This window comes from Scyliorhinus canicula, chromosome 15, assembly GCF_902713615.1.
Source record: "Scyliorhinus canicula chromosome 15, sScyCan1.1, whole genome shotgun sequence".
In the NCBI taxonomy this organism is placed as follows: Eukaryota; Metazoa; Chordata; class Chondrichthyes; order Carcharhiniformes; family Scyliorhinidae; genus Scyliorhinus; species Scyliorhinus canicula.
In genome coordinates this window covers 139,115,214-139,187,302 of record NC_052160.1, presented here as the reverse complement: position 1 = coordinate 139,187,302, position 72,089 = coordinate 139,115,214, and positions in this window count along the sequence as shown.

Below are 72,089 nucleotides of genomic sequence, written 5' to 3'. Positions count from 1 at the left end.
GGGTTTGGTTTCGAAACTGAATGTTTTGCATGATATTTCCTCTCATTTTGAACCCTGGACACCTCATGCTCTGCGATAATATTGAGGTCAGGTTTGCCAGGGACATGAATCAAATGAGTTTATCTCCAGTGGTGTATTTCGACATTTGGAATAACAAATTCCACCCATTCCAACGATGGTCGCCGCCCACTCTTCATACCATCCACGAATGCCCCGCCCCTCCAACCCAGCCCCACATTTATTGTAGTCCAGCGTCTAGTTCCGTAGATCTCTGAGACGCCAACATAGTTCTTGAAGCATTGTTTATAACTTTGGTCATTGTAGTTTAGCCACGCTCACATTTGCCTACTCCACCATTTCAATATATTTCTCATCTCATCCATCAACCCACTAAATTCATAGACATCTTCTCATATAACTCCTCGCCCTCTACTGTCTCCACCTCTTACCTACATCACCGCAGTCACTGCACACCAAAACGTAACTCATTGTGTGAAGGCGATTTGACTTGTTCCAATGATGTGATAAGGCATGACATAAATGCAAGTGTTCTTTCCCCTAATCCCCCTTCACGCTCTCGCACATTGAGTTGGATTCAACAGGCCGTCCATGGGTGGGAAAGCAGGCAGACCTGTAAAACCCCCGGACTTGCCTTTTTTAAATAAATTTAGAGTACCCAATTATTTTTTTAAATTTCCAATTAAGGGGCAATTTAGCGCGGCCAATCACCCTAACCTGCACATCTGTGGGTTGTGGGGGTGAAACCCACACAGACACGGGGAGAATGTGCAAACTCCACACGGACAGTGACCCAGGGCCGGGATTCGAACCCGGGTCCTCAGCGCCGCAGTCCCAGTGCTAACCACTGCGCCACATGCCGCCCTGAACCCCCGGACTTACCTGCAGGTCCAGTCCGTCGCTGAACGCCGTCGCCAGCTCCACGTCCTCAATGCAGTACCGGCAAAGGGCACGGCGCATGGTGGCATTGCTGGTACTGCAGAGATGCCAGCCTCCGATGGGCGGGGCTTACACCTGGAAGTGGGTGGAAGTCTTGTCTCAAAATAATTGAAGAACCGTCAGCCCTAAAGTTAAAGTGGGATGAGTCGGCCAAGTGGAGGTGGGCTACACTCACATTTGCATACGGACAGACTGCCCTCCATACATAATCTGATATTTCCCATCATGTTCAAACTATTCGTCTCGAGTGGCACCAAGTACAAACTTGCCAGGAGCCCTCTACCGGACTGTATGTTCAGTTAATTCCAGGACTTTCCATTCGGTACACCCATCAAAAACATCTAATGCATTACTTGCGTGACCAGTATCCATTTGCCAGCAGTTCTGGGTTGGGATGTGAGGATGATATGCCACGCGGCGGTACCGTGCTCCATCTCAGACAGATAGCTGGCCGTGTTACAAGTGCGCATTCTCTCAAACAATCCTGGGAGAAGTCTGATAACAAGCTTGGGGACGTTTTGGGTGGGGGGTGCTGTTTATTTCCCCCAGAGGTAAGGTACGTCCGTGGAAGTGAGCAGCTCCAATGAAGTAATCCACGTGCAAAAGATACAGAGTAAAACTCTCAATTGCAACTCCTGTAAGACCAATGGCATGACGGTTAATATGCTCGGTTAGTGAAGCTCCTGCCTTGCTTCGTTACCCATTGCATGCTAATCAAATGCCATTGGCGGGTTTCAATAGCTCCCGGTTAAGATTCATGAGACTGGTACATTACTTTCTCCGGGGATCGGAAACCTCCACGTGCTGTCTCACCTTCTGCTGCATAACTATTTCCTGGGGCATTGACACTGAATCATTGTCAGAGAGGCCCACAGTTTCCTTACTCATCACAGCAAGCTGAGCTAAGTGGGAGTAAGAGGCTGTGACGCAGGATCACAGATAGACTGGAGGGGTGGTGAGGGGCGCTTCCTCAGATTCCGCAGTGTCATTGCTGGCACACGCCTCTCTCTGTCAAAACTTTATTCTCAGTTACTTTATATCTCTGCACACAATGCCATTAAGATTTAATTATTTAACTTATTTGTATGTAAATAATTTCAATTTTAATTATATTTTTATGTAAAAATGTAAATTTCTGTGAACACAATGTACTGATTTGAGGTTTGTCATTCCGCAAATAGATTTATTTGGCAAATGGTCTCCACGTGCTCCGAAATTATTGTTCCCTGCCTTTCAGATCAGAAGGAATTTGGGTAGCTGCTTGATTGGGAGACAGTGGCTGAGCTGTGGTGAAACAACAGCAGCGTGGGACGCACATTTCGAAGACTCTGAACAGAACAGTGAGCTGAATGTCCTTCTTCTGTGCTGTCAGAGTACATGGGCGAGGTTTTTCCAGCCCTTCCTGTCGGCGGGGTCTTCCGATCCCACGGAAGTCAACCCCACCCCCCGTGATGGAAAAGCCATGGCGGGGGAGCCAGTAAACCCCGGCCGATCGTATGGTTTGTTCACTGCCACACCCGCACCTCAGCCATATTGGTTTTGTTACGACTACAGGAGGAGGGTGGAATTATTACCCTGCTCCGGTTTGACTGTAGCAGGTTTATTTCTGAATTTAAAGAAGATGTGCTTTGCCAATACTGCAGGAGTGCCACTATTTATGCTTTCAGATTGTAAAGATGTCGCAGACAGGTTTTCGTACGTCAGACAAAGGACAAGATAAGTTCATTGAAACAATTTCCCAAACTAAAAAGTAATTTGCACCATTCATACATCGCACACACTCGCCCACACACATATCAGTACAGATGGAAGGGTAAGGGGATAGGTTTATAGGGTTCTTACAGAGGAGTATATGGTTAACTGGTCTCGGGAAGGTGACTTCACGTTGCACCCGCTTTGCTCCATTGTCTTCCTGGGATTCATTGTACGGAGAAGATTTCCACATTATTTTACCCACCAGGTCTCAGTTTTCAGTAGATTTGTCTTCCCAGGATGATTGCATCCTTCAACGAGGCACACTGCCTCCAAGAGAGCGAAGCAGAGAGGACACACGGCTTCAGACAGCATAATATTTTACTCTCTCTCTCTCTCTCCTGCTTGTTAAGGAGTCATTAAAAGGACCTGCTGAGTGTAAGGTCCAGAGATATTCCCTTAGTCCATGTTTACTACACTTATTGTTTCAAATTGCATTTTGATGTCTCATCTCTGAAATAGTTTAACAGTCTCAGAACGGTGTGAAGCCGACAGATGGAGGGTGGGATTCTCCGTCCGCGTCCGCTCGGCCACCGGAGAATCCCGCCCGAGGTCAATGGATTTTTCCATTGTCGCCGTCTCGCCCGTGGTGTTGTTGGGGCGGGCGTGGCGGAAGAATACAGCCCGGACACTTTCATGCACCCCAGTGTCTGGCTTTTATTGGTGGAATGCAAAACTATCTGCATTGTAGCAGTCTGGGAAGTTCTGACATGGGTGGGATTCTCCGTTGTGACTCCACCTCGTCGCTGCTGCCAGTGAGGATGGAGAATTTGGTGCTCAGCGAATCTCCATTCACCACAGCGGTAATGGAGAATCCCACCAGTGGTAAGGAATGGAGAAACAAAGTCCAGTTGGCTCTGAGACCATAATACCATAAGGGCAGCACGGTAGCATTGTAGGGCAGCACGGTAGCATTGTGGATAGCACAATTGCTTCACAGCTCCAGGGTTCCAGGTTCGATTCCGGCTTGGGTCACTGTCTGTGCGGAGTCTGCACGTCCTCCCCGTGTGTGCGTGGGTTTCCTCCGGGTGCTCCGGTTTCCTCCCACAGTCCAAAGATGTGCAGGTTAGGTGCATTGGCCATGATAAATTGCTCTTAGTGTTCAAAGGGGTGAAGTGGCGGTTACTGGGTTAAGGGGATAGGGTAGATATGTGGGCTTGAATAGGTTGCTCTTTGTAAGGGTGTTGGGTGGGGTTGCTGGGTTATGGGGATAGGGTGGAGGTGTTGACCTTGGGTAGGGTGCTCTTTCCAAGAGCCGGTGCAGACTCGATGGGCCAAGTGGCCTTCTTCTGCACTGTAAATTCTATGATAATCTATGATACAGGAGCAGAATAAGGCCATTTGGCCCATCGAGTCTGCTCCGTCAATTGATCATGGCTGATATATTTTTCATCCCCATTCTCCTGCCCTCTCCCCATAACCCCTGATCCCCTTATTAATCAGGAACCTATGTACCTCTGTCTTAAAGACACTCAGTGAATTGGCCTCCACAGCCTTCTGCGGCAAAGAGTTCCACGGATTCACCACCCTCTGGCTGAAGAAATTCCTCCTCCTCTCAGTTTTAAAGGATCGTTCCTTCAGTCTAAGGTGCGAACCTTATCTTCCGCCGGGTGTCAGCCATCCCTGTTCACCCTGTAACCTGAATATGTCACCGCTCCAGTGCAGAACTCAGACTTACTCCTCTTTAGCTGGGCACCCACTTGGGAAAACTGCCGGAGCGCTTCCTGGAGGTTGTCCATGTGCTCCTTCTCTGTGGTGCCCATGATGAGCATGTCTTCCAGATAGACGGCCACCATTACCCGTTGGAAAATCGCCGGGGCTGGTGAAATCCCAAATGGAAGGCGGGTGTATTCAAATCACCCCGATGTGTGTTATTGGTGGCAAATTGGATTTGATCAGATTTGGGTCTATTGTCACATGTACTAAGGTACTGTGAAAAGTATTGTTCTGTGTACAGTCCAGACAGATCGTTCCATACATGAAAAACATAGGACATATGATGAATACACAATTTAAATACAGACGTAGACAGCGGGTAAAGCATATGGAGCGTAGAACTACTCAGTAGAGATGTGGGGAGAGATCATTCAGTGGGTGGTTAAGAGGGTGATTTAGGAGTCTGGTAACAGCGGGGAGGGAGCTGTTTTTGAATCTGTTAGTGTGTGTTCGCAGACTTTTGTATCTCCTGCCCGTTGGAAGAAGTTGGAAGAGAGAGTAACCCGGGTGGGAAGAGTCTTTGATTATGCTGCCTGCTTTCCCCAGGCAGCAGGCGGTATAGACAGAGTCAATGGATGGGAGTTCGCGTGGCGGACTGGGCTGTGTTCATGACTCTCTGAAGTTTCTTATGGTCTCGGGCCGAGCAGTTGCCCTAGCAGGCTGTGATGCAGCCAGATAGGATGCTTTCTATGGTGCATCTGTAAAAGTTGGTAAGAGTCAGTGTGGGAAGTATAGACGCTGTTGTACTTTCTTGTTCGTAACGTCAATGTGGGTAGACCAGGACAGATTGTTGGTGATGTGTACCCATAGGAATTTGAAGCTGCTAACCATCTCCAGCTTGTCACCAAATTCCCTGGACCCTGGGTCAAGCTCCACCTCTAAATAAGCATGGCTCATGCCAAGCTTCATGAAGGAACTCCCTCCAGCCAGTTTTGCATACAAATCCTCCACTCTAGGCATTGGGTACCATCCAGGCGTGAAGCTTTTTTCACTGTGAGTCAGTCAGATTTGTCGGGCTTCATTACTGGAACCACAGGTGCATAACCTGTATCTGGCGTATATCCCCAAGAACCTGTAGATGCCAAAGCTTTGTGTCAACTTTAGCAAGCAATGCCTATGGGACAGGCTTCGCCCTAAAATATCAGAGATGAGCATCAAGATCCATGTGGATCGGGGCTTTGGCCCCTTTATCCCATCCTGACCCCCCTTGAAAACTTCAGGCTATTTGCCCAGTATGTTGCACAGATTCCCAGTGCCCATCTTAAAAACCTGACAGACTTTGAAATGCAAATCTTCCATTCAATTTCACACAGCAATACATTTCACTCGCCAGTGATTGGCAGTTTTATTATTCCAGGTGCTTGGTGGATTGTTTATCTATCCTTCTCTTCACATTTGAATGTATCTCAAGTATCCTTGCTTTGATGCTAGCCACAGTGTTTCTAAACACTTTTACTAACTTTGACAGCTCCTCACCGCATCAAAGGAAGTTAAGTGCTTTCACTTACTCTGATTCGCAGCAGAAAGCTGATGGGGTGACTGATGTTGGGTCTGATAGGGGGATTTCCTGCTGTGAGTGTCGATACATAATGGGCAGGGTAGTGAATCAAATTTCCAGCCCAATAATTGTATTGAAATAGATCCAAATCGCCTAAGGCACGAGGCAGGTGGTGCGCTAAGGCTGTCAGCGGGGGAATCAGAGCATGGCAATGGGGCCAAACCCGTTTTTTGAGGGACACCCCATCCTCTTCCCGATTGGGAATCCTGATGGCAGTTATGGGAGTTGGAGAATCCACACTTTATCGTCCTCACAATGGAGCAGCTGAGAGCAGGGCCTAGCTCTCCCCCCCACCCCCCGCCACCCCCCCTCCCCCCCACCCCCACCCCCCCCCCCCCCCCCCCCCTGCTTTGGCTCTCTCCGCTGCTGCTCCTGCAGACTGGTCTGAAAGCTGGTTTCTGTCAATCTTGGGCCTTGAGCCTCAGTTACATCAGACCAGTCAGCTGTGTCAGCCCAATCCACATCGTGAGGCAGCTTGGCAGCAAAGACCACTTGAATTTCAGGTTGGTGCATTTGCGAACGGAGTCATCAGGTATACGTTGCAAGGGAAGGGAAGGAATCAGAATCAGGGGGGAAGACCCGAGTGGGAACATGTGATGAGGGGGAGGAAGAACCCAATTTATTTTCTAAAGTGGGCCCAGGAGAAGCAGCCATGCACCTCCCAACTACACCTTGAGCTTTTCGTGGTAACTTGCAAAGGGCTGCCTATTGGACCCCATGGTTCTCCCAGATGCAACCAGTCCAGCACACTGCATTCAAAACTAGACGATCTGTTGAACATAGGCCTCAAACAGGAGCTAGCCTCCTCTTTGTAAATCCAAAAGGTCTACTATAGCCTGCTAGAGGCACAAGGCCTGGGCGAAGCTCTTGATGCCAATATGGCAGGTGACACAGTTCTAGATGAGAACCCACCGTATTGGACATATCGTCGAACTTCTCGGCTGCCGTATCCAACCATCCGCAGATTTAAGCACGTTCAACTTCAAAACCGTAAGGAAAACAAATCTTCAATCAGGGGAGGTGAACAAAACAAATCTGATACCTCACCCTCCGCTAATAGGGACAACATCTGACATTTGCTCCCTTTTATTGTGGGTCAAAATAACAGAACAAAAATATGGAACGGCGTCACTGCAACCTTTCTACCAGTTGGTGGCAGCGTTGCACAATGTAAATTAACTTTGTCACGAGTTCAGGAATGTGTTGCCTATTTTAAATAAACCAGTAGGGAAGATGCTGGATCATCCCGGCATTAATAAAGGAGAGGCCCACAAGCTGAGAAGGCCCCCTAATTAAATATAAAATCTAATTAAAGTGAAAGAAGCCCAGCAATTAATTATTACTGGTGTTTGCAAGGCACTCTGTCCCTACCTGATGTGCAGAGGGGCCAAGTGTTTTCCTCACGAAACAACACCTTGAATAGCTTTGGGGTCACTTTGTCCCCAGTGGTTACCCGGTAAAGTGCGAAGCCAATAAGATCTATAAATGGCCCATGTTCGATTTCTGCTCTGTGCTGGCTTTGCCACTCTCAGCCGGCGGGGAGAGGGAGAAATGGCCCTGAGACACACGCCAATGACCCTCGCCGGACGGTGCATCGCTGCGGACATTAGGCAAGGACGGTCGACTCTGGAACATCCCTCAGTTGATTAACTTGCCGACAACCCCGGCCCGTAAGATTGGATGGAGCTGCCTGAGTCTTGCCAATGTCACTTGTGGAGAACGAGCTGGTGTCTTCTGGAGAAGATTGAAGAAAATAGGAATAACAGGAAAACAGGAATAACAGGAATAACATAACTATCCTAAATGGGCTTGTTTTGACTGATTATAATTCCAGATTATAATTCCAGTAAAATGGAAGACAGACGAGCATTTACGTTGCACCTTTCACGATCTTGAGACATTCCAAGATGATTCACAGTCAATAAACTACTTTTGAAATGTAGGCACTGCAGTAATATAATATTCAGGCTTGGGCTGATAAGTGGCAGGTAAAGTTTGTGCAACTACCAGGCAATGGGCATATCCAACAAGAGAGAATCAAACAACTGCCCCTTGGCATTCAATGGCATTACCATCACTGACTCCCCCACTATCAACTTCCTGGGGGTTACCATTGATCTGAAAATGAACTGCACGAGCCAGTTTAGCTAGGGGCAGCACGGTAGCATTGTGGATAGCACAATCGCTTCACAGCTCCAGGGTCCCAGGTTCCGGCTTGGGTCACTGTCTGTGTGGAGTCTGCACATCCTCCCCGTGTGTGCGTGGGTTTCCTCCGGGTGCTCCGGTTTCCTCCCACTGGCCAAAGATGTGCAGGGTACGTGGATTAGCCATGATAAATTGCCCTTAGTGTCCAAATGGCCCTTAGTGTTGGGTGGGGTTGCTGGGTTATGGGGATAGGGTGGAGGTGTTAACCTTGGGTAGGGTGCTCTTTCCAGGAGCCGGTGCAGACTCGATGGGCCGAATGGCCTCCTTCTGCACTGTAAATTCTATGTATATATAAATACTGTGTGTACAGGAGCTGGTCAGAGGATGGAAATTCTTGGGAGAGTAACTCACCTCTTGACTCTGCAAAACCTTTTCACCATATGCAAGGCACCATGTCAGGAGTGTGATGGAATACGCTTAGCTTGCCTGGATGAGTGCAACTCCAACACTCAAGAAGCTGAACCAATTAAGCAGCCTGCTTAATTGGCACCCCACCCACCACCTTAAACATTCACTCTCTCCACCACCGAGCACATTGGAAGATTGTGTACCATCTATAAGATGCTCTGCGGCAACTGGCCGAGGCTCCTTCGATAGCACCTTTGAAAACCCCTGCCGCCTGGAAGGATAAGGGTAGCAGATGCATGGGAGCACCACTACTTGCAAGTTCTCCTCCAAGTTATGTGGCATTCTAACTTGGAAATATATCGCCGTTCCTTCATTGTCACTGGGTCAGAATCCTGGAACTCCCTCCCTAACAGCACAGTGGATGTACCTACACCACATGGACTGCAGAGGTTCAAGAAGGCAGCTCACCACCACCTTCTCAAGGGCAACTAGGGATGGGCAATAAGTGCTGGCCTAACCAGCGCCACCTGCATTCCATAAACAAATAAAGGAAGGTCTTTCTGTCTTTGGAATACCTTTCTTCTCAAAGCCAGAGATTGAGAAAGAGATAGTTGATCTGAGAAAGGGATTTTTATTGTCTTGCATCTGGGAATGAGAAGCAGAGCCTCCTCATGTTACTAAGACAACCAACAGCATTTTCCTTCACCTGCCATTTTTGATTCTCCGTTCCTTCACGCCGGTGGGATTCCCCGTTCCCGCTGCAGCGAATGAGGATTTGACTGAACGCCAAATTCTCTGTCCTCGCTGGCAGTGGGTGCGAGGTGGACTCGCAATGGAGAATCCCGGCACACAGTGTTCTCAGTGAAAACACAGCAAAATCGTGAATTTTAATCTGTTAGAATTTCAAGACAAATGTGTTGAATGAACGATAAAGAAATTATATTCCCTGTTCTAATTCTTCAATGCTCTTCATCAGTAAATAAAAATGCAATATAAATTGTACACTTGATGGCAATACGTGTTCGAGCAGATTGACGACAAGACTTCATCAATGAGGATGTTTGTGTAGATTGGTTTGACTCAATTATTTCCGAGAATTTCACAGAAATTCTAGACAACTCCCATGAAACCCTGTTTGTTGAAAATGAAGAAAAAGGGTCACGTGATGTGAGCGTGGGAGCAGCTGCGTTTCCCCGGGCTCCAGCTCTGCTTATCTGCTCCTTTTCTTTAATCCTGGTGCACCTTTCATATTTGTCTTTTTTTGGGATACATGACTTGCGCTGTGTCCCTGGAGGATCCTGTGGGGCGTTTTGCAAAGAGGAGCCGAGATAAATTGTGGAAAATCCTTGTTTGATCATGGTGGACGGAGTGGGCTGGGGTGGGGCCCACCTTGTAGTGGTGTGCTTGCTGGTGAGCGGAATCTCCCTTCAGCGGTGCTGTGTGCATCCCGGATAATGGCCGCCATTGAGAATGTTGTTGTGAATGAGGATCTCAGCTCTGCAGTGCAGGCCGTTAGATCTCACTTTGAAGATTTGCGAGATACTCTGGAGAGAATGGTGGAGGCACATGAGAGAGTTCTTGCATGTAGACGAGCACTTTCCCTGGTAAGGGCCCGCTTTCGATTAATCAAGCCCCTGCTCCATGGTGTGTCATCTATCCGGATGGGATCAGGAGTTAGGAGCCGGGAAAGGTGTGTCCGTGAGCCCGGTCCCTGGCAAAACGTAGGAGAGGAATTCCCAATTGAGTTTGCAAATTGCCTGCCGTGCTTTAGTAACCTTGATTTGGGGGCTGGAAATATCAAGTTCAACAGAGCACAGAGTATCCAATCTTCGATCACCACACCTCCACCTCCAGTCTTACCATTTAGACAGTATCATCTCATAAATACATATCGCTAATAATAAAGTGATCCTATCTGTACCCCTAAACCGTTTAAAAATTCTGTCAGTATGCCAAGTTTAAAGGTCTGTGAGATGAAAATGAAAGTTATGCCTTTGAAGTGGTGGAAACCTTTGAAGTGTTTCCACACAGTCAATTTCATTGCCTGTTGAAGTATTACATAGAACATAGAACATACAGTGCAGAAAGAGGCCATTCGGCCCATCGAGTGCACCGACCCACTTAAGTCCTCATTCCACCCTATCCCAATAACCCCTCCTAACCTTTTTGGTCACTCGGGGCAATTTATCATGGCCAATCCACCTAACCTGCATGTCTTTAGACTGTGGGAGGAAACCGGAGCACCCGGAGGAAACCCATGCAGACACGGAGAGAACGTGCAGACTCCGCACAGACAGTGACCGAGCGGGGAATCGAGCGGGAACCCTAGCACTGTGAAGCAACAGTGCTAATCACTTGTGCTACTGTGCTGCCCGCAAATTGATGGCACTGTGTATGGCTAGGAGGCTGAATGCTTTGAACTGGATTGTTTACATTGAAATGTACACTCCATTGCCTGCAAAAAGCATCATGGTTGACAGCTTGCTGGAACTTCAAAGCGTAGAATCAGATAGTTTATTTTTGTAGCTCTGAAGGATAGCAGCTGTTTCTGGAACCGTAATGTTGTTTATAATTCTGTCCACAATCCAGGTTGGGGTAGGACAGGGTGCCGGTGGGGGGTGGGGGGGGGGGAGAGGCTGCAGCAGCTAATGGAGATCGGAGCACCCTTTATAAAATGTTCTCCGATCCCATAGGTGCGGGACCTGTCCAAGAGATTAGATCCCTCCCCTCTCCACTGCAGCGCGGGGCCCCGTGTACCATAAAGCAGCAAAGGAAAATGTGATTTCCCCCAAAACAATTTCCAAGTGCCATGGAATGGGGACACTCCCAGTAGCAGCAGGGACCAATGCCAATTCTCGACTAGCGGGGGGTCCTGGCGTACCGGAGTGGCGAGAATCACTCCGGCGTCGGGCCTCTCCAAAGGTGCAGAATTCTCCGCACCTTTAGGGGCTAGGCCCGCGCCGGAGTGGCTCCCGCTCCGCCGACTGGCGCCAACGGCCTTTGGCGCCATGCCGACCGGCGTCGGGGCAGGCCGAAAGGCCTTCGCCGGTCGGCGTGAGTCCGCGCATGCGCCGGAGCGTCAGCGGCTGCTGACGTCACCACCAGCACATGCGCGGTGGAGGGGGTCTCTTCCGCCTCCGCCATGGTGGAGGCTGTGGCAGCGGCGGAAGAAAAAGAGTGCCCCCACGGCACAGGCCCGCCAGCCGATCGGTGGGCCCCGATCATGGGCCAGGCCACCGTGGGGGCATCCCCCGGGGTCCGATTGCCCCGTGCCCCCCCCCATGACCCTGGCGCCCACTCGCGTCGCCTGCTCCCGCCGGCACCAGAGGTGGTTTTAACCATGTCGGCGGGAGAGGGCTGACAGCGGCCTGACTTCGGCCCATCGCGGGCTGGAGGATCGCCGCGGGGGGCCCGCGACCAGCGTGGGGGGCCCGCTGAACGGCAGGGCACGATTCCTGCTCCCACCGATTCCCGGGTGGCGGAGAATTCCAGCCACGGCGGGGGCGGGATTTACGAAGGCCCCGGGCGATTCCCCGACCTTCCGGTGGGTCGGGGAATTTCACCCAGGGAATCCTGGCCCTTGTTGTCCCACTGTGGGGTAAGATACTCTCGTGTTTGAATGGCTCAGCCTGCGCCAGGGAAATATGGAACCAGAGTTGGATCCTGGTTTTTCGTTATCCTGTGGGATAGTTCTGATAGTCCTGGCTCTTCCTCCTTCCTTTTTCCTTCTTGGGCGACCCTGAAGGCTTTGCTCATAATCTGAACATGCTGATACCGGTCCGCTCTGCGCGGATATATGGAATGATGTTGGTTCTGTACTGGGTCTGAGATTGGGGATAAGTTGCATTGAGTGGTATGAATGTGACTCCCCTTCAGAACTGGGGCTTTCGCATATTATCTTTGTTTTTGTTTTTAAGGGTGGGTACGAAGAATCCGTGATTGGTTCCTGCATGTATGTAGGTGGGTCTGGTGTCCGAGGAGACGGGGCTGTGGTGCCTTTGGTACTGCTAGAGGTGAAGGAGATATATACTGGTGCCCGCTCGAATATGGCGTGCAAATACCATCCCAAACTCTCGTGGTAATGGCGATCAGACGCGTCATGGGAGGGCGTGCACCATTTTTCCATCATTTCATGGCCTCATCCTGTTTCTCCCTTATAGATTTATCCAGCTGTGTCTAATGATTGTATCGAGCGCTGACCCTCCCTTGGCAGAAGGCGGGTCTCCCTCTGCTGTCATGTATCTTGATCCATATTTTCCTTGATTACGGTGTTCATTTTGTGGCGTTCTTTGCAAAAGTTTGCAATAGCTTTAATAAACATACTTTTTTAAAAAGAGAAACGGAATAAAAAACTGCACTTAATGTGACACATGAAATAAGAACAGAGAACACCAAAAATATTGGGTGAGTCAGTCACTCTCTCCAAAAGAAAATAACATATTATGACGTTCTAGATGTGTAGCCTTCATTAAGACAAAATGCGATGAGGCATTTCATTTGCTAACTTGCCGAATCACTTTAAAAATGCTGATCATGCATTTCCAAGGATTTCTGTTCTCATCCGGCTTCAGCAACATTGATGTTGGCAGCTGATAGCAAACTATCTCATTGCTCCAATAGTCGTCTTAATGAACAGGTGATTTATTTTTTTCTCTGCACCTTAACAAAATAATTAATCATCTTTATTGTTACAAGTAGGCTTACATTAAAACTGCAATGAAGTTGCAATGAAGTCCCCTAGTTGCCACATTCCGGCGCCTGTTTGGGTACACAGAGGGAGAATTCAGAATGTCCAATTCACCTAACAAGCACGTCTTTCGGGACTTGTGGGAGGAAACCGGAGCACCCGGAGAAAACCCACGCTGACACGGGGAGAACGTGCAGACTCCGCACAGACAGTGACCCAAACTGGGAATTGACCCTGGATCTGTGAAGTAACAGTGCTAACCACTGTGCTACCATGCCGCCCAGTGTCTTCAACACATTTATCCATCCATACAATTAACTATCATCGGATCGATATGACTTCAAGTTGAAAGGCTGTGGGTTTAAATCCCATTCCGAAGATTGAACACAGAATCCGGGCTGGCAGTCCCCGCACAGTACTGAGCCCCGGGCTGGCAGACCCCGCACAGTACTGAGCCCCGGGCTGGCAGACCCCGCACAGTACTGAGCCCCGGGCTGGCAGACCCCGCACAGTACTGAGCCCCGGGCTGGCAGTCCCCGCACAGTACTGAGCCCCGGGCTGGCAGACCCCGCACAGTACTGAGCCCCGGGCTGGCAGACCCCGCACAGTACTGAGCCCCGGGCTGACCCCGCGCAGTACTGAGCCCCGGGCTGGCAGTCCCCGCACAGTACTGAGCCCCGGGCTGACCCCGCACAGTACTGAGCCCCGGGCTGGCAGTCCCCGCACAGTACTGAGCCCCGGGCTGGCAGTCCCCGCACAGTACTGAGCCCCGGGCTGGCAGACCCCGCACAGTACTGAGCCCCGGGCTGACCCCGCACAGTACTGAGCCCCGGGCTGACCCCGCACAGTACTGAGCCCCGGGCTGGCAGACCCCGCTCAGTACTGAGCCCCGGGCTGGCCCCGCACAGTACTGAGCCCCGGGCTGGCAGACCCCGCACAGTACTGAGCCCCGGGCTGGCAGACCCCGCACAGTACTGAGCCCCGGGCTGGCAGACCCCGCACAGTACTGAGCCCCGGGCTGGCAGACCCCGCACAGTACTGAGCCCCGGGCTGACCCCGCACAGTACTGAGCCCCGGGCTGGCAGTCCCCGCACAGTACTGAGCCCCGGGCTGGCAGACCCCGCACAGTACTGAGCCCCGGGCTGGCAGTCCCCGCACAGTACTGAGCCCCGGGCTGGCAGACCCCGCACAGTACTGAGCCCCGGGCTGGCAGACCCCGCACAGTACTGAGCCCCGGGCTGGCAGTCCCCGCACAGTACTGAGCCCCGGGCTGGCAGACCCCGCACAGTACTGAGCCCCGGGCTGGCAGACCCCGCACAGTACTGAGCCCCGAGCTGGCAGACCCCGCACAGTACTGAGCCCCGGGCTGACCCCGCACAGTACTGAGCCCCGGGCTGGCAGACACCGCACAGTACTGAGCCCCGGGCTGGCAGACCCCGCACAGTACTGAGCCCCGGGCTGGCAGACCCCGCACAGTACTGAGCCCCGGGCTGGCTGACCCCGCACAGTACTGAGCCCCGGGCTGGCAGACCCCGCACAGTACTGAGCCCCGGGCTGGCAGACCCCCCACAGTACTGAGCCCCGGGCTGACCCTGCACAGTACTGAGCCCCGGGCTGGCAGACCCCCGCACAGTACTGAGCCCCGGGCTGGCAGACCCCGCACAGTACTGAGCCCCGGGCAGTCCCCGCACAGTACTGAGCCCCGGGCTGGCAGACCCCGCACAGTACTGAGCCCCGGGCTGGCAGACCCCGCACAGTACTGAGCCCCGGGCTGGCAGACCCCGCACAGTACTGAGCCCCGGGCTGGCAGACCCCGCACAGTACTGAGCCCCGGGCTGGCAGACCCCGCTCAGTACTGAGCCCCGGGCTGACCCCGCACAGTACTGAGCCCCGGGCTGGCAGACCCCGCACAGTACTGAGCCCCGGGCTGGCAGTCCCCGCTCAGTACTGAGCCCCGGGCTGGCAGTCCCCGCACAGTACTGAGCCCCGGGCTGACCCCGCACAGTACTGAGCCTTGGGCTGGCAGACCCCGCACAGTACTGAGCCCCGGGCTGGCAGATCCCGCACAGTACTGAGCCCCGGGCTGACCCCGCACAGCACTGAGCCCCGGGCTGGCAGACCCCGCACAGTACTGAGCCCCGGGCTGACCCCGCACAGTACTGAGCCCCGAGCTGGCAGACCCCGCACAGTACTGAGCCCCGGGCTGGCAGACCCCGCACAGTACTGAGCCCCGGGCTGGCAGTCCCCGCACAGTACTGAGCCCCGGGCTGGCAGACCCCGCACAGTACTGAGCCCCGGGCTGGCAGACCCCGCACAGTACTGAGCCCCGGGCTGGCAGACCCCGCACAGTACTGAGCCCCGGGCTGGCAGTCCCCGCACAGTACTGAGCCCCGGGCCGGCAGACCCCGCACAGTACTGAGCCCCGGGCTGGCAGACCCCGCACAGTACTGAGCCCCGGGCTGGCAGTCCCCGCACAGTAGTGAGCCCCGGGCTGGCAGTCCCCGCACAGTACTGAGCCCCGGGCCGGCAGACCCCGCACAGTACTGAGCCCCGGGCTGGCAGACCCCGCACAGTACTGAGCCCCGGGCTGGCAGACCCCGCACAGTACTGAGCCCCGGGCTGGCAGTCCCCGCACAGTACTGAGCCCCGGGCTGGCAGACCCCGCACAGTACTGAGCCCCGGGCTGACCCCGCACAGTACTGAGCCCCGGGCTGGCAGTCCCCGCACAGTACTGAGCCCCGGGCTGACCCCGCACAGTACTGAGCCCCGGGCTGGCAGACCCCGCACAGTACTGAGCCCCGGGCTGGCAGACCCCGCACAGTACTGAGCCCCGGGCAGACCCCGCACAGTACTGAGCCCCGGGCTGGCAGACCCCGCACAGTACTGAGCCCCGGGCTGGCAGTCCCCGCACAGTACTGAGCCCCGGGCTGGCAGACCCCGCACAGTACTGAGCCCCGGGCTGGCAGTCCCCGCTCAGTACTGAGCCCCGGGCTGACCCCGCACAGTACTGAGCCCCGGGCTGGCAGTCCCCGCACAGTACTGAGCCCCGGGCTGGCAGTCCCCACACAGTACTGAGCCCCGGGCAGACCCCGCACAGTACTGACCCCGCACAGTACTGAGCCCCGGGCTGACCCCGCACAGTACTGAGCCCCGGGCTGGCAGACCCCGCACAGTACTGAGCCCCGGGCTGGCAGACCCCGCACAGTACTGAGCCCCGGGCTGGCAGACCCCGCACAGTACTGAGCCCCGGGCTGGCAGACCCCGCACAGTACTGAGCCCCTCGCTGACCCCGCACAGTACTGAGCCCCGGGCTGGCAGTCCCCGCACAGTACTGAGCCCCGGGCTGGCAGTCCCCGCACAGTACTGAGCCCCGGGCTGGCAGACCCCGCACAGTACTGAGCCCCGGGCTGGCAGTCCCCGCTCAGTACTGAGCCCCGGGCTGGCAGTCCCCGCACAGTACTGAGCCCCGGGCTGGCAGACCCCGCACAGTACTGAGCCCCGGGCTGGCAGACCCCGCACAGTACTGAGCCCCGGGCTGGCCGTCCCCGCACAGTACTGAGCCCCGGGCTGACCCCGCACAGTACTGAGCCCCGGGCTGACCCCGCACAGTACTGAGCCCCGGGCTGACCCCGCACAGTACTGAGCCCCGGGCTGGCAGACCCCGCACAGTACTGAGCCCCGGGCTGGCAGACCCCGCACAGTACTGAGCCCCGGGCTGGCAGTCCCCGCACAGTACTGAGCCCCGGGCTGACCCCGCACAGTACTGAGCCCCAGGCTGGCAGACCCCGCACAGTACTGAGCCCCGGGCTGGCAGACCCCGCGTAGTACTGAGCCCCGGGCTGGCAGTCCCCGCTCAGTACTGAGCCCCGGGCTGGCAGTCCCCGCACAGTACTGAGCCCCGGGCTGACCCCGCACAGTACTGAGCCCCGGGCTGACCCCGCACAGTACTGAGCCCCGGGCTGACCCCGCACAGTACTGAGCCCCGGGCTGGCAGTCCCCGCACAGTACTGAGCCCCGGGCTGGCAGACCCCGCACAGTACTGAGCCCCGGGCTGACCCCGCACAGTACTGAGCCCCGGGCTGGCAGTCCCCGCACAGTACTGAGCCCCGGCTGGCAGACCCCGCACAGTACTGAGCCCCGGGCAGACCCCGCACAGTACTGAGCCCCGGGCAGACCCCGCACAGTACTGAGCCCCGGGCTGGCAGACCCCGCACAGTACTGAGCCCCGGGCTGGCAGGCCCCGCACAGTACTGAGCCCCGGGCTGGCAGACCCCGCACAGTACTGAGCCCCGGGCTGACCCCGCACAGTACTGAGCCCCGGGCTGGCAGACCCCGCACAGTACTGAGCCCCGGGCTGGCAGTCCCCGCACAGTACTGAGCCCCGGGCTGGCAGTCCCCGCACAGTACTGAGCCCCGGGCTGACCCCGCACAGTACTGAGCCCCGGGCTGGCAGACCCCGCACAGTACTGAGCCCCGGGCTGGCAGACCCCGCACAGTACTGAGCCCCGGGCTGGCAGCCCCCGCACAGTACTGAGCCCCGGGCTGGCAGTCCCCGCACAGTACTGAGCCCCGGGCTGGCAGACCCCGCACAGTACTGAGCCCCGGGCTGGCAGACCCCGCACAGTACTGAGCCCCGAGCTGGCAGACCCCGCACAGTACTGAGCCCCGGGCTGACCCCGCACAGTACTGAGCCCCGGGCTGGCAGACACCGCACAGTACTGAGCCCCGGGCTGGCAGACCCCGCACAGTACTGAGCCCCGGGCTGGCAGACCCCGCACAGTACTGAGCCCCGGGCTGGCTGACCCCGCACAGTACTGAGCCCCGGGCTGGCAGACCCCGCACAGTACTGAGCCCCGGGCTGGCAGACCCCCCACAGTACTGAGCCCCGGGCTGACCCTGCACAGTACTGAGCCCCGGGCTGGCAGACCCCCGCACAGTACTGAGCCCCGGGCTGGCAGACCCCGCACAGTACTGAGCCCCGGGCAGTCCCCGCACAGTACTGAGCCCCGGGCTGGCAGACCCCGCACAGTACTGAGCCCCGGGCTGGCAGACCCCGCACAGTACTGAGCCCCGGGCTGGCAGACCCCGCACAGTACTGAGCCCCGGGCTGGCAGACCCCGCACAGTACTGAGCCCCGGGCTGGCAGACCCCGCTCAGTACTGAGCCCCGGGCTGACCCCGCACAGTACTGAGCCCCGGGCTGGCAGACCCCGCACAGTACTGAGCCCCGGGCTGGCAGTCCCCGCTCAGTACTGAGCCCCGGGCTGGCAGTCCCCGCACAGTACTGAGCCCCGGGCTGACCCCGCACAGTACTGAGCCTTGGGCTGGCAGACCCCGCACAGTACTGAGCCCCGGGCTGGCAGACCCCGCACAGTACTGAGCCCCGGGCTGACCCCGCACAGCACTGAGCCCCGGGCTGGCAGACCCCGCACAGTACTGAGCCCCGGGCTGACCCCGCACAGTACTGAGCCCCGAGCTGGCAGACCCCGCACAGTACTGAGCCCCGGGCTGGCAGACCCCGCACAGTACTGAGCCCCGGGCTGGCAGTCCCCGCACAGTACTGAGCCCCGGGCTGGCAGACCCCGCACAGTACTGAGCCCCGGGCTGGCAGACCCCGCACAGTACTGAGCCCCGGGCTGGCAGACCCCGCACAGTACTGAGCCCCGGGCTGGCAGTCCCCGCACAGTACTGAGCCCCGGGCCGGCAGACCCCGCACAGTACTGAGCCCCGGGCTGGCAGACCCCGCACAGTACTGAGCCCCGGGCTGGCAGTCCCCGCACAGTAGTGAGCCCCGGGCTGGCAGTCCCCGCACAGTACTGAGCCCCGGGCCGGCAGACCCCGCACAGTACTGAGCCCCGGGCTGGCAGACCCCGCACAGTACTGAGCCCCGGGCTGGCAGACCCCGCACAGTACTGAGCCCCGGGCTGGCAGTCCCCGCACAGTACTGAGCCCCGGGCTGGCAGACCCCGCACAGTACTGAGCCCCGGGCTGACCCCGCACAGTACTGAGCCCCGGGCTGGCAGTCCCCGCACAGTACTGAGCCCCGGGCTGACCCCGCACAGTACTGAGCCCCGGGCTGGCAGACCCCGCACAGTACTGAGCCCCGGGCTGGCAGACCCCGCACAGTACTGAGCCCCGGGCAGACCCCGCACAGTACTGAGCCCCGGGCTGGCAGACCCCGCACAGTACTGAGCCCCGGGCTGGCAGGCCCCGCACAGTACTGAGCCCCGGGCTGGCAGACCCCGCACAGTACTGAGCCCCGGGCTGGCAGTCCCCGCTCAGTACTGAGCCCCGGGCTGACCCCGCACAGTACTGAGCCCCGGGCTGGCAGTCCCCGCACAGTACTGAGCCCCGGGCTGGCAGTCCCCACACAGTACTGAGCCCCGGGCAGACCCCGCACAGTACTGAGCCTCGGGCTGGCAGTCCCCGCACAGTACTGAGCCCCGGGCTGACCCCGCACAGTACTGAGCCCCGGGCTGGCAGACCCCGCACAGTACTGAGCCCCGGGCTGGCAGACCCCGCACAGTACTGAGCCCCGGGCTGGCAGACCCCGCACAGTACTGAGCCCCGGGCTGGCAGACCCCGCACAGTACTGAGCCCCTCGCTGACCCCGCACAGTACTGAGCCCCGGGCTGGCAGACCCCGCACAGTACTGAGCCCCGGGCTGGCAGTCCCCCGCTCAGTACTGAGCCCCGGGCTGGCAGTCCCCGCTCAGTACTGAGCCCCGGGCTGGCAGTCCCCGCACAGTACTGAGCCCCGGGCTGGCAGTCCCCGCACAGTACTGAGCCCCGGGCTGGCAGACCCCGCACAGTACTGAGCCCCGGGCTGGCAGACCCCGCACAGTACTGAGCCCCGGGCTGGCAGTCCCCGCACAGTACTGAGCCCCGGGCTGACCCCGCACAGTACTGAGCCCCGGGCTGACCCCGCACAGTACTGAGCCCCGGGCTGACCCCGCACAGTACTGAGCCCCGGGCTGGCAGACCCCGCACAGTACTGAGCCCCGGGCTGGCAGACCCCGCACAGTACTGAGCCCCGGGCTGGCAGTCCCCGCACAGTACTGAGCCCCGGGCTGACCCCGCACAGTACTGAGCCCCAGGCTGGCAGACCCCGCACAGTACTGAGCCCCGGGCTGGCAGACCCCGCGTAGTACTGAGCCCCGGGCTGGCAGTCCCCGCTCAGTACTGAGCCCCGGGCTGGCAGTCCCCGCACAGTACTGAGCCCCGGGCTGACCCCGCACAGTACTGAGCCCCGGGCTGACCCCGCACAGTACTGAGCCCCGGGCTGACCCCGCACAGTACTGAGCCCCGGGCTGGCAGTCCCCGCACAGTACTGAGCCCCGGGCTGGCAGACCCCGCACAGTACTGAGCCCCGGGCTGACCCCGCACAGTACTGAGCCCCGGGCTGGCAGTCCCCGCACAGTACTGAGCCCCGGCTGGCAGACCCCGCACAGTACTGAGCCCCGGGCAGACCCCGCACAGTACTGAGCCCCGGGCAGACCCCGCACAGTACTGAGCCCCGGGCTGGCAGACCCCGCACAGTACTGAGCCCCGGGCTGGCAGTCCCCGCACAGTACTGAGCCCCGGGCTGGCAGACCCCGCACAGTACTGAGCCCCGGGCTGACCCCGCACAGTACTGAGCCCCGGGCTGGCAGACCCCGCACAGTACTGAGCCCCGGGCTGGCAGTCCCCGCTCAGTACTGAGCCCCGGGCTGGCAGTCCCCGCACAGTACTGAGCCCCGGGCTGACCCCGCACAGTACTGAGCCCCGGGCTGGCAGACCCCGCACAGTACTGAGCCCCGGGCTGGCAGACCCCGCACAGTACTGAGCCCCGGGCTGGCAGACCCCGCACAGTACTGAGCCCCGGGCTGGCAGACCCCGCACAGTACTGAGCCCCGGGCTGGCAGACCCCGCACAGTACTGAGCCCACCCTGCAGCATGTTTTGCGGCGACGGGGGCGATCTGTCTTTGGCCGGCTGCGGGATCTTCCTGTGCCTCCACCTGCTCTCCAGGGTGGATATAAAAGATTCAGTAGCTTCACAGAAGAGTAGATTGATGGACAATTATCCATCAATCAACCTGACTAAAACAGACAATCTGGTTATTAATACTTTTCATGCAAAAGTGACCATTCTTTAAAAGTTCAATGAAAGGTGGGCTATAAATTCAAGTCTGTCTTTCAATATCCGCATATGGGAAATATTTCAAGTTTTCAACAAGACAAAAATGGGCTATAATTAATTAACTACAATAATTAATACTCATCGCAACATTTACTTTCTGTTTTGTCGAGTACAAATTGGCAGCTGCATTTACACATCCCAGAGCCTGTAGTGTAATCGCTATTGTCATACAGGAAAATGCAGCTGCCAATTTACACACAGGACATCAATTGAGGTAAATAACCAAGTACAGTGACCTGGTGCGAGGGAAAAGTCAGGTCACTAAGTGAACAAGCCCTGCTTTTTTTTCAATATAGTTTCAATAAGAACACGGGGAGTCCACGTGGAGCAAAATAGGAACAAAGTTTTATTTACACAAACGATATATGCACTACCTGGTAGATCCCTATCGGATCCCTCTGTGCTTGGTGCCTTACTGGCTGGCCTTATATACATTGGTTAATTCAGATACCGCACCCCGGGCAAGGAAGCTCAAACTCCGCAAGGATAAGACAAGCACCCCCCTACCCCTGAGTGTCTGTTTAGATTGTGCGCTGGATATTCCTCCTTCTTTCGAGGGAAGGTCAGGACAGATATTCCTGCCACCGCTGTGCTTTTTAAAGTGTGACTATATAGGTAATTTATGTAGGGGTGGGTGTTGGGGGTGTTACCATCAAGAGTGGTAGCGAGCTTTCGCAGGGGGAGTGTTGCCACTACGAGAACCACTCACCCCAACATGCTAACTTCTTGGAATTACCACCGTTGACAGGGGTTGCCATTTTGAAAATCCCTCATGACCACCTCTCAACTGTCCCAGGTGGACAAGAGGGAAATTGATTGGGTTAAAGTGCCACATGCCCACTTCCAGTGAAGGGGCAGCAAGTGGTTGCCCCCCCCCCCCCCCCCCCAGCTAGTGTGGAAGGAGGAAAACTTAGCTCAGGCCCTGGAGGGGGACAGTAATCCTCCCTATCTGCTTTTGCCATTTCCTCCCCCATCCACCAGGAGAGGTCAGAGGAAATTCCAGGCCTAAATATCGTGCGCTGGGGCTGGAGCCCACAATGAGTCAGAGATCGGACTGCCAAACGGGGAGCTCAGTTTCAAAGGAATGTTTCATTTATTTCTGCCTAGTTCAATGATTCGACCTCTTTCCCTCATGGGCCACGGTATAAATCTCCTTGTGCTTCAATCTCAACAACAAAAGGGCAATTGTTTAATGTGCAAGGCACAGCGACAGGGTTACGTTCTGATCAGGTTACCCATCGCTGGCACACAGCGGGAAATCCCATGTACTCATTTTCCCAACATATTTGGGCAACTTGGAGCTGTGTCCAACATCCACTCCAGGACATTTAGGCATGGATTTCCCTTCACTCGTACACCTCCCAAAGCAGATGGAACAAAATGAGTTTGCCGGTGGACGCACCAAGACTCCGTGCCAGGAACAGGAAAGGTGGATTTATCCTTATTGTTCAGCAGAAATGCAGTTATGCCTGAATCAACATCACCCATTCAGCCTCTTTATCAAGTTGACCAGTCCTACACTGGTTTGCGACGTGTCACTTTGGTTTTTCTCCAACGAGAGTAACTTTGTTTTGTTGATGTGTTGCTGTAACTCTTGCTGGCAAACAATTACTTTGTCAGACTCTGCTGCAGCAACTGAAGTGCTGTGAACTATGAAGCCTGCACGAAACCAGAAAACCCGGTTAATTGGTAACATACATTCATTCTCCGTGAGTGCTTTACGCTGAATCATGGAATCCTTTTTGTTTTGTTCAAGCCAGCTTTAGCCCGGATACTCTGACTATTTAACCCTGTCCGCAATTAATCCATCCACGGACTGTGAGAGTGAGTGATGAGACTCCATCACTTGCTGTACAAAGAAAGAAATCGCTTTCGCTGGCGTGACGCAGTGGAAATTTCATTATCTGCACACTCTGATCATCTGTCGGAGATTCCCCTGGTCCAGTATCCCACACAGGCATTTGTTTGTGCATTTCTTTTGTTACTAAAATTTCCTCCTTTATTTTAGCTGATAATCTGATTTGATAGGAATCATTTTTGGACTTTGCTGGAAATTCTCTGAGCTCAATTGGATCATTTCGGTAGATCCAATTCCGGTGGGAGCTATAAAATAAGTAGCAGAACCATCAGGAGCAGAGAGACAGAGAGAGATCTGGGCGTGCAGGTCCACAGATCCTTAAAAGTGGCAGCACAGGTGGAAATGGTGGTGAAGAAAGCACATGGCATGCTTGCCTTCATAGGACTGGGTTATCGAGTATAAAAGCTCGCAAATTATGTTACAATTATATAGAACGTTGGTGAGGCCACATTTGAAATACTGTGTCCAATTCTGGTCTTCGCACTACCAGAAGAATGTGGAGGCTTTGGAGAGAGGACAGAGAAGGTTTACCAGGATGTTGCCTGGTTATGGAGGGTATTAGCTATGAGGTGGGATTGAATAAACTGGGATTGTTCTCCCTAGAGAGACTGAGGCTGAGGGGTGACCTGATAGAGGTTTATAAAATTATTCAGGGTATAGATAGGGTGAACAATTGGAGGCTTTTTCCCAGGGCGGAAATGACAATTACAAGGGGGCACAGGTTCAAGGTGAGGGGGGATAGGTTCAGTGCAGATGTGCGGGGGAAGTTTTTTACACAGAGGGTGGTGGTGGCCTGGAATGCACTGCCAAGCGAGGTGGTTGAGGCAGATACATTAGCGACCTTTAAGACTTATCTGGATAGGCACATGAACAGACGGGGTATAGAAGGATACAGGCGGTTGGTCTAGATAGGACACGTGGTCGGCGCAGGCTTGGAGGGCCGAAGGGCCTGTTCCTGTGCTGTATTGTTCTTTGTTCTTTGTTCCTGGTTTTTTGATGCATGTGATTTTTCTAACCTATCAGATTATAAACTGGGAATTCACACCGCATTTTCATTCAGATCTCAGACAAAAAAAGAGCTTGAATTTGTAAAGCACTGTCCACTTCCTCATGGTATCTCAAAGTGCTTCACTACCAATCAATTGCTTTAAAAATGTCCTGTATAATTGATGAATCACTAATTTTTGTAGCCTTGACTATTACATTCACACTCTTCGGTTGCCGTCTTCTTTCATTGAACAGGCATTGCTGCACAAAGTGATTTTGTCTGGCACATCTGGCACAAGTTTTGCAGAATGCAGGGCATTTTCTCGGACTGTGGGTTCTGCTGCGCCTCCGACACAAAATGGCGCGCCCCGGAAATTAAATGGCCCGTTGTCATGTAAGAGTCCCTTTCGGAAATTTGTGTTCCTTAAATGGCAGCAGTGATGTCAGTGTGTGGGTGGAGCTGGGCTGGCTTTCTGTCTTTCACTTTCATTTTGAGCTGAAAAGCTGCTTTGTGGCTCTGTTTAGTTTTGTTTTAGTTTTGGAGAAGCTGCAGTCACAGCAGGATGTGTATGAATCTCGGCAAGCTAAAGAATGTTTATTTGGTGATTTCAAAGTGGTAACTGCTCTCAGTAGAGAAGTTAAACCTGCTGTCCTTCTATAAAAATATTTTTTTGGTCTTATGGATGTCTTATAGAGTACTGTATTCTTTGGGGGGGTGTATTGGAATTGATGGTTGCTCACTCTATGTTTATAAAATGTTAAGAATAAACATTGTTTTTGTTTTAAAATACTCTTAGTTCTCTGTTACGTAACACCTGTAAAGTGGGCCCTTGTGTTCCCCATAACCAAAATCTATTTAAAGTTGTGGGTCAGGTGAACTCCATGACACACTTTGGAGTTCTCTAAACCCTGGAGCATAACACCACGCTCACACCACGTTTCTGACTTTGCTGCGACACAGCAAAGATGGCGTCGGTCGCGCCCTCTTTGTTTCCTCCACTTTCTCGAGTCTGGATCTCAGTGATCTGAATTTGTGCAATCTCCCTGGCCTTGCAGATTTTAATGGCATCTGCTAATTCTAAATTGCTTTCCCTCAGCAATCGCTCGTGTAATTTATCACATTGAAGACCGTATACGACTTTGTCGTTTATTAATGAATCGTGGAGCTCTGCAAAATTGCAGGATTGCGCTTTGAGACGAAGATCCGTGACAAAACAGTCAAATGTATCACATTCGATTTTTGCAGTCACATCCTGAACATGTAGTGCTCGAACGTTTCATTTTTTTGACGATAGAAATAGTTATCGAATTGCTCGATTATCTTTAAGTAGCTCTTCTTGTCTTCCTCTGAAGCAAATTGAAGGGTATTGTCGAAAACAATGGCTTAGGGACCAGCTAATGTCATTCGGAGTGCTATTTTTCTCTCATCTGAAGCTTCTTGGAGACCAAAAGCCTGCACATAAAAAGTGAATTGTGGCTTGAAAGCAGGACAGTTCACATCTACGTTACCAGTCATGAGCAATTGGTTGGGAGACTTCAATGCCTCCATCTCGCTTCGATTATCTTGGTAGAATTTTGTTTTACAGCCGATTTTGTCCGAGTCTCTGATTGTTCTCTTGTGTCTTCTCGCCTTACCTAACTTTCCCTAACTGCTCTCTTTTGACATCCACTCCTCGGTACCATGTAATGTTCTTTGTTGGGCTGATGTTGAATCTTGATATTGTAGTGTGAACAAAGAACATTAGACTTTGCTTTACAGAAAAAGTTATTTATTACTAACACTACACTAACGAATTACTAAAATTTCACTAACTTTCACTACAGAGCTACTCGAATATACAACTGCTACAAACTCCACACAAACACTTTCTCCCGGAACACATGGTGCGTCTGGGTCATGTGCTTGCATACTCGCACCACCTGCTGGACAGATGCTGGGACTACAACAGTTATACATATATTATTATTTACATACAGATGAAAATACAGATAACGATCTACTTATCATCACGCCACTGTCCTGCCCTTTAGATTCCACCAATTCCTGTGCAGAGGAAAGTTCACACTGTTGACGGACCATCATCCATTACTGAAATTGTTTGGACCACACACAGGATTCCATCATTTGAAGAAAGTAGAATGCAGAGTTGGGCATTGCTTTTGTCTGCACATTCTTATACCATCAAGAATCCACAATCAAGTCTTCATTGTAATGCAGATGGACTTTACGATTATCATTACCAAGCATTTGGTCAGTAATTCATTCATCAAACTACTCAAGCGGTAGTATCTTCTACTTTGAACAGATGGACAGCGTACCTGTCACTTCAGGACAAGTGAAGATGTAAACAGAACGATCCAATACTCTCCGAAGGAATGGATGGGGCACTACGAGACCAGACCTCGGAACTACAACCTGACTTGCAACCCTACTCCATGAGAAGATTGGAGCCAACTGCACAGCGAGGCTCAGAGTGGCCATTCCGTCACCATTGTGAAGACAAGTGTTAAACAAGTTGCACGATGGCCATTGTGGGATTGTGTGCATGAAAGAAATAGCCAGAAGTTATTTCTGATGGCCTGGATTGGACGTGAAGATTGAAGACAAACCTGGAACATGTACAAAACTTGCCACCGTTAGCACTGTTGTATCCTTGGAAGAGGCTTGCCAATGGGTGCACGGCGACTTTGCAGGACCTTCTGAAGGGCACATTTTCTTAGTAACAGTCAATGCTCATTCAAAGTGGCAGCACGGTGGCGCAGTGGATTAGCCCTGCTGCCTCACGGCGCCGAGGTCCCAGGTTCGATCTCGGCTCTGGGTCACTGTCCGTGTGGAGTTTGCACATTCTCCCCATGTTTGCGTGGGTTTCGCCCCCACAACCCAAAGATTTGCAGGGTAGGTGTATTGGACATGTTAAATTGCCCCTTAATTGGAAAAAACGAATTGGGTACTCTAAAATAAAAAACAATGCTCATTCAAAGTGGCTAGAAGTCGTGATAATGAAGTCACCGTCATCAGAAAAGACAATCGAGAGACTCATGTCATAACCTGGGCTTAAGCAGGTCACGGAACACTAATGAAACATTGAGCAGGTCATGAGATACCTGTCAGACTGGAGGATTGATATTCCCAAAGGACTATGGGGACTATGTACTCCCCCATTGAGGGGCGGGGTACCCCCTTTCTACATCCTGTACAAAACTGGAGGACCATGAACTGGGAACTGCCTTCGGTAGTACAATAACTGCTCTGTACTCTTGTTCTGTTGCATTAAACCTTTTTTCCTTTTGATTCAGCCTATTCGGCTCAGTGTGGACTCCTTTCCGGACCTTATAATAGCTCGGAGAAGTCTTTAGTCATTTTGGATTCCCTGAGAAATTGGTAAGTGATAACGGACTCAAATTTGTCTCCCAAGAATTCAAACATTTCTTGAAAGAGGTTCAGCACATTAGGTCTGCACCATGCCTCCCTGCTACAAACAGACCAGAACATAAGAACATAAGAACTAGGAGCAGGAGTCGGCCATCTGGCCCCTCGAGCCTGCTCCACCATTCAATGAGATCATGGCTGATCTTTTGTGACTCAGCTCCACTTTCCGGCCCGAACACCATAACCCTTAATCCCTTTATTCTTCAAAAAACTATCTATCTTTATCTTAAAAACATTTAATGAAGGAGCCTCTACTGCTTCACTGGGCAAGGAATTCCATTGATTCACAACCCTTTGGGTGAAGAAGTTCCTCCTAAACTCAGTCCTAAATCTACTTCCTCTTATTTTGAGGCTATGCCCCCTAGTTCTGCTTTCACCCGCCAGTGGAAACAATCTGCCCGCATCTATCCTATCTATTCCCTTCATAATTTTATATGTTTCTATAAGATTCCCCCTCATCCTTCTAAATTCCAACGAGTACAGCCCCAGTCTACTCAACCTCTCCTCCTAATCCAACCCCTTCAGATCTGGGATTAACCTCGTGAATCTCCTCTGCACACCCTCCAGCGCCAGTACGTCCTTTCTCAGGTAAGGAGACCTAAACTGAACACAATACTCCATGTGTGGCCTCACTAACACCGTATACAATTGCAGCATAACCTCCCTAGTCTTAAACTCCATCCCTCTAGCAATGAAGGACAAAATTTCATTCGCCTTCTTAATCACTTGTTGTACCTGTAAACCAACTTTTTGCGACTCATGCACTCGCACACCTAGGTCTCTGCACAGCAGCATGTTTTAATATTTTATCGTTTAAATAATAATCCCTTTTGCTGTTATTCCTACCAAAATGGATAACCTCACATTTGTCAACATTGTATTCCATCTGCCAGACTCTAGCCCATTCACTTAACCTATCCAAATCCCTCTGCAGACTTCCGGTATCCTCTGCACTTTTCGCTTTACCACTCATCTTAGTGTCATCTATAAACTTGGACACATTGCCCTTGGTCCCCAACTCCAAATCATCTATGTAAATTGTGAACAATTGTGGGCCCAACACGGATCCCTGAGGGACACCACTAGCTACTGATTGCCAACCAGAGAAACATCCATTAATCCCCAATCTTTGCTTTCTATTAATTAACCAATTCTCTATCCATGCTACTACTTTACCCTTAACGCCATGCATCTTTATCTTATGCAGCAACCTTTTGTGTGGCACCTTGTCAAAGGCTTTCTGGAAATCCAGATATACCAAATCCATTGCCCCCCCCCCGTTATCTACCGCTCTGGTACTATCCTCAAAAAGTTCCACTAAATTAGTTAGGCATGACCTGCCCTTTATGAACCCATGCTGTGTCTGCCCAATGGGACAATTTCCATCCAGATGCCTCGCTATTTCTTCTTTGATGATAGATTCCAGCATCTTCCCTACTACCGAAGTTAAGCTAACTGGCCTATAATTACCCGCTTTCTGTCTACCTCCTTTTTTAAACAGTGATGTCATGTTTGCTAATTTCCAATCCACCGGGACCACCCCAGAGTCTGGTGAATTTTGGTAAATTATCACTAGTGCATTTGCAATTTCCCTAGCCATCTCTTTTGGCATTCTGGGATGCATTCCATCAGGGCCAGGAGACTTGTCTACCTTTAGCCCCAGGGGGGGTTGGGTTTGGTCAAGGGAGGTGAAGCGTTCTAGGTCCGGGGTTGCCCCTGGGCCATGCGGGGGTTTGGGGGGGGGGGGGGGGGGTGTTGCATCTCTGAGGCCTTCAAACCATTTTTATATATTATGGAGACTCTTAACAGGGGCAATCACAGCTGCAGCCTGTCTGCCCCACCAAACATTCACAGGACAATGCAACAGTAGTGAACACGCCAACATTGAGGGCATTTAAAAATTTATTGGATAAGCATATGGATGATAAGGGCATAGTGTAGGTTAGATGGCCTTTAGATTTTTTCCATGTCGGCGCAACATCGAGGGCCGAAGGGCCTGTACTGCGCTGTATCGTTCTATGTTCTATGACAGAGCCCTGCTGCAGTTTCTCTCCTAAACCTCAATTTAACTCCTTTTGACTGTGAGCAGCCTCTAGCTTCACGGCTGAATGCAATTTATAATGAGGAATTAGCCTTGTTAGTTGTGAGAGCACTTCATGCTCCTCAACTCTCAAGCGCCCCCTCAAGGCCACGTAAGTCATGTCTCAGAGGATGAATAGTGCACTGCATGCCCAGCAAACCTTGATGCCTGAACAGCGTGCCTGTACTCGAGGAGTATCAGCACTAGAGAAGCAGCTGCCAACAATCAAACACTAAAGGGCTTCCCACTAACGATCCTCTCATGGCCAAAGGGTAAGTGTGTGGATGAGCGGAGGGCAGTTAAGCACGACCTCCCTAAGTTCCCGGCAGAGGTCTGGGGTCTAGGGGCTCCTGATCTGGCCGGGGGTGAGTGTGCAGAACAAGGTTTACCAGCACAACTGGTTCTCCGCATGACAGTCTGAGAGAAGGCGGGGCAATCATGGTTACAGTGGGGGAGGCTTGGGGGATTTGAGGGTCCCGGGATGGAAGCCCGAACTGATTGTGGGTCTATCATCTTCTCCAATTTCTTTTATGTTTCCTTGTATCGATCCCACAGAGGCTGCCCTCGCATTGCATGTGGCAGCCGAGGTGGACAGATGTTGGAGATGGCAGTAGCAACACTAACACAGGCTGGAGGCGGCTGTGGTAAACCACTGTATTGTATTGTACTGTTGTATTGCTACATGCCTGGGCTTGTCCCTGCTGGCTCCGAACCACTGTAGTATATAATATGTGACTTGTGGTAAACTGCCACTGTATTATATGTAATGTGGTAAACCACTGCCTGCTGGCTCCGCCTCCCCTCGGGCTCGGTATAAAGGTGGCTGGTCTCCTCCGCTGCCCCAGTTCGGGATCAGAGGTCAGGAGGCTTTCAGTTTAGTTTATTAAAGCCTCAGTTAAGTTCACTGCTCGTCTCGTGTTCATTGATGGCACATCAATTTAATAAACTAAACATTTAAGATGAATTCTGGAGCTGGACCCACAGGCAGCTGACGCCACTGCCACATTCGAGCACTGGCTAAGCTGCTTCGAAGCGTACCTCGGATCCTCCACCGAAGGCTTCACTGACCTCCAGATGCAGCAGATCCTCAACGCACGGGTGAGCCTGCAAGTTTTTCTTCTGATCAGGGACACCCCCTCATATACGGAGGCAATAATGCTGCTGAAGGGACAACATATAAAGACTGTAAACGAGGTGTATGCTAGGCACCTTCTTGCCACGGGGCGACAACGCCCTGGAGAATCACTAGCCGAATTCCTGCATGCCTTGCGGGTACTCAGCCGGAACAGTGCTTTCCAGGTGGTATCGGCTACCCAACACACTGAGCTGTTGATCAGGGACACCTATGTCGCGGGAATGAAATCGAACTACATCCGCCAGCGATTGCTGGAAGGGGGTACACTCGGCCTCCCAGAGACAGTGCAGCTCTCAAACCCGCTGGAGGTGACCTTCCAGAACATGGAGGGCTGCACCTCCGACCACGTGGCACCCTCGTGGACCATGTGGGCGGCGCCATCATCCAACTCAAGTGGGGCACAAGCCTGTGCCGCGCAGCAGCCCGCCAACGCCGGAGGCCCGCAGTGCTACCTTTGCAGCCAGGGTAAGCATCCCAGGCAGTGCTGCCCTGCACGCAACGCGGCTTGGAACGGGTGTGGGAGGAAGGGCCACTTTGCGAAAGCCTGCCAGGCCCGATCTCTCCCTAAAACCCCTAGGCCCAGCAGCGCTGCCTGCTGCCTGTCGGGGCTGCCCCAGCTGCCGCGCCACCTGCCATGTGCGACCCATGGGCGCTGCCATCTTTGACGCCATCTTGTACTCCACCCGCCACGCGTGACCCATGGGGGCCGCCATTTTAGGACCACTCCGCAGCCTGCCGGAAGCCCTGCTCACCTGATCGTACGCTGACTGCCGCTACCTCCGATCGGCCTACCCATCACCTTCCTAAGCTCGCCTCCATTACGCTCGACCAGTCCCAGCCTCATCACCTCGCAAAATCTATGATGAGAGTCCGGATCAACGGGCACGAGATGGCCTGCCTTTTCGACTCCAGGAACACAGACAGCTTCATACACCCAGATACGGTCAGGCGCTGCTCCCTCCCAATCCTACCCGCAACCCAGAAAATCTCCTTGGCTTCCAGATCACATTCAGTAGAAATCCGGGGGTACTGTGTCGCGACCCTTACTGTTCAAGGCATAGAGTACACTAATTTCAAGCTCTACGTCCTTCCCCATCTCTGCGCTGCCCTATTACCGGGGCTCAACTTCCAGTGCCACCTCCAAAGCCTTACTTTAAAGTTCAGTGGCCCCCTGCCCCCCCCCCCCCCCCCCCCACTCCCCCCCTCACCATCTGTAGCCTTGCGACACTTAAGGTAGCTCCACCCTCGCTCTTCGCTAACCTCACCCCGGACTGTAAGTCCATCGCCACTAGGAGCAGACGATACAGTGCCCGGTACAGGGCCTTTATCAGGTCGGAGGTCCAGCGACTCCTACGAGAGGGGATCATTGAGGCGAGTACCAGCCCCTGGAGAGCCCAAGTGGTGGTCATCAAGACTGGGGAGAAGCACCGGATGGTCATCGGCTACAGTCAGACCATCAACCGGTATACCCAGCTCGATGCGTACCCCCTCCCCCGCATATCTGACATTGTCAACCAGATTGAGCAGTATCGAGTCTTCTCCACAGTTGACATGAAGTCCGCGTACCACCAGCTCCCTATCCGCCCGGACGACCACCAATACACTGCTTGCGAGGCAGATGGCCGCCTCTACCACTTCCTCAGGGTCCCCTTCAGCGTCACCATTGGGGTCTCGGTCGTCCACTGAGAAATGGACCGAATGGTTGACCGGTACGGGCTGCGGGCCATGTTCCCGTACTTAGATAATGTCACCATCTTCGACCATGACCAGCAGGACCATGACGAAAACCTCCGGCACTTCCTCCACATCGCTAAACTCCTGAACCTCAGTTACAATAAGGAAAAATGCGTTTTCCGCACAACCCGCCCAGCCATCCTCGGCTATGTTGTGGCAAAGGGAGTCCTAGGGCCCGACCCCGACCGCATGCGCCCCCTCATGGAACTCCCCCTCCCCCACTGCCCCAAGGCCCTAAAGAGATGCCTGGGGTTCTTCTCTTACTATGCCCAGTGGGTCCCTAATTATTCAGACAAGGCCCGTCCACTTATTAAATCCACCATTTTTCCCCTGATGGCTGAGGCCCGCCTGGCCTTCAACCGCATCACGGCAGATATTGCCAAAGCCGCGATGCACGCTGTGGACGGGTCCATTCCGTTCCAGGTGGAAAGCGGTGTTTCGGACTTTGCTCGGCCGCTACCCTCAACCAGGTGGACAGGCCCGTGGCTTTCTTCTCCCGTACCCTCCATGCCTGCTCCGTCGAAAAGGAAGCCCAAGCCATTGTTGAAGCTGTGCGGCACTGGAGGCATTACCTAGCCAGAAGGCGATTCACTCTCCTCACTGACCAACAGTCGGTTGCCTTCATGTTTAACAATACACAGCGCGGCAAAATCAAGAACGACAAGATTCTGAGGTGGAGGATCGAGCTCTCCATCTACAACTACGAGATCTTGTACCGACCGGGGAAGTTCAATGAGCCCCCAGATGCCCTATCCCGCGGTACATGTGCCAGAGCACAAGGCGACCAACTTAGGGCCCTCCACAATGACCTCTGTCACCCCGGGGGTCACCTGTTTGTTTCATTTTTTCAAGGCTCGCAACCTGCCTTACTCCATCGAGGAGGTCAGGACCGTGACCAGGGACTGCCAGGTCTGCGGGGAGTGCAAACCGCACTTCTATCGGCCAGACAGAGCGCACCTGGTAAAGGCCTCTCGCACCTTTGATCCTCAGCATCGACTTCAAAGGGCCCCTCCTCTCCACTGATCGTAACGCGTACTTCCTCAACATTGTTGACGAATACTCAAGATTCCCCTTTGCCATCCTATGCCCTGACATGACCGCTGCCACCGTCATCAAGGCCCTGCACAGTATCTTCATCTTGTTCGGGTTCCCCACCTACATCCACAGCAATCGTGTTCCTCCTTCTTGAGCGATGAGGTGGGTCAGTTCCTGCTTCGCAAGAGCATCGCCTCTAGCAGGACGACCAGCTACAACCCCCGGGGCAACGGATAGGTGGAGAGGGAGAACGCAATGGTCTGGAAGACCGTCCTCCTGGCCCTACGGTCTAGATGTCTCCCAGTTTCCCGCTGGCAGGAGGTCCTCCCCGATGCTCTCCACTCCATCCGGTCGCTCCTGTGCACTGCCACCAACGAGACCCCTTACGAGCGTATGTTTGCCTTTCCCAGGAAGTCCACCTCCTCGCTCCCATCCTGGCTGACAGTCCCAGGGCCCGTCCTCCTCCGGAAGCATGCGAGGAGTCATGAATCAGATCCCCTCGTCGAGAAGGTCCTGCTCCTCCATGCCAATCCGCAATATGCCGACGTGGCACATCACGACGGGCGACAGGACACAGTCTCCCTCCGGGATTTGGCACCTGCAGGTTCCCCAGCAACTATCACCACCACCCCCGACCCTACACCGTCTCCCTCCACCACTACCCGGCTACTTCAAGGTCTGGCACCCGCAGGCCCACCGGCGACCATCACCACCATCCCCGTCCGCACACCGCCGCCCCCTCCGCCGACTAAACTACTGGGTGAATAAGAGGTCGACACGCTCCCGGACGCGCAGGTCTCGATACCGGTGCCCACACCACAGCCGGGACTGAGGCGATCATGGTGAAAGGTCAAGGCCCCCGACAGACTTGATCTTTAAGTCCACTTCACCCCTGCTGGACTTTTTTTTAACAGGGGGTGAATGTGGTAAACCAGTCTTGTATTGTACTGTTGTATTGCTACATGCCTGGGCTTATGCCTGCTGGCTCCAAACCACAGTAGTGTATAATATGTGTATTGTCGTAAAGTGCCACTGTATTATATGTGATGTGGTAAACCACTGCCTGCTGGCTCTGCCTCCCCTCGGGCTCGGTATAAAGGTGGCTGGTCTCCTCCGCTGCCCCAGTTTGGGATCCGAGGCCAGGAGGCTTTCTGTTTAGTTTATCAAAGCCGCAGTTACGTTCACTGCTCGTCTCGTGTTCATTGATGGCACATTAGCGGCACCACATGTATAGAGGTTTGCCACACACCCTGAAGTCACGGCCACCATTAGGCCGAGGAGGAACCCAGAAGGGGAGCACAGTAACAGCCCAAGGTGTACAAGGTCATTCAATAGGCTGATGGACACCATGTGCCGCAGAAGACTGCATCTCAGGAGGGAGACTGCGCGACACCCCTGCCACGTCTTCGCGGACCTGGGACCCCATGGCGCAGGAGGACACCCACTCCCGGTGGCCGTGAACGTCACCGCAGCCCTTAACGTCTATGTCACCAGGACATTGCAGGACACGAGCGGGGACCCGTGTGGGATATCCCAATCTTCCACCCACAGATGCATCCAGAAGGTGGCAGATGCTCTCTGTGCCAGGGAATCAGACAGACAGTATCACATTCAAGCTGGACAAAGATTCATCAAGTTGCCGCGGCTCCTGGGTTTGCTGCCATCGCTGGGATGCCCCAGATCCAGGGGGCGATCGATGATACTCATGTCACCCTGTGAGCACCTGGGCCATCAGGGAGTGCCCTACATTAACAGGAAGAGATTCCACTCCCTGAATGTTCAGCTGACGTGCAACCACTGCCTCAGAATCATACACCTGTGACCCCGTTACCTTGGCAGCATGAGTAACGGCTACATTCTGGGACACTCGGACATGCCCGGTGCCTTCGCAGACCATCCAGGATGACGGGTTGGCTCGTGGGAAACAAGGAATACCGGCTGTGGTCGTGGGTGATGGCATCGGGGCAGAGGCATGAGGCCATGTTACCACCTATGCTGTCGTTGAGAGGTGCATTGGTCTGCTGAAAATGTGGTTCCGATGCCTTGACCACTCTGACGGTGGCCTGCAGTACACCCTCCCCCCTGCCCCCCCCCCCCCCCCCCCCCCCCCCACCCCCAGAGGGTCTCCCGGCTTGTGATGGTCTGCTGTGCGCTCCACAACCTGGCACAGCAGCGGGGCGACTTGCTGGGGGAGGAGCGGGAGGAGGCGGAGGAGGCGGAGGAGGCGGAGGGTCATGCAACCTCATCTGAGGAGGTCCAGGAGGGGCTGGAGGACGGGCCTGAGGAGGAGCCGGAGGATGGAGGACAGGCGGCAGCAAGGGTCCAACATGCCAGGAGGACCAGGGAAGTCCTCATCATTGTCATAACATACACACAAGTATATGATGGTGCACAGACACACACTGACTGACACACTGAATGACCAATCAACGCACAGAACACAGCAACCAATCACCAGACAGGACACGGCCACTATGAAGCCAGGGGGCACTAGTTTTCCCACTCTCTTGGGATGCAGCCTCTGAGACAGACAGAGCCCGTGATCAGCAACACGAACATTCACCATGTGCTAGCAGGATAGTCTGGTCAGGTTAGCCTCAGGTCTCCAGTCAACTCAACATAGTGTCAACCCACAGTTCAAGTATGTTTAACAACTCATAGTTCAATAAAACAGAGTTGTACTTCTACAAGTGTTGGAAGCCTGTCTCTCTCACTGCTCTGGTAAACGCAGTCCTCGCAGACCCAGCATACCCAATATGACATGAAAGGGTCTATGTACTGATTGTGTGTTGTCACTGGGTCCCTCTCCCGCTGACAGCAAATTTCAGAAACCTGGCAATGAGTTTAAATATTGCTAAAGCAGTTTGAGAATTTGAATTAAGCGTTACAAGTCTGGAACTATAAAGCTGATGCAGGGGGTGTATCAGTAAAAGTGACGATGAAGTTGTTGGATTGTCGGAAAACTCAACTGGTTCACTGGGAGCTTTATGAAATGAAATGAAAATTGCTTATTGTCACGAGTAGGCTTCAAATGAAGTTGCTGTGAAAAGCCCCTAGTCGCCACATTCCGGCGCCTGTTCGGGGAGGCTGTTACGGGAATCGAACTGTGCTGCTGGCCTGCTTTCAAAGCCAGCGATTTAGCCCTGTGCTAAACAGCCCCTAGGGAAGGAATGGTGCTGTTCGTACCTGGTCCAGGTTACGGATGACTCCAGTCCCAGCTGATGTTGTGTCTGGATAGCCAGGCCATGAAGGATTGAACTGGAGCTCCTACACTTGCAAGCTTTAATTTACAAAGACACACATTACATATCATGTACTTCCCAAACAACACCAACAGAGGGCAGCACAGTGGCACAGTGGGTTAGCACTGCTGCCTCACGGTGCCAAGGTCCCAGGTCCAATCCCGGCCCTGGGTCACTGTCCGTGTGGAGTTTGCACATTCTCCCCGTGTCTGCGTGGGTTTCGCCCCCACGACCCAAAGATGTGCTGGGTAGGTGGATTGGCCACGCTGAATTGCCCCTTAATTGGAAAAAAACAATTGGATACTCTAAATTAAGCAAAAAACAAGACCAAAAGTTTTAGTCTGTTCCTTTGTATGGACATTTAGACATAGAAACGTACATAGAAAATAGGAGCAGGAGGAGGCCATTCGGCCCTTCGAGCCTGGTCCACCATTCATTATGATCATGGCTGATCAACAAGTTCAATATCCTGATCCCGCTTTCCCCCCATATCCCTCGATCCCTTTAGCCCCAAGAGCTGTATCTATTTCCTTCCTGAAATTACTCAGTGTTTTGGCCTCAACTCCTCGCTGTGGTAGCAAATTCCTCAGATTCACCACTCTCTCTGGATGAAGAAATGTCTCCTCACCTCAGTCCTAAAAGGTTTATTCCTTTTCCTCAAACTATGACCCCCCTCATCTGGACCCCCCGCCATTGTGAACATTGGGCGGAATTCTCCGACTCCCCGCCGGGTTCGGAGAATCGGCACAGCACCACGTGAATCGCACCACACCACCCTGACGCAATTCTCCGCAGTGCGGAGAATCGCGCCATCGGAGCCGGCGTGGTCGGTGTAGTGCCAGTTGGGGTATGCGGCGACTCTCCGGCCCAGACAGGCATGGGCTGGCATGCCGATTCTCCGGCCCGGATGGGCCGAGCGGCCGTCAAAAAAAGCCGAGTCCCGCCGGCGCCGTTCGAACATCCTCTCGGCCGGTGGGACCTCGGCATTGAAGGGTCCGGGGGCGGCCTGTGAGGGGGTGTGTGTGGGGGGGGGTCTGACCCTGGGGGGGCTACCGTAGTGGCCTGGCCTGCGATCGGGGCTGACTGATCAGCGGGCCGGCCTCTTTGCCCCCCGGCCTCCTTTCCTCCGCGCCGGCTCCTGTAGCCCTGCGCCATTTGCCGTCGGGGCTGCCGTGGGGAAGAAGGCCATTGCGCATGCGCTAGTTGGCGCCGGCCCGACTGCGCATGCGCGGACCCCCGCGACGCCGGGTTCAGGCCGGGATCGGCAGCTGGAGCGGCGTGGGCCCCCTATGGGCCGGAGAATGGAGTCCCGGAAACGGGCGCCAATGCCGGACTAAAACACTCCCGTTTTTACTCCGGCATCGGCACTTAGCCGCCCGTTGGGAGAATCCCGCCCATTCTTTCTGAATCTACCCTGTATATTCCTGTTAGCATTTTCTCCGTTTCTACGGGATCCCATCTCACTCTTCTAAACTCCAATGAGTAAATTTAGATGTATTGTCACGTATAGCGAGGAACAGTGAAAAGTATTGGTCTGTGTGCAGTCCACGCAGATCGCTCCATACAGGAAAACAAACAACATACGATGAACACACGATGTACATGATGTAACTACATAACTTAGACATCGGGTGCAGCACATAGAATATAGTGCGTCAACTGTAGGGAGGATGCATAGTGAGATCAGTTCAGTCGATAAGAGGGCCATTCAGAAGTCTGGTAACAGCGGGTAAGAAGATTCGAGCCAGATTCTCCGTTCCTGAGACTGTTTTGATGCTGGTCCAGGATTCATGGACTTCCACACAGCAAAACTAACACAGTACCTGGCCCGATTCAGCAACTGTTCAGGGGCTAGCACCAGCGTCCCCTGGAACACAATTGTTTCTGATGAGAAACGGTGCGGGATTTGCCGGGTCCGTGATTGACACTCGGGAGGCTGACAAGCTGCAGCCACACATACACATTACACACCCCACACACACTCATCCCAGCCGCACACACACATTACACTCCCCACACACACTCATCCCAGCCGCACGCACACATTACACTCCCCACACACACTCATCCCAGCCGCACGCACACATTACACTCCCCACACACACTCATCCCAGCCGCACACATACATTACACTCCCCACACACACTCATCCCAGCCGCACGCACACATTACACTCCCCACACACACTCATCCCAGCCGCACACATACATTACACACCCCACACACACTCATCCCAGCCGCACACACATTACACTCCCCACACTCACTCATCCCAGCCGCACACACATTACACTCCACACACACTCATCCCAGCCGCACACACACATTACACTCCCCACACACACTCATCCCAGCCGCACACACACATTACACTCCCCACACACACTCATTCCAGCCGCACGCACACATTACACTCCCCACACACACTCATCCCAGCCGCACGCACACATTACACTCCCCACACACACTCATCCCAGCTGCACACACACATTACACTCCCCACACACACTCATTCCAGCCGCACACACACATTACACTCCCCACACACACTCATCCCAGCCGCACACACACATTACACTCCCCACACACACTCATCCCAGCTGCACACACACATTACACTCCCCACACACACTCATCCCAGCCACACACACACATTACACTCCCCACACACGCTCATCCCAGCCGCACACACATATTACACTCCCCACACACACTCATCCCAGCCGCACACACACATTACATTCCCCATACACACTCATCCCAGCCGCGCGCACACATTACACTCCCCACACGCACTCATCCCAGCCGCACACACACATTACACTCCCCACACACACTCATCCCAGCCGCACACACACATTACACTCCCCACACACACTCATCCCAGCCGCACACACATTCCACACCCCACACACTCACCCCAGCCGCACACACACATTACACTCCCCACACACACTCATCCCAGCCGCACGCACACATTACACTCCCCACACACACTCATCCCAGCCGCACGCACACATTACACTCCCCACACACACTCATTCCAGCCGCACCCACACATTACACTCCCCACACACACTCATCCCAGCCGCACACATACATTACACTCCCCACACACACTCATCCCAGCCGCACGCACACATTACACTCCCCACACACACTCATCCCAGCCGCACACACACATTACACTCCCCACACACACTCATCCCAGCCGCACACACACATTACACTCCCCACACACACTCATCCCAGCCGCACATACACATTACACTCCCCACACACACTCATCCCAGCCACACACACATTACACTCCCCACACACACTCATCTCAGACGCACGCACACATTACACTCCCCACACACACTCATCCCAGGCGCACACACATTACACTCCCCACACACACTCATCCCAGCCGCACACACACATTACACTCCCCACACACACTCATCCCAGCCGCACACACACATTACACTCCCCACACACACTCATCCCAGCCGCACACACACATTACACTCCCCACACACACTCATCCCAGCCGCACACACACATTACACTCCCCACATACACTCATCCCAGCCACACACACTCATCCCAGCTGCACACACACATTACACTCCCCACACACACTCATCCCAGCCGCACGCACACATTACACTGCCCACACACACTCATCCCAGCCGCACGCAACACACTCATCCCAGCCGCGCGCACACATTACACTCCCCACACACATTGCTATTGAGAGTGAGCTGCCTTCTTGAACCGTTGCAGTCCATGTGGAGCAGACACCCCCACACTGCTGTTGGGGAGGGAGATCCAGTTTTTAGACCCAATGACAATGAAGGGGATACCATTCCAAGTCAGGGTGGTATGTGAGACTTTTAGGGGAAATTGAAAGTGGTGGTGTTCCCATGTGTCTGCTGCCCTTGATCTTCCAGGTGTTTGAAATCACTGATTCGAAAGGAGCAGCCAAAGATGGCTTGGCAAGTTGCTGCACTGCCATCTTGTAGATGGTACAGACTGTTACCAGTGGTGGAGGAAGAGGACATTTCAGGTAGCGAGCGGGGTGCCAATCAAGCGGGCTGCTTTGTCCTGGATGGTGTTGAGCTGCTTGAATGTCGTTGGAGCTGCGCTCATCCAGGAGAGTGGAGAGTATTCCATCACATTCCTGGTCTGTGCCTTGTAGATGGTGGACAGGCTTTGGGGGGGCAGGAGGTACTCACTGCAGAATTCCCAGCCTCTGACCAATGAATGTAAAATTTCAGATTGACTCTTCACAGCCCTCTGAAGTAGCCTGGCAATCCACATATCGTAAGAAAAAAACCTGTCATAAGGGATTAGGCATGGGATTAAATGCCAGCCTTGCCAGGCATGTCGACATCCGGAGAATGAAGACCTTTCAGCTTCAGGTCATAGATCATAGAATCAGGGACTGGTTTAGCACAGGGCTAAAGGCTTTGAAAACAGACCAAGGCAGGCTAGCAGCACGGTTCAATTCCCGTACCAGCCTCCCCGAACAGGTACCAGAATGTGGCGACTAGGGGCTTTTCACAGTAACTTCATTTGAAGCCTACTTGTGACAATAAGCGATTTTCAATTTTTCAATTTTCAATGCATAAGGAGGCCATTCGGCCCATCGAGCCTGCACCGGCCGTGGGAAAGAGCACCCTACTTAGAACATAGAACATAGAACAGTACAGCACAGAACAGGCCCTTCGGCCCTCAATGTTGTGCCGAGCAATGATCACCCTACTTAAACCCACGTAACCCGTATCCCAACAATCCCCCCATTAACCTTACACTACGGGCAATTTAGCATGGCCAATCCACCTAACCCGCACATCTTTGGACTGTGCTACCACCATGCTACCGTGGACTTACGTCCACACCTCCACCCTATCTCCGTAACCCCACCTAACCTTTTTGGACACTAAGGGACAATTTATCATGGCCAATCCGCCTAACCTTCACATCTTTGGACTTTGGGAGGAAACCAGAGCACCCGGAGGAAACCCACGCAGACAGGAGGAGAACGTGCAGACTCCGCACAGACAGTGACCCAAGTCGGGAATCGAACCCGGGACTCTGGAGCTGTGAAGCGACAGTGCTAACCACTGTGCCACCGTGCCACCTGCAGAGTTTAAAACAATTTGAGTAAAGGGAGAGAATGGTAGAGCAGAAGTTCAGAAAAATCCTTTCAGGGGCAAGTAGAGGGGCAAGATTTAGCATTCCTGGCACAAAGCTGTGCTCAAGGGAAGCATGCGGAAGGAGTTCAGGCATGGAGGTCGTAGCCCAATTCACGGTCCATAGGGTACCCCCCCCATTAACTTTGATGGATGGACGATTTAACATTCTGACTGTGCTGAACTTCACACCCAGACTCCTAATTTTGACTCCTGTCACGCAAAGCACTAAATCCAATCATTTATCTCTGAGCGTTTGTCCGCTATTATCCCATGGCATCGTTTCAGGGCCAATGTTAACTGTGAAGATCCACTTGACCCGTTTGCAAATTACAGTTGTTAGTTCACCAGCGATAGTTACTCTTTAAAAACAATTGCTAACTTGTTTGGTGAACCTCTGCGGACGGCAGGGTTTTGTGCTGCGTCCTTGTGAACCAATCTCAGTCAGAGGCGTGAACCTTTGCCCTTTGACCTTGTTAATCGCCTGCTGAAGCCAGAAACATGTCAAGCGACGGTGGCTATTTACCTGGGCCTGTGATTGCAAAATGAAAACACAAATATAAAAATTTGCAATCATAAGCAGAGAAAAAGTTAAAGAAACTTCAATGGAATGCAAATGAGCCCAAGGCGTATTTTTAAAAACAGCTTTATCATTAATGTTGATCATTGACAGTGTGAAGCAAAACAGGACAGGGGCAGTTTTCTTGAAACTGTATTCAGTTATCCCAGGATGCTTAATGAATGAATGTGCTGTATGTTATGGTACCAGAAGGCCAAGGTCTTTTCATGGCTTGGACAGACTTGGAGGGCCGAAGGGCCTGTTCCTGTACTGTATTGTTCTTTGTTCTTTGTTCTCATGTTATTAGAATGATATAATACCATGGGCCTATTTCCTGTACAAGACACAAGGCTCATAAGGGATTGGGTAAACAAATTGTCGGTTCATTTATGAAAACTGGGCAAATCACAGAAGTTGCATATAGGTATACAGCTTGGAGACTTCAGAGCTGTGTGTGCTTGCTCTGCTCAAAGCAAAAGTGAAACTAAAACTGGGTCATAGCCCAGTGGTTAGCACTGTTGCTTCACAGCGGCAAGGTCCCAGATTCCTGGCTTGGGTGACTGTCTGCATGGAGTCTGCACATTCTCCCTGTGTCTGCGCGGGTTTCCTCCGGGGACTCCGGTTTCCTCCCACAAGTCAAGAAAGACGTGCTGTTAGGCAATTTGGACATTCTGAATTCTCCCTCTGCGTATCCGAATAAGCGCTGGAGTGTGGCAACTAGGGGCTTTTCGCAGAAACTTAATGTAAGCTTACTTGTGACAATAAAGATTAGTATTATTAAAAATTACTATTATTAGTGATGTCATGCTGATATTCCTTAAAAGCATATTATAACATCCCCCTTTCTTTTTAAAGATACTTTCCTCCTTTCAAAGAAGTTTGACTATTTATAATACATGTTTCTGTTTTTTTTTCTTTTTTTATATAAATTTAGATTACCCAATTATTTTTTCCAATTAAGGGGCAATTTAGCATGGCCAATCCACCTACACTGCACATTTTTGGGTTGTGGGGGGCGAAACCCACGCAGACACGGGGAGAATGTGCAAACTCCACACGGACAGTGACCCAGATCCAGGATCGAACCTGGGACCTCAGCGCCGTGAGGCAGCAGTGCTAACCACTAGGCCACCGTGCTGCCCCATGTTTCTGTTTAATCGCCATTGCAAGCTAGCATAGAACCGATGAATCTATGAGTCTCCAAACTGCAATGGTAATCTGCTGGTGTGCCCAAAACTTCTGATTGTAACCTTGTCTGGAGGTTTCTTTAATTGCTGACTGACTTCTGCGGCATTGTCATTCTTGAATGTTGTTCCTGGCAGCAGCGCCGGACCAGCAATTCAGCCAAGTGGAGGGTCCTGCCTATCTCTCACTCTCCAACCAACTAGATGCTTGGACCATGTCTACTAATTTGACCTTGTGTCTCCAATCTTCAGTAGATAGAGATGCTTACAGCGATAATTCAACTTCTCGGCAAAATCTCCAGTGAGGAGGAATACCAGTTGCGGCTGTTTAACTTGCCTCAGCCCTGGGAGAAAGATCATCGCATTCCACCAGCAGCCAGCAAAGACCGAGCTACAAGCTGTGAACATTTATTTTTGCAAACTCGAATTTGGCCAAATCTACCCTCCCGATACTGTGCAACCTGTGTTTTTGTGTGTGAGCTTCATGAGTTTGCGAGCACGGAAGTATTTTATTAGTTTACTGAGATCAGTTTAAGTATAAATAAGACCTAACCTCTTTGGTAAACTCAAGAAAACTTGTTTGACTGGTTGGTTATGGTCATAGCTTGTAAGGAGTTAAGTACACGTTAAATTGGCAAAGATAGCCTTATTCAAACCATCAAAATATGTGTTGCAGTGAAATAGTGGGAGAAGAGGGGAGTGCCTTGGCGCCCCCTTGTAGCAATTCAACACGTGATAATTAAAGTGTTGAAAATACATTAAAGAAAAAAGAAGCCAGTTACTTTCTATTATTATTCTTTACTTGATCAAGCGGTTACATTTTGGGGTTTTATAGATAATCATTTCCCTAAACACATGGGATGAAAAATTTGCATTTCTTCTGTTGCAATGACCACTCCCACTCTGACAGAACAACAAATTAGGATTGAGTCAAATTGTACCCTAACTGGCTTTACATAGAAATTTCCTGGATTGAGGCACAGGACTCTGAAGAGATTTAAATATGGCCTCCTTACAAAGATCAAGAGGACCCCGAACAGGGACATGATGTGGGCAGTAGACGATGGTAGAGGGCCCCCCATCCCCAACTGTAGCACCTCACAAGATCTAACCAGACCCTCGCAAAGCATCACAATCAGGTTCCCAGCTCGCGTGGCTAAGTCGGATCTAACCAGCTCCTGGCATCTACTGCCCATCCCAGGGTCACCCAAATCGAGCGTTGTACTGGTGCATGGACCAGTCAAAATGGCACCTAAGGTGGAGGGGGGGGGCGGTCTCTAGGCTATTGGAAGCCCCTGGGTGGTGAAGAACAGGGTAGGGTGGCACACTGGCTCTCCCCGGGCACCAGGGCACCTTGGCACTGCAATCCTGGCACTGCCAAGGTGTCTGGGCAGCATTACCAGGCTGAGAGGAGCACTGCCAGGGTGCCAGGGTGGCACAGTCAAGGGTGGTTGGGTGCTGGACCTCAAGGTCCTCACCCCTGACAAGGAACGGGCGATAGAGGTTGCTGGGGTGGCCGAAGATTGATTGGTCACCGACGTTGAGATTGACCCGGCATCGAAGAGTTGCGGATCCACCAACCCCCACCTAGATGACCTGTCACACGTGAGTTGTTTGTGCCAGAATGATGATATTTCCCTCTATCTGACCACATGTCCGTTCTCCCGCAGGATCTCCATCGGATGATGCCGGCCCATCCGGGGCACCCGCCCTCCCCAGCCGCCCATGGGAACACCTCAGGGGAGAGATCCGATGCTGCCGCCATTGATGCGTCACAGCTGTCAGCCCCACCCTCCACCAGCGCAGAGACACACACCTCGGTGGGCGACTGTCCAGGGGGAACAGCAGTCGGAGGTCTGCTGGATCCCAGGACCCAGCTGGGTCCCAGCCAGATGCTGAGCTACTGGACCAGGTTATCCTGGAGTTGATGCAGTGGATAGGGTGCAGCCGTGTGATGCAGAGGGAGATGTCAGCGACACTCCAGCAGGTCCATAGCCAATTGGAGGAGTCCCAAAGGCTACAGCCGCAGGAGATTGCACCACCAATACACGGCACTGAGGCCAACACTGCTAAGGAGGCGGCCGCAGTGGAGAGCCGGGAGCGCGACATCAGCAGCATGAGTGGTGTGTCCCAGAGGTAGCTCAGACAGTGACGGCCATGGCTGAGAGTCTCGACAGCAAGTACGCGTCACTGGGGGACGTGTCCCTGACGCAGGTGGAACTTTCCGAGCCGCTGTGGAGTATGTCTGAGTCTCTGGGGGACATGTCTCAGTCATTGCCCAGCATGTCCCTGTCACTGAGGACCTTGTTCCAGGTGCAGGTGAACATTGGCGAGGCATGGCCCAATCACAGAGGGGCATTGCTGAGGGCATCAGCAGCCATGGTGCAGATAATTGGGGAGCCGCCAGGGCTGGCAGAGCAAGATTCTGCACGCACATCCGGAGCTCAACTCAGTTGCCCCTTCATCCCGAGGTGACCCGCAGGATTCTCCAGGCACAGATTGGGAGGAGGAAGCGCGAGAGGCCGACCCTGGGGTGACGTCAGCGGTCGCTACCTCTCCCGAGTCCCCTCCTCCCTGACAACGGCATGTCTCAAAGTCAGCGTGTGGAACAGGTCGGCATGTTCACCAAGTCAGATGAGGACCTCCAGTCTCAGGCCCTTCAGCAGACGCCGGCCCGGGCATCAAAGGCCACTGGACGCGGGGAGCAGCAGGCTGCCCCCATCTCCGATGTGCCTCCTGGGGCCAGGGGTCCTAGAGGCAGGGGTAGAGCATGGAGGGCTAAGCAGACAGAGGATCACTGAGGGGGCACTGGAGGGGGGAGGGGAGCGCAGCTGCTTGTGCCCTAAGCTGCCTGCGCTCGAAGCTCTGGCACCTACTGATGTGTTGGGTACTCTGGATTCGTGGAGACTGCGTTTACCTCAGCAGTAACACAGACAGGCTACCAACACTTGAAATAGTACAACACTATTTCATTAAGCTAGAAACTGTTGAACATACTTTCACTGTGGGTCGACACTATGTTAGATTAAACTAAAGACCTATGCCTATCCTGACCAGTCTATGCACTCAGCACATGGTGAAGATCTGAGCTGCAAGCTGTGAGCTCTGTCCTTCTGAGAGGCTGCATCCCGAATAGGCGGGAAAACTAGTGCCCTCTGTCTTTATAGTGAGTGTGCTCTAACTGGTGATTGGCTGTGGTGTTGTGTGTGTTGATTGGTCTTGCTGTATGTCAATCAGTGTGTGTGTCTGCACCATGATATACTGGTGTATATTATGACAGGCCCCATTTATAAAAAAATGTATGTTTGTGGCAATAAATAATGTGTGGTGATAATGTTCCTAACTACGTGTGGGGTGCGAAGATATATTTACAAGACTATGTACATAAAAACTAAGCTATTTACATGGGAAGGTGCCTGGTGCAGGTAAACAGTATGCAACATGAGAGTAACAAGATCAACATTATATACAAACCAGGGAAATGATCAAACAAAGCAACAAAACAATTCAGAGAGTCCATAAATTCGGAAAGTTCATAAATTTAGTCTCTGAGTTGGGCGACGAATTCTGGTTGACTGTAAGGGTGGCACACCACTCATCGTCCGGATCGATGCGGCACACCACTCTTCGTCCGGATCGATGCGGCACACCACTCATCGTCCGGATCGATGCAGCACACCACTCATCGTCCGGATCGATGCGGCACACCACTCATCGTCCGGATCAATGCAGCACACCACTCATCGTCCGGATCCATGCAGCACACCACTCATCGTCCGGATCGATGCAGCACACCACTCATCGTCCGGATCGATGCAGCACACCACTCATCGTCCGGATCGATGCAGCACACCACTCATCGTCCGGATCGATGCAGCACACCACTCATCGTCCGGATCGATGCAGCACACCACTCATCGTCCGGATCGATGCGGCACACCACTCATCGTCCGGATCGATGCGGCACACCACTCATCGTCCGGATCGACGCGGCACACCACTAATCGTCCGGATCGATGCGGCACACCACTCATCGTCCGGATCGATGCAGCACACCACTCATCGTCCGGATCGATGCAGCACACCACTCATCGTCCGGATCGATGCGACACACCACTCATCGTCCGGATCGATGCGGCACACCACTCATCGTCCGGATCGATGCGGCACACCACTCATCGTCCGGATCGATGCAGCACATCACTCATCGTCCGGATCGATGCGGCACACCACTCATCGTCCGGATCGATGCGGCACACCACTCACCGTCCGGATCGATGCGGCACACCACTCATCGTCCGGATCGATGCGGCACACCACTCATCGTCCGGATCAATGCAGCACACCACTCATCGTCCGGATCGATGCGGCACACCACTCATCGTCCGGATCGATGCGGCACACCACTCATCGTCCGGATCGATGCAGCACACCACTCATTGTCCGGATCGATGCGGCACACCACTCATCGTCCGGATCGATGCGGCACACCACTCATCGTCCGGATCGATGCGGCACACCACTCATCGTCCGGATCGATGCGGCACACCACTCACCGTCCGGATCGATGCGGCACACCACTCATCGTCCGGATCGATGCGACACACCACTCATCGTCCGGATCGATGCGGCACACCACTCATCGTCCGGATCGATGCGGCACACCACTCATCGTCCGGATCGATGCGGCACACCACTCATCGTCCGGATCGATGCAGCACACCACTCATCGTCCGGATCGATGCGGCACACCACTCATCGTCCGGATCGATGCGGCACACCACTCATCGTCCGGATCGATGCAGCACACCACTCATCGTCCGGATCGATGCGGCACACCACTCATCGTCCGGATCGATGCTGTGTACCGGTAGAGGCTGGAGTCTGTGTTTCGGGGACACCCTGTTTTTGGAAATGATACCGACTCGAAAAGGCGCCTTCAGGTCCTCAGTGTCAATATCGGGTAGCAGGTCTGAATCGGGTTCGGTGACCGTGGGTTGAATGGCACAGACATCCCTGTGAGGCTGGCTGGAGCGGCGAGAGTTGACAGGCTGAGCTGACCTGCATAAAGCAGCATAGTGGCCAAGTTTGCCACATTGTAGGCAGCGTCGGGATTTGGCAGGGCATTGCCGCTTTAAGTGGGCGGAGCCACAGTTACCGTACGTTGTAGCGTCAGCACGCTCGCTGCGCCACCGCGCATGTGCAGTGCGGTCGTGCGTGGTGCGCGCCTGCGCAGTGCGTTCATCGACGTTGCCGTCCCCTCGTTCAGTGCGCCCCTGCGCGGGAGTCTGCGAAAAGCACGCACAATGACCGCCCTCATCCAGGCTGAGGCCCTGGAGTTGCTGGATTGCTTGGACCCGTTCTGCCTCGTGGGGACCTTGCCGCGCCGTTTCAGCCGCTTGGATGTGTGAATACCGACTAGTGGCGTGTTCATGTAGCACGCAGGTCTCGATGGCAATCGCTAGGGTGAGCTGCTTTACCTCGAGGAGCTGCTGGCGTAGGGGGTCCAACTGAACACCGTAAACTATCTGGTCGCGTATCATGGAGTTGGAGGTGGAGCCGTAATTACAGGACTGCGCAAGGATGCGGAGGTGGGTGAGAAAGGATTGGAAAGGTTCATCCTTACCCTGCAAACGCTGTTGGAAGACATAGCGCTCGAAACTTTCATTCACCTCGATGTCGCAGTGACTGTCAAATCTGAGGAGGACCGTCTTGAATTTTGATTTGCCTTCACCTTCAGCAAAGGTGAGAGAGTTGAAGATGTGGATGGCGTGGTCCCCGGTTGTGGAGAGGAAGAGAGCGATCTTCCTGGCGTCTGGAGCAGGTTCCAGATCTGTGGCTTCAAGGTAGAGCTGGAATCGTTGTTTGAAGTTGGCCCCTAGGTTACAGTTGATGCGGAGCGGCGGTGGCGGGCGGACGGTGTCCATTTTGCAGGATGGCTGTATGCTGGTGGAAGACAGATCGCTTGCAGGTAGGTCTAAGAAGTTCTAACATCAACTAGTGGTACCATGATGTGTTGGGTACTCTGGACCCGTGGAGACTGCATCTTCCTCAGCAATACCACATACAGGCTACCAACACTTGAAATAGTACAACACTATTTTATTAAGCTAGAAACTGTTAAACATACTTTCACTGTGGGTCGACACCATGTTAGATTAAACTAAAGACCTATGCCTATCCTAACCAGTCTATGCACTCAGCACATGGTGAGGATCTGAGCTGCAAGCTGTGAGCTCTGTCCTTCTGAGAGGCTGCATCCCGAATGAGCGGGAAAACCGATGCCCTCTGTCTTTATAGTGAGTGTGCTCTAACTGGTGATTGGCTGCGGTGTTGTGTGTGTTGATTGGTCTTGCTGTGTGTTAGTCAGTGTGTATGTCTGCACCATGATATACTGGTGTACATTATGACACCTACTGCTTAAAAAATTCCACCTCCCTATCCTTTAAGATGTTCCTTGAAGATTACATCTTGGATCAAGCTTTTAGACATCTGCCTCAATATCTCCTTGCATGGCTCAATGCCAGTGTTGATTTTATCATGCTCTTATGAAGTGCTTTGGGATGTTTTATTGTGGAACAGGCGGTCAGCCAAAACATATGTTGTTGCTGTTATATTGTGTGACACAAAATGAGGTTCCTGTTGTTACAAAACAACATGATCTCCAACCCACCCATCAGCAACTGCACAAGTGGAAAATTCCAAAGGTCTAAACAGAATAAATTGACAGCACTTAGATACTTCTGGAAGAAAAATGAATAACAGTCTTCGATATTGTCAAATTATCCGTTTATAGAATGTTGCATAAATGGCAATTATCCCACGGGTGCGGATATAACCACCTCATCATCATGCAGGCCAAAATAATGACGCTATAGTAGAGCATGTCGCTGTGACCGACTCGCATTCTAAGGGTCAATCATGAGAAGTGAGGTTATCTTGTTGGAAGATCTATTTCGATGCACATTAGTCACACAAATTTCACCATCCCTGTCGTCCGCGGCATGTTAAGACTGACTCTTAGCGTTTACCTGAAGCGCTGTCACCACCCCCACGTGCTCATCGCTTCCTTCCTGGTTGCTGGGGAACGCAGCTGGCTCTTCCTGTCGAGCTGTGATTGGCTGACAAAAGTGTCACTCGGCTCGGCGCTGTTTCCTAAACGAGGGAACGTTTGGGCCCTTTTCACCCACCCCGAGGATCTGTTTCCAAAGCATCTGCAGGACCAGTTGTAAATCCAAATGGGAAATTCAATTTGGCTGCCAGGGCGACTGACCATTTCATATTTGGTCTTGCTCGCAATATCCGTGACACAAGTGATGGAAAACCATTTAGTCCTTTCACTTACCTGCGGGCACATTATTTCCCAAGTCAATATTGACATCGGAAAGTCAAACTACTTCCTTAGCTATCTAACATGAGCATAACACGACGCAGCCCACGCATAAATTCCACCAGTTTGAAGCAAGGTTAAAGAGTAGACAATATTTCCCCACATAATGGTGAGTATTTCCTTTGGCTAAGTGGTCCACACGGAAATAGGCCTCCATGTTTAACAGTCTCCAAATTCCGCAATAGAGAATGTTGTGTTTGTCCAGTAAGAACACATCCTGCTTACATCGAGGGAGCATAAATTCTGGATGTCGGATGCCCCCGTGCGCACAAGGCACTGCTGGAGTTTGAAAAGCAAACGCTGTGCAACCTGCCGATGCAAGGCCCATTGGCTTGCAGAGTTAACTGGAGCCAACTGCAAATTCCCACTCCTCCAACATCCATTGGTGAGTCCATGCTGCTCGTTAATCACTCACTGCCCACGCCTTAATGGGTGCAGAGCAGCCTGGTGTAGTCATCATTACCGCCCAGAAGGGGGCCGTTCGTCCCATTGAGCCCTTGCTAGCCCTCTGTAAATCAATCCAGCCAGTCCCACACCCCCCACTCTGTTGTCCCCCCCCCCCCCCCCCCCCACCCTCCCCGCCCGTGGCCCTCCTAGTTTATTTCCCATTTATAAGGAAGCTCAGACGATTCATCGGATTATGGTCTTTCATGACCAACCAATAGCCAACTCGAACCCCAAATAGGCCCTGCTTAGAACCCCCCGACCCACCACCTGGTCCCTCCACAAAGAAGTGGGAATAGTCCACACAAGGAACAGGACTACCCAAAAATGTCATGGATGCCCTTTAAGGGGATTAAAATGTGGTTATTTTGAAGGATGTAGCAAAAGCGTGGTGGCACGGTAGCACAGTGGTTAGCCCTGTTGCTTCACAACGTCAGGGCCCCATGTTCGATTCCCGGCTTGGGTCGCTGTCTGTGAGGAGTCTGCACGTTCTCCCAGTGTCTGCGTGAGTTTCCTCCGGGCGCTCCGATTTCCTCCCACAAGTCCCCAAAAGCCGTGTTGTTAGGTGAATTGGACATTCTGAATTCTCCCTCTGTGTACCCGAACAGGCGCCGGAGTGTGGTGACTAGGGGATTCTCACAGTAACTTCACTGCAGTGTTAATGTAAAACCTACTTGTCACGATAATAAAGATCATTATTACTACAAGGAGCTTAGTGCTTCTTAACATGGAGTCCCACAAGTGATGATGAGGAAACCGCCTTAATAGAATAATTCTAAATAGATGAAGAAGGATTGATGGACTGGAAGAGTTTTGCTTTAGACCCTCTTAAATTGAGTGTCCAATCTTAGCTTTGGAATGGTATTAAGCATTCTGTAACCGTTGAGATTCACTCCGCTAAGTTGTACTTCAATGTTTCTGCATTAAAAAGCGCCCAAGCAAATGTAACCATCAAATACTGATCTGTAGGGATCCAATCCTTGTTTATTTAGTTATTCTCTGAGTGCTGGGAGAACATGTCAACTCTGACAGCGCACTTCCCTTAAATGCCATCGACAAATATATACGGTAACACGGGGAGAAGCTCTGTTAACTTGTAAAAGTGACAGATTCATCAATGTCTTAGTACATAATAATCTTGAATCTTATGATGTTAGGATTGTTCAGTAAAAGCTGTGTGCGAAGCCACATATTAATTAAATCTGCGGCCCATTTGAAGTCTTTCATTTATGTTTGAAGTTGCGCTAACTGTGACTCTGGCCAACTTGTGGTGATTTGTTCCAGTTGTCACCGGGCAGGAAGGTACAAAAAAATAAATAATGTCTTGACAGATGGAGATTTTTCCAATAACACATTACAGTCCGCAGAGCAAATTCAAAGCAGCCCCAAACCTTCAATATTTTTTTTAAAATATCTAACGCCTTTTCTAGTTTATTGCTTCCTTTTATCCTTGTTTTTCCCCACGCACACACATGATCTTCCGGGCTCATGTCGAAAGCTGGGAATAAGTCAGTCACGTACACTCAGAAAATAACTCTCTCCCTCTGGACTTCCATAAAACTGCAGTACTTGGGTCACGACTTGCACAGTGTGTGATAATAATAGACATTAATCATCCCAATCCTTCTTCTTCCCAAAATATATTTATTTCATGAAATTCTTAAAAGTACGCTTCAAACCATTCCAATTTAAAAATTACATTAAGCGCAATAGAATTCAGCCTTTCTCCAAATGGCTGAGATACAGCAATGCTCTTGATAGTCATAATTGACATTAGGGCAGCACAGTAGCACAGTGGTTAGCACTGCTGCCTCACCCGGGTTCAATTCCTGCCTTGGGTCACTGTCAGTGTGGATTTTGCACGTTCTCCCCGTGTGTGCGTGGGTTTCCTCCGGGTGCTCCGGTTTCCTCCCACACTCCAAAGATGTGCAGGTTAGGTGGACTGGCCACGATAGGTGGCTCCTTAGCGCCCAAAAGGTTAGGTGGGGTAGAAGGCGGGGGCGTGGGCCTAGGTGGGGCGATGCAGACTCGATGGGCCGAATGGCCTCCTTCTGAACTGTCGGGATTCGATGTACGTTCCATGTCGGGCATAGAGCTCGAGCGAGTTATACACAGTTTCCAACCCCACGTACCACTGTGGCTCAAAGGCCTTAGACAGTGGCCTTTCCCCGAGAACCCACGGCCCCCACCCACCCCCGCCACCCCACCCACACACAGCCCCCCCCCCCCCCCACACACCCACCCCGCACCCCCCTCCCGCACATAGTCCTGGGCCTTGGAATTTGCTAGTCTGTCTATCTGGTGCTATCTTTAAACCTGCGGCTCTGTGGGGAAAGAGCTGCGGAGGCGGGTGGGGTGGGGGCGGGGTGGGGGGGGGGGAACGGACGGATCACACTAATTAGAAGATCACAAAAGAAAACTCTACATCTACCCCAGCTAATCGCTGGTTCATAAACTGAAGGAAGCTTAAGAAGGACACGGGGGGTCCTCAGCTACTCACTCGGGAGAGAATTTCCTGATCTGTGGAGACGTTCGGGTAACGTCACCCAGGGACTCATCTTCACATAATCTCCACGATGCTGATCTTTGCAGGGCATCATGGTCTTTGGTCAATAGGGGTTTTAAAAAGGCAGCTCAGTACCAGGGAACATGTTGCAAACCTGTCTGTGCCCTGAAGGTGTTGCAAGGTGTAATCGCCAGCAGGTGGCGGTGTTCAGAGCAGCCTCACCTCCACAATGTTCCACAATTATGAAATTTAGTGGCTGACGGACACGCCATTCTTTGTTGGAAAACAATCAAGAAATTAGAGAATTCAAAAGGTTTAGGGAATTTGGGATCAGGAAGTGGGAAAGGTTCTAAACCTCTCTGCCTCTCTAGCTCTCTATTATAATTTAAAACACTCCTTGGAAACCTGTCTTTGTCCATGCTATCGATCGTCAATTTTGGTTTAGTACAAATTTTGTTGTGTTTAATGGTTTCCTGTGAAGAGCTTTGGGATGTTTTACCGCGTTAAAGGAGCAATGTAAATGTTGTTACTGCTGGTGAGGCCAACACGGGTGGCCTGGAAGCATAGTGGTTAGCACTGTTGCTTCACAGCTCCAGGGTCCCAGGTTCGATTCTAGGCTTGGGTCACTATGCGGAGTCTGCACGTTCTCCCCGTGTCTGCGTGGGTTTCCTCCGGGTGCTCCGGTTTCCTCCCACAAGTCCCAAAAGACGTGCTTGTTAGGTGGATTGAACATTCCGAATTCTCCCTCCGTGGACCCGAATAGGCGCCGGAATGTGGCGACTAGGGGATTTTCACAGTAACTTCATTGCAGTGTTAATGTGCTTGTGACACTAATAAAAATTATTATTTACTGACCAGCACCGATATCTCTGGGAAAGTGGTGGTGAAGGCTGTCTTCTTAAATCGCTACTGTCCATCTGATGTAGATACACCCACTGTGCTGTTTGGAAGGGAGTTCTGGGATTTTGACCCAGCGACAGTGAAGGAATGGTGATATAGGGCGTGACTTTCCACCTGCGATGTGCTCGGGCGTGACGTGAACATCGCGGGTGAGACCGAAATCAGGCTTCGCCCCACCGGGGGCAAAACCTCGCGCAAGTCACATGACCTGCAATGCCCGACGCAATCTGGATCGCATCCCCTCCGGCCATGATCCAGATGGTAATGATATTAAAATAATCCATTACACCAATTTAAATAGGCATAGCTGAGTTGAGACCGCATTCTACCGGCTCCCGGGAGTCACCAGTCCTACCGGTGAGGCCTCACTTGGTCGACTATTAGTGCTGGTCTTTCCAAACGGAAGCCAACATGGTGGCCACTCTGGGGGGGGGGGGGCGGTCACAAAGGCCATTAGAACCCTCCCCCAGTGGTTGGTGTCAGGGCAGGACAGTACCTGGCCTCCCCCTGGAAACCTGGAAGTGCCAACCTGGCAGTGGCCAGTGTGCCATGGGGCACTGTCCGGGTAGCTGGATGGCAGTACCAGGATACCCGGGTGGCAGATTGGCAGTGCCAATGGTCGGGGCCTGAGGAGGGCATGCCCATGAAAGGGAGGGGGGGGTGAAAGGGAAAATGTAGGGTGGGGGGGGGGAGGGTAAGAAAGAGCTTCATATAGGTTGGGGTAGTGAAGGGAGGGGTCCTGAAAGGGTGGGGGTGGGTGTGGAGCCTTAAATAGGGGGCCTTCAGCAACCCCATAGCAGGATGTGCTCACTTGGCAGGGGGGGGGGGGGGGGGGTGGGGGTTGGAATGGACGGGTAATGCCCATGTCTGTGGGGGGTGGCATTGTCCATGGGCGGGGGCCCCTCAAGCTCACTTAGAGATCGGGGCACGCTTTAAAAATGTCACCCTGATGTCTGAGGAGCTGGTCTCGGCGGCAAGTTCAGCTCCCCACTGCTGAATACATTTCTAAGTGTGGACTTGACTGGGGTGAAACTCCCCAAGGCCCCAAAAAACGATTAGGTTAAGTGTGGATGAATCCAGGGCTGCATCTCACCCAAACAAATGATGGTAAATATGACACCAAACCTGCCCAAAATCTTGTGGAGAGTCGTGCCCATAGCTCCAAGTCAGGATAGTGAGTGACTGCGGGGGGGGGGGGGGGGGGGGGGGGGTACTTGCAGGTTGTGGAATTCCGATATGGCTGCTTTACCTTTGAAGTGATGGAGATGATGGATCTGGAAGATGCTTCTGGAGAAACCTTGAAGAATTGCTGCAGTTCATCGAGCGGATGGTACACATTGCTGCTAACTGTGGCTGGTCCTGGAGGGAGTGAATGTATCAGATGGTGGATGAGGTGCCATTTGAGCAGCTTATGTCCTGGGTGATTTGGAACTTCTTGAGTATTGTTGGAACGATTAACTCCCTGCAGGATTCCCAGCCTCTGACCTGACCCTGCAGCCACAGTATTTATATGGCTTGTCCTCTTCAGTTTCTGTTCAATCTTCATCCCCAGGATGTTTATAGTGGAGGAGTTCAGCAGTGGGCGTGCTGTTGAATGTCAGTGGAAGGATAGCCACAAGAATGGTGATGGAGAAGGCTGGGACATCGGCCAATAGAAATGATTCTGTAAACTCAAACCGCTGCTTGATTAATCTGTGGGACAGCTCTCTCAATATTGGCAAAACTCCCCAGACTTTGGGGAGAAACACTTTGCAAGTTTGACTGGGTAGGGTGTACCTTTGCCAGATCCTGCAGCCTAGGCCGAAACTGGATGACCCGCCCAGTATTATTTTCATTGTAGTTTTTCTAGCTTGATGGAACGTCGTGGCTTGCTGGGCCGTTGCAGGGAGCAGTTAATGTTAAGTAATGGGTTAAGAGACATTGCAATTAGTTGTCTCATTTATGTTAAGTGTTCAATGATTGACACTGATATGTAAAGGGGCTTCAGGTGGCCTCTGGATCTGGTGATCTGTAGAGTTCTGTGCAGAGTCAGTTTGAACAATTAAAGGTGTGTTGGTGAAAAAGGAGCTGAACTCTTGCCTCTTCATGCCACAGGATCTAATACATCTAACAGTTAATAGTCAAACACAGTGCTGTGGGGCTGGAGTCACATATGGTTCAACTGGGTAAAGTTGACAACTTTCCTTCCAGAAAGGAAGTGATGTGTTTCCCCAAAAATCAGTTGTTCCATAGTCACCATCACTGATGCCAGGTTTTTATTGCAGATTTATTTAATGAACCAAATTTAGAATCCCCAGCTGCCATGCACATTTAGATGACTGTAACAGTTCTGACACTCGTCCCAATCTTCGGTTGCGTGCTGAAATAAGAATGATTATATCCCCAAAACCTATTCTGCGGAGAAGCTCCTAAGTTGTAAGCTGTTTTTCATTGAAAAACAAAGAAAGACTTGCTTTTATTTACAACCATTGAATGCCTCAAAGCTCTGAAGTAACCAATGAAGTGTAGTAAGTGCTGTAATGTTGGAGGAATTGTGGTGATATCATGGTTGTGTTGTAATTCACCGACTAACCACTAGGATTTTCATGAGTATAAAAGTGAATAGAGTCGGGTGACCTCAGACTGACCAGGGAGCTGGAAGAGAGAGGTTGCTTGTGCATGGTCATACTGTTATTCATCTGTCGTTTTGTATATATTATTTAATGTTAATAAATTGTTTATAGCTTTAGCTACAGGTCTGCTTGTAATATAAATCAGGCCATCCAACAAGAATATTACAGAAATGACAGCCAATTTGTGCACAGCAAGCTCCCACAAGCAGCAGTGGAATAGTGAACAGATAATCTGTTTATGTGATGTTTATTGAGGGATAACATTGACCAGGACACTCCCCGTTTCTTCTTCCAAGAGAGTGCCTCAGGACCCACCAGAGAGAACAAATGGGGCCCTCAGCTGGAAACAGCACCTTTGCTAGTGCAGCGCTCCCTCAGTCCTACACTGGAGCCTTGGTTTTTGTGGTCAGGTCCTGGAGTGGGACTTGAACCCATAATCTTGCGGGTTTGCAGGGAAGGGTGCTGCCAAGTCTGACGGTAAGGAGAAATGGAATTCAGAATATAGATGACAACACATTGCGATGAGTCAGAGTACAGGAGTGAGATAGAGAACCTAATAGCATGGTGCAAAGACAACAATCTCTCCCTCAACGTCAGCAAAACTAAAGAACTGGTCATTGACTTTAGGAAGCAAAGTATTGTACACACCGCTGTCTACATCAACGGGGCTGAGGTGGAGATGGTTGACAGCTTCAAATTCCTAGGTGTGCACATCACCAACAATCTGTCCTGGTCCACCGACATCGAACTTTACGACCAAGAAAACACAACAGCACCTATACTTCCCCAGGAAACTAAGGAAATTTGGCATGTCCACGTTGACTCTTACCAACTTTAATAGATGCACCATAGAACGGATCCTATCTAGCTGCATCACAACCTGGTATGGTAACTGCTCCGCCCAAGACCCTTAGAAACTTCAGAGCGTTGTCAACTCAGCCCAGTCCATCACGCAAACCCGCCTCCCATCCATTGACTCTGTCGACACCTCTCGCTGCCTGGGGAAAGCGGGCAGCATAATCAAAGATCCCTCCCACCCAGCTTACTCACTCGTCCAACTTCTTCCATCGGGCAGGAGATACAAAAGTCTGAGAACACGCACGAACAGATTCAAAAACAGTTTCTTCCCCGCTGTTACCAGACTCCTGAATGACCCTCTTTTGGACTGAACTGATCTCTCCACACATCTTCTCTACTGAGTAGTACTACACACCGTATGCTTCACCCGATGCCTGTGTCGATGTACTTACAGTGTGTATTGATGCATGCCCCATGTATGGAACGATCTGTCTGAACTGTACGCAGAACAATACTTTTCACTGAACCTTGATACCCGTGACAATAAATCAAATTCAATTCAATTATGAAGTGGAGGGCGGGAGTTGGAAACCAGTGAGCTTCAGCAATTGAACGTGTGTAAGCAATCGGTTGTAGCAGCAGTTAACGTTGTGACACTCGAGTGGTTAAGGATAATGAAATAGGGACTTCCGGTGGCGCCCTCGAGGAGGCAGGTCGCAGGTCGGATCGCTCCCGCCCGAGATGGGCAAACGGACCTTTGTCTACGGACTTTTTAGGGACCTGGCAGCCTGAATCGGTGGAGGAGACGACAGGGAAGAGGCTTTCTTCCCGGGGTATGGGCAGCTGGACCAGAAGCGGTCGAGTGGAGCGGGAAGGATCGAAGCGGGAGCAGCGGGGAACCCAGGCCGGGCGGCCAAGCATGGCGGACGGCGGGGACCGGGGAGTGGAGGCTCACTGGCCAAGGGAGGAGCAGATGGAGTTCTTCAAGAACTGCTTCGCCGAGCTGAGGAGGGACACGCTGGACCCGATGAGAGCGGTGATGGACCGAATGGTCGAGACACAGGCGGCCCAAGGGAAGGCGCTCAGGGAGGTCGAGGCGAAGCTCTCCAGTCAGGAGGGAACGGTAACGGAGCTGGAGCACGAGGTGGAGGAGCTGAACGCCCGTCAGAGGAGGATGCAGGAGCAGCTTGAAGAGCTGGGGAACAGAGCCAGGAGGCAGAATTTAAGAATCGTTGGCCTCCCCGAGGGCTGCGAGGGGTCGGATGTGGGCGCATACGTGACGGGTATGCTTGAGGCGCTGATGGGACCGGAGGCCTTCCCTCAACCCCTGGAGTTGGATGGGGCACATAGAGCCCCCGCAAGGAAGCCCAGGACGGGCGACCGACCGAGGGCCTTGGTGGTCCGCTTTCACCGGCTTGCTGACAGGGAACGTGTGCTGCGATGGGCCAAGGCGGAGAGGAGCAGCAGATGGGAGAACTGTGAGGTGCGCATTTACCAGGACTTGGGAACGGAGCTGGCCAAGAGGCGTGCAGGGTTCATCAAGGTAAAGGCAGCCCTCTACAAAAAGGAGGTGAGGTTTGGAATGCTATATCCTGCAAAGCTGTGGGTTACGTTTGAGGAACTCCACTACTACTTTGAGACACCAGAACAGGTTTGGACCTTTATTAAAGACAAGAAGCTGGACTTGAACTAATGGGCACTTAGTTCTTTCAGTGCTGTACAGTGGCGGCGGCCTGTTAACTTAAAGTTGCTCTGATTAGGACTTTTACTAAGAAAAAGAAGCTGGACTGGAACTAAAGGACTCGGGGCTTGCAGACATTTTGTGTGGCGGCGGTTTGTTAAACTATCCTGTACTGTAATGTTTTATCTAAGATTGTTTTCAGCCTGGACAGAGAGCGGGGGCTGGAGGGCGCACTGTTTAGGGTCCTTTGGGGGGATCGCAATGGGGGGGAGGGGGGGCCTGTGCGTGGTACCTTCTGGTGCGAGATCGGGGCCTCTGATGGGGGGATGGGCTAGGGGCTAGTCACGGGACTTGAAAGGGCTCGGTGGGATACAATTAGGTTAATGGGTCCCTGGTGGGTGGGGGGAGGGCCTGAGCGCTGGGACGGGAGACAGGTAGGCGCCAAGGGCAGGGGTCAGTGTGACTAGCGTGGGTCAGGGGGCACCAGGGAGAGCGGAGGGGGGGCGGGGCGGGCTAGGGCCAAGCGCAGGGCTGACCTGGCAGGCCAGGCCTGGGGGAGTAGGGGAGACCAGGCGGGGGGGGGGGGGGGGGGGGGGAGAAGAGGGTTAGGGCCACGTTAGCTTAGTGTAGTAGAACACGTGTGGCATGGGTAAACAGAGCTGGCAGGGAAAGTGCCGTATGGAAGGATTTTTGGCTTCAACATTTATTAACATGTTTATTCTTTCCCACTGTTCGTTTTCACTATGTTAAGGCTCTTTGCACAGGGCCATTTTTCGCTTTGTAACTGTTACAAATTTGTGTTAAATAAAAAACTTCAAAAAAAAAAGGATAATGAAATAAACATCTCAGTGGGAGAGGGGCGTAGTGTGAGGAACAGATGGATACAGTCAAATACTATGTGGTTTGAATGTTGCTTGTGTCATAAACAAATTCTCTGCTGGATAGAACTTCATTCAAAAGAAATTGGAGCCAAGAGCCTCATAACTCACGTATGGGCAATGAAAAAAGTCGCAAGAATTAAAACAGATGGGGGTGCAGCTTATACGCGCCCAGATATTATTTCATGGTTAAAATAATGTCAGTGCAAATTGACGGCTTTCAAATTTATAGCTAATTTTGACCATCTATTCTTTTTCCCAAATGAGGCATGAACTGTCATGTTTAATTTGTATGAACACGGCTAAAACAGAGTGACAAGGGGTGTGATCCAGCTGCAGGCAAGGTCAGTGGTCTGGCTCAGCAACAATGCGAATATCTGTCAGTTGTGAGTCTCGGTGACAATCCTCACTTCATGTTTCTCAAGGTAAGCTTCACCACCACTCAATAGATTTCACCGATGGATATTTTGCTGCAATCGCTCAAATCCTTTGGGTATCAGGACCCCAAGTTGCGCAGAGTGCAAAAGGCACAAATCTATTCAGCCCCGGGAGCCCTGGAACCAACAGTCATCAGGTAGCTTTAGCTCTGCTGGGCAGGCAAGAGGAACGGTCAGATCGCACTTTAAGTTCCAGGTGGACCTCAGTTGGGATCAGGGAAGTCCCTGTGTTTTAAGGGTCTGGCCCAAATAGGAGTTATTGTGGGGCTGATACAGTACCACCCACACCAGCGATGTAGGAGTATCCATGACCTGAACCTCTCTCTAGTGTTGGACAGAGCCATGTGTACAGGCAAGCATGGAGACAGCTCCCAGCTCCCAGCATGAACCCTTTACAATGCATAAGTACACAGTTACTGTAGTTAATAAATACGTACAGTTAACCCACATAAGATGCAAAGGCTTCAGGAAGACCCACTGAAATGTATCTGCCACCCAACTCCACTGCCAGTAGAAAAAAATGCCAATTCGCCAGTTTTCCACAAAATAAAGTTTCTGCTAATGTTGCAGTTGTTTTTTTTTGTTGGTACAATCTGACACCCAACCTCTGGTTCTCTCCAGTTCCAATATGTCTTACTCAGCCGCCGTTCCTCCCTGCTTTCTTACTCGGAGTTGCCTTATGAGGAGAGGTTGAGCAGGTTGGGCCTTACTGGAGTTTGGTAGAATGAGAGGTGATCCTAGTGAAACATATATTCCGAGGGGACTTCATAGAATTTACTTTGCAGAAGGAGGCCATTCGGTGTGAGAGTGCATGGGTGTGAGAGTGCATGGGTGTGAGAGTGCATGGGTGTGAGAGTGCATGGGTGTGAGAGTGCATGGGTGCGAGAGTGCATGGGTGCGAGAGTGCATGGGTGTGAGAGTGCATGGGTGCGAGAGTGCATGGGTGTGAGAGTGCATGGGTGTGAGAGTGCATGGGTGTGAGAGTGCATGGGTGTGAGAGTGCATGGGTGTGAGAGTGCATCGGTGCGAGAGTGCATGGGTGCAAGAGTGCATGGGTGTGAGAGTGCATGGGTGCGAGAGTGCATTGGTGCGAGAGTGCATGGGTGTGAGAGTGCATGGGTGCGAGAGTGCATGGGTGTGAGAGTGCATGGGTGTGAGAGTGCATGGGTGTGAGAGTGCATGGGTGTGAGAGTGCATGGGTGTGAGAGTGCATCGGTGCGAGAGTGCATGGGTGCAAGAGTGCATGGGTGTGAGAGTGCATGGGTGTGAGAGTGCATTGGTGCGAGAGTGCATGGGTGTGAGAGTGCATGGGTGTGAGAGTGCATGGGTGTGAGAGTGCATGGGTGTGAGAGTGCATGGGTGTGAGAGTGCATGGGTGTGAGAGTGCATCGGTGCGAGAGTGCATGGGTGCAAGAGTGCATGGGTGTGAGAGTGCATGGGTGTGAGAGTGCATTGGTGCGAGAGTGCATGGGTGTGAGAGTGCATGGGTGCGAGAGTGCATTGGTGCGAAAGTGCATGGGTGTGAGAGTGCATGGGTGTGAGAGTGCATGGGTGTGAGAGTGCATGGGTGTGAGAGTGCATGGGTGTGAGAGTGCATGGGTGTGAGAGTGCATGGGTGTGAGAGTGCATGGGTGTGAGAGTGCATGGGTGTGAGAGTGCATGGGTGTGAGAGTGCATGGGTGTGAGAGTGCATGGGTGCGAGAGTGCATGGGTGTGAGAGTGCATGGGTGTGAGAGTGCATGAGTGTGAGAGTGCATGGGTGTGAGAGTGCATGGGTGCACCAGTGTGTGGATGTGGAACACATGGTCACAGGCATCTTCACTTATTTAGCAATGTGATAGCTCATATTTGCCACATTTTCCGTGAGGAATCATGCTGCATGGACTTGGAGGGTACCGGTTGTTCTGGAAGTTGCCACCGTACTGAACTTTTTATGCCTCCGGATCCTTTCAAGGCTCCACCGGGGACCTTTGCAGAATCTCACAATCGGTGACACACCGATGTCGGTGGCTGATGCCTTTTTCGGTAAAGTTTGCATTAGGCGCAGTCCCACATTGATGAAGGAAGCCACCTTGCCAGAGCTGTGGGATTCGCTCTGATCTCTGACTTTTCACAAAGGCAGGGTGCCATTGACTGCACACATGTGGCCTTGAAACTCTCAGGCAGAAGCCCGTGACATTCATTAATGGAAAAAGATTTTACTCTTTGAACATCCATTTAATTTCGCAGAAAGCAGATCATGCTGACATGCAGGGAGCGCATACATCTTGTATATTTTCAATCGCTATATTTTGAATTCAACCACAAGCTTCTTAATAGAGCAAACTCTTGGCCTCTTACAGATGTGCTTCAGATGTTTGGACCAATCAAGCAGGGCTCTCCAATATACACCGTGGAGGGCAGCCCACATCATCGTTGTTTGTTGCACGCTACACAACCTTGTGCTGCAAAGCCAGATGTTTCGCCACAGGGAGACATGGATGAGCGAGGCATCTCCTCGGGTGAGGGGGAGATGTTGAATCTGAACAGGGTGAGGATTCAGCCGAACCACATGAGGATATCATTGCACTCTGCAGAAGACTTGCCCATGATAACCCCTGGAGAAATAAGGTGAAGATAAGTTTTTCTGAGCACAGTTGTCTTCTTGCCTCAATACAGGGGACATTCCAACACCTTCATTGTCATCTGCAAAACGCCACAAAGCTCAACAGTCTCAAAATTAACACTGAGGAAGCAGACGTCACCTTGAACCCTAAGCCCAGGGTCATCCTTGGAAGGCGCAATAGCCTAGGTACCGTGTGGCCATTGTGCAATACGCACTGCACAAGCGCACATCCTCAAGCAACTGCACAAACCGCAGTGCTTTCACCAACGGCACCAATATCCTTCACGAGACTGAAACACTACTGTACACATGGATGCCCCGATGCCAGTGTGCCAGCAGTGTAGCAAGGCAGCTCCAGGAGCAACAATATGGGATGGATTCTCCGGTCCCCCAGCCGCATATTTCTCGGCAGTGGGAAGAATTCGCCATTCGCTGGCGCAGGATATTCTGCTCCCAACACTGCCAATGGGATTTCCCTTTGAAGCCAAGCCACGCCATCGGGAAACCCGCAGGCAGGCAGAACTCACCATCAGCGAACGCCCAGATACACAGTGATCAACCCCCCCCCACCCCAAACTGGTAAGCCCCCCACCCGGGCCCGATCCCTGGCGCTGCCAGGGTGCACGCATGGCTGTGCCAAGGTGAATGGGTGCCAGAGGGAGAGTTAGGGTGCCACCCTGTCCTGTCCCCAACCACCCAGGAGTCTCCAATAGCCTGGGAGACCTCCCCCCCCCACCAAAGTTCCATGATGACTAGTCGACGTTTGTGGAAACCAGCACTGAACAGCATCCTGGCGCGGGCCCCCAGGCGCAGTCACTACTTCCTGGGCATCAGGAGAATCTTGTGAACGCATATTTAAATGAGCCAGATCGCGACTTCTCGCGAGACTCCATTAAATCTGGAGAGACTTTTTGAGCGTCGCGAATCACGTGAGAGGCCTCTTGCGAGAGTCAACAGCCTCGACCCAACATCAGTTCTGGTGCGAAGAGGCTGTTAAATCGCACCCTGTAACTTTTATATTTCTTTGCTTTGAGACCTGGATGAACACATTCGGAGGACTGCCGAAAATATCATTGAACAAGAACAAGTTAATTATAAAACACGATTCCTTCATCCAGATTATACCTTTAAAGATATATACAGATTTATAAGAAGAACACAAGTTACAGAATATATTGTACTCTCTAATGTTCTCATTAATTACAAAGTCCATATAAAGCCAATATGTGAACTGATGCCAAGCCCACCGCACTCTGAAACCATCCAAAACAACTTCTGTGGAACTTTCAGCAAACCTCCCAGAGGCTTGTTAAAGTGTGAGCTAATTGTCTCATTGGAAGAGTTTCCAAATTCCACTCTCGAAGAACATGCTGGGAATGTTGTCCCACCCCAGGCTTTCTTTCAGGTGCCTTCACCAAGGATTCACATCCAGGATTTCAAACTCTCCTTTCAGTACTCGTCTACGCTGGAACACCACGCCCATTCAAGCTGCCACACAATCTTTCAGCCTCGAAAAACAGACCACTTGCTTCACGGGCTTTCCTAAGGTGACATCAACCTCAGGACCCCTTCGGATGGCTGGCTTCCCGCTCGCCGACGTCTCCAGGTGCCTAGCCTTTAACTGGGAGCCGCTCTCTCTGCTCCTGACCTCACTGATCAGAACTTTTTTCCAGATTACTGTCCTTTGTTTTTTTTAAAACATCCTGGAACTCTCGTTCCCTGATTTCTGATTGTTCTTCAGCTTCTGGGGCCTGCTTCCTGCCCCTCTGTATTGTCGCACCTGTAAGGGCTGTTTCTGCGGAAAGCTCCTTCATTCTGGGTTACCTGGTTCTGACTGAACTAAAATGCTCCTGCTTCGCAGTGTGGGCTTTTCGTTGCTAAGCAACAGCGTTGTTTTGTTATAGCCTGTAGTGCATTTTCATGTCCTAAACCCTTAAATAGAGTGCAGGCAATGTTTACAGTGAAACTAAAAGCCATAGATCTGTCGGCACCTGTGCTTCACATGACGGTAAACTGAAACTTTGACCCTTTGACCTTGGGCGGCACGGTAGCACAGTGGTTAGCACTGATGCTTCACAGCTCCAGGGTCCCAGGTTCGATTCCCGGCTTGGGTCATTGTCTGTGCAGATTATGCACGTTCTCCCCATGTCTGCGTGGGTTTCCTCCGGGTGCTCCAGTTTCCTCCCACAAGTCCCGAAAGACGTGCTGTTAGGTAATTTGGACGTTCTGAATTCTCCCTCAGTGTACCCGAATGAGCGCCGGAGTATTGCGGCCATCTGCTTTTCACAGTAACTTCATTGCAGTGTTAATATAAGTCTACTTGTGACACTAATAAAAATTATTATAATTATTTCTTAACACACAAATACAGAAACACAAATTAAGCTTAAACATATAATTATATCTGTAGCAATACAAATCTCTTTCGCAACCAATATTTATGACTTACAATATCTCAATTTCTCCTCAGCCTGACCTGCTGGGGTTGATGGGAGAACAGGCAGTGGCGATTTGGAGCAGCAGAACACTCTGCTGGGTGTCCTGGGCAGATGACCCCGGAGGGCCTGGCTGGCACTCCTTCTCTTTTTTGGGTGCCCGAGGGCCTCTTTTGACTCCTTGAGGAGAAGGGGAACCTGGAGGGAGGTCGAGGCACCCTCTCCCCTTCCCGCCTAACCACTTTGGGAACACACTGGCTAAAGCAATGGGGTGCAGTTCAAGCGCAAATCCAGAAGTAGCTACTGGACAAAAGTCTCCACGCAGGTCACCACCCTTCCCATGGATACCTCAATGCACCCGCGTGCCGAAACTATGATATCAGACAGAATACGGGCAGACTCCTCCATCCTTTGGTCCAATCTGGTGATGACCTCCCACAGTTTTGTCTAATGTTCCTCTGCCTATCTCTACATCTTCAAAATTTCTTTCAGGCTTGACATCAGACTCAGACTGAGGATCCTGGCCTTCACTGCCTCCGCCAACTGTGGGCACGTATCTGTGAGGTGATCACCAGAGAGTGACCATGGGTCTACTCTAGAAACAGGTCCCACCGAGGTGTGTAGATCTGCGTTGGTGGAGGCTGCAGGTGAAGGCAGTGGCGTGTCATCAATCAGATGGTTCCTTGGTATCCTCATTGGAGGTGGTCTGGGGGCTGAGGCACTTGCTTGAAGTTTTCTTCTGCCTTTCTTGCTAGTGGTCTGAATAGAGAAGAGATCATTAGTGACTGATGATGCAGGCTCCTACACAATAGGTCACTCACAGTCACTGTCCGCAGAAGGCAGATTTATACCGGTTGGGTCTTCACGGCTAGTTGGAGAAACCCATCCTCTCCTTCTGTGCAACCATATCTCTGCAACCAGCTCCTCATGGGAGTGGAGTGACTGGCTCAGGGGTACTTCCTCCAGTCTTGGATATTTTGTTGATTATGAACGAACTTGTCCTACATCAAGACGGATGGATTGACTGCGAGCAGTATGGGTGAAAGAGCAGTTAAGGACTATGCATATGCTGAGCCCTCCCCATCCATGGCTTAAGACTCCATTTGAGCAGGATCTAACATGCGCTGGTGATCTTAAAACGGCTTGCAGACATTCAGTGCTGATGTTCCGTCTGCCCGTATAGTGCGTGACATCCCTGTGAACTCTAATCTTTAGAACTGCTGATGTCCTTATGACAGTGTGAGTTTGAAGTGAGTGGAACGTTACCCCAGTGGAATGTGTCAGATCATTCCGTCACTTCCTGCACTGCAGGGCAGTCCATGTTTGGATGCCAGGGTGCTGGCGTTCCTGGCGAGCACCTCCCAGGCCGGAGTGGTGAGGTGAGAGGACTCCCTGCTCCCATCTCTCGGAAAGAGGGTCGGCCATGTTTCCTGGGTGGCCTGGAGGAGAATCCCCGGTGAGGTCTCGCTGAATCATGGAGCAGACGGTTTGGAATGTTTGGCCTGCATTGGAATTTAGAACACCTAGCTTGCAGTGAGGTCATGTGCGTGTCTGGGTGCCGTTTAAATATAGAGCAAAGTTCTTAGAATCCATGATATCATGCGGGAGAATGAATCACTGCCAAAACCACCACACGAGTTCCTTGCTGATGCATAATTAATTTGGCGAAAAGTGGAGAATGGAGTGTAACAACCTGCCCAACAGAACTCACACCAAGTTCCTCATCAACCACCGCATTCAGTCTTTAGAATAGGAAATTCCAGCACATGTAGCGACCAGATTGTCATAAGGGTCTATCTAGTTCCGTAATTCCCTTTACAGAAAGGAATGCACTGGAAACAGTTCAGAGAAGGTATATCAAACTCACAGCTGGAATGGGCAGGGTTGTCTTATGAGGAAAGGCAGGACAGGTGAGGCTTGTATCTGCTGGAGTTTAGAAGAGTATGGGGCGACTTGATTGAAAGGTACAAGACCCTGAGGAGTCTAAGGATGGGGAGAGGATGTTTCCTCTTGTGGGAGAATCTAGCACGAGGGATCACTGTATAAAAATGAGGGGTCTCCCATTGGCAATGGACATGAGGAGAAACTTTTCCCTCAGAGGGCCAGGGGACTTCGGCCCGCTCTTCCTGAGAAGGTGGTGGAAGCAGAGTCTGAATATTTTATGCGGAAAGGTGAATAGATTCTTGGGAAGCAAGGGGGCGAAAGGTTATCGGGAGGTAGGAGGGATGAGGTTTCTGTCAGATCAGCGTTGATGTTATCGAATGGCGGTGTAGGCCTGAGGAGCTGAATGGCCCATTCCTGCTCCTTGTTTGTTTGTTTGTATGTAATCTACTGGTCCGGCCTACGTGTGACTCCAGAGCCTCAGCTATGTTGTTGACAACTCAACTGCCCTCCGAGACAGCCAAACAAACCATTCGGTTCCTTCGAAGGCAGCTCGCCACCAATTCGTCAAGGGCAGTTTGCGATAGATAAGGAATGCTGGCTTTGTCAGCAACCCCCACATCCCATGACTGAATTTTTTAAAAGGTCAAGTAAGATAAGAGGCAGTGAGCATGTGACTGCTTTATTAAATGTGAATTTCAGTCGATATTCAGGTCACAAATCTGTAAAATTCCTTTTATCTGAGGAATAAATGGGGTGGTTATCTTTCTTTTACATTGCTGTTCGAACATGGTGAAGATAAAGATTAATGCTCAGACTTGTCCTTACACAATTACCAAATTCATTATCCTTAGTGTCAGATTTCAATGATCTTACAGTTGGTAACGTTATCTGTCCAGAATATGTACAGTGATCTGAAAGCCTGTTTAATGAGGCACAGGAGATATTAAGATTCAGTTGGTCTCAGCGCTCCATTATTATCTTCAACCTTTGTACTGGATTCACAGCAACTTGTATTTATTGAGGGTTCCCAAGTGTTTCATTGCAACCTGATTAAGCAAAACGTGTCATCAAGCCACGCCCCGGAGATATTAAGACTGGCGACTAAAAGGCTGGTGAAAGTGGTAAGTTTTAAGAAGCATCTGAGTAGTGGGGGGAGGTAGAGAGGGTGGAGATGGTTAGGGAGGGAACTCCAGAATCTACCCAGGCAGCTGAAGGCACTGCTGCCTCTGGTGAAGTGTTTCAAATCTGGATGGCACAAGAGACCAGAGGCAGAGGGGCACAGAGGTCAGGATCTGCGGTCAGTAACTCATTCAATAATAATCTTTATTAATGTCACAAGGAGGCTTACATTAGCACTGCAATGAAGTTACGGTGACGACCCCCTAGTCGTCACACTCCGGCACCTGTTCGGGTACACGGAAGGAATGTCCAATTCGCCTAACGAGCGCGTCTTCCGGGATTTGTGGGAGGAAACCGGAGCGCCCGGAGGAAACCCACGCAGACACGGGGAGAACGTGCAGACTCCGCACAGACAGTGACCCAAGCCGGGAATCAAACCTGGGACCCTGGCGCTGTGAAGCCACAGTGCTAACCACTGTGCTACCCTGCCACCCCCTGGCATCTTGACAGGCAATCTGCGCCCATTCAGTTTTACTCCACGGGAACAGCAGAGCATACTGGATGCAGCAAAGGTATGAATCCTGGCAACATTCCCAGCTTTAGTGCTGATGGCTGAGCTCCAGAAACAGTTGCACCTCGAGCCAAGGTGTTCCCGTACAGCTACAACACCGGCCTTCAACCGGCAACCTGGAAAATTGCCCAGGTATATCCTGTCCGCAAAAAAAAAGACAAATCCGGTCAATCGTTACCCCATAAGTCTCCTCTCAATCATCAGCAAAGTGTTGAACGGTATTGTTGGCAGTATAGAACAAAAGAAAAAAGAACAATGCAGCACAGGAACAGGCCCTTCGGCCCTCCAAGCCTATACCGGTCATGATATCATCCTTGACCACTTAAGGGCCTTTTCCCGCCTAGCCTCAATTTTTAGGCCTGGATCATACTGAAGCTCCGTGAACCTCACCTGCCGGCCGAGGAAAATAACTCCCTTGCAATTTTTGACTCTCTCTTTCTGTCTGTCTGCTGGCAGCTCTCCAAGGCCAGGCATCCTTCCAAGTGAGGTCAGAAGTCATCCTGCCTTCTGTCAATTGACCTTTATTTGTTAGTAAAAGCGTTCACCATCCGGAAAGTTCAAGCCTGGGAGTTCCAAAAATGTATCACAATTTTCTTCAATCCTAATCCTTATTTTCGCAAACTAAAACCGTAAAAATGAATTCTATCTGATCCTCATCATCGTCTTTCTGTTGCGTATGGTGCTGAGAAAAAATTATATGTGAGCTCACAGCAGATCACCTTAAACTAATGTTAAATACAACTCCCCACCAGAAAGCATAGCAGTAACAACTCTACGCAGCAAATGAATATTGGATTGGATTGGATTTGTTTATTGTCACGTGTACCGAGGCACAGTGAAAAGTATTTTTCTGCGAGCAGCTCAAACAGATCCTTTATTACCTTAAAAGAAAAGAAAAGAAAAAGGGCAGTATGGTGACGCAGTGGGTTAGCACTGCTGCCCATCGGCACTGAGGTCCCAGGTTCGATCCCGGCTCTGGGTCACTATCCGTGTGGAGTTTGCACATTCTCCCCGTGTCTGCGTGGGTTTTGCTCCCACAACCCAAAGATGTGCAGAGTAGGTGGATTGACCACGCTAAATTGCCCTTTAATTGGAAAATTGGGGACTCTAAGTTTATTGACTTTTTTAAATGAAAAATAAATAGAAAATACATAATAGGGCAACACAAAGTCCACAATGTAAATACGTAGACACCGGCATCGGGTGAAGCATACAGGGGTTTAGTATTAACTGGATCAGTCCATAAGAGGGTCGTTTAAGAGTCTGGTAACAGCGGGGAAGAAGCTGTTTTTGAGTCAGATTGTGCGTGTGTTCAGACTTCTGTATCTCCTGCCCGATGGAAGAAGTTGGAAGAGTGAGTAAGCCGGGTGGGAGGGGTCTTTGATTATGCTGCCCACTTTCCCCAGGCAGCGGGAGGTGTAGATGGAGTCAATGGATGGGAGACAGGTTCGTGTGATGGACTGGGCGGTGTTCACGACTCTCTGAAGTTTCTTGCGGTCTTGGGCTGAGCAGTTGCCATACCAGGCTGGGATGCAGCCCGATAGGATGCTTTCGATGGTGCATCTGCAACGTTGGTAAGAGTCAATGGGCGGGATTCTCTGACCCCCCTCCCGCCAGGTCGGAGAATCCCCGGGGGGGGGGGGGGGGGGGGGGGCGGCACGAATCCCGCCCAGCCGCCCCGACGCCGGCTGTCGTATTCTCTGTTGTTGCTTTTCGGGCGGGGGCGGGATTCCCGCCACACCGGTTGGGGGCCGTTGGCAGCAACCCCCCCCCCCCTCCCCCCTCCCGGCGATTCTCCGGGCCACGATGAGCCGTGCGGCCGTCCATTTTTGGCCAGTCGCGGCGTGAATCACTCAACTCACGTATCGGCGGGGCCTGGCAGGTAAATCGGCGGGGGCGGTCCTCGGGGGGGGGAGGGCGGGGGGAGGGGGATACAACCCCAGGGGGGAGGGGGGGCCACGTTGGCCCATCTGCGGGCGGGCCTGTTCCGTGGGGGCACTT